General features: G+C 44.5%; 1 protein-coding gene across 1 annotated transcript; it reads right to left on the bottom strand.

The window, feature by feature from the left end:
* Positions 1–28,803: 28,803 nt before the first annotated feature.
* SOCS5 (suppressor of cytokine signaling 5) lies at positions 28,804–62,724 on the bottom strand. The gene is made up of 3 exons (XM_069768636.1): positions 62,447–62,724; positions 51,273–51,515; positions 28,804–30,808 (listed from the first exon to the last, which is right to left on the bottom strand). Exon 3 carries the CDS (start codon positions 30,794–30,796, stop codon positions 29,189–29,191), a length of 1,608 nt encoding a protein of 535 aa, XP_069624737.1. The 5' UTR covers positions 30,797–30,808; positions 51,273–51,515; positions 62,447–62,724; the 3' UTR covers positions 28,804–29,188.
* Positions 62,725–72,089: the final 9,365 nt, after the last annotated feature.

Below are 72,089 nucleotides of genomic sequence, written 5' to 3'. Positions count from 1 at the left end.
GGGTGGCACAAGACTGCCGCACGTGTTCCACACTGATGTGCTACGTGAGCACACGGACATGGATAATTCCGGTACCGATTTCTCCGGTACCAGAATTATCTGGACGTGTGAAAGAGGCCTTATGGTGCAGGCTCAGTTCCTGAGACCCGATCTGGCATGGGTCTGGAAAAACTGATACACCGGGTTATGCCAAGTGCGAGGTCTTATAGGGACAGAAACATTCTGTACTGAATTGTTCTTTGATGCCCTTTGAATCCTTTTGTCATTAATGTCCTTTAGGCACTCCACTAGCAAAACACAATAAGGGAGGTTTCATTAGCAAAAAATATTCCGGATTTCTTAAGTGTTTTAAACATTTTTTTCCACCTTTGTAATTAGTTTTGAAAAGTGTTTCTTATTAGTGTGCCCATAATTGGATGGTGACCGGTTCCATTTAGAAGCCTATGTGCAGCCCCCGTAACTCATCCCTTCCTGATGATCTACACAGATCAAGCGGAAACAGTGCACATATGCCCGAATAGTTTTCTGTAAGGAACGGTTCATTGTGTACAATGAAAGTATCCAACTTCTGCTCGTTAGGAAAGAAGTGGCATGGTAATAATCGTCTGCCACGTCCATTGTCCCTTAAAGGGAAAGTGCCATAAAAATTAATTACCTATTGTTGTAAATCAGGTTTTAATACTAAAAAAATAATAATTAATATCAAAGAAGTTTTAAGAAGTCACATCTCCATTCCTTGCAGATAAGAGACAGGGAACAAAAGAAAGCGCAGGTTTCTGTCCTGATGAAGAGGTCCTGCCTGGCCTCGAAACGCGTTGACTGTGAAAACCTGTAATAAATGTTATAATTTATCATCCGTTGGGTACATTGTATATGCCTCATCAGCAGCGCATGAGCGGCATCTCCTTCCAGATTTAACTGTTCGTCTCCATTCCATGGGCGTTGTCCGCTAGCAAAACCTTCTATACTCTTAAAAAAATGCATGTTTTTACCTAAAAAAAAAAAAAAAAGATAACCATTAAGTAATGGATTAAGCTATCAAAAAACGTCTGAAAAAGTCAAAGGAAAATCTTAACAAAACTCTTCGGGATAAAAAAAAAAGAACGGCAGAGACAAGGAGCAATTTAGAAAGGGTCTTCCCATTAAAAAATGGAATTTTTGAAATTGGAAAAAAAAGCAAAGAAAAAAAAAAGCAGTGTGAGCATATTCTAAGAAATCAGAGGCATGTGTGAGTATTGTAGGACCCCATAGACTTGTACTGTATTACTGTTAGCACGTGTGCATGGTACTGTATACGTGGTGGCTGTAAATTCGGTTTCCTGCTACTAATCCTGATTTTGTTGAATGGACAGCTTTACTTTTCCTAGCCCAAGTGTAACGCTTCTCACTTTAATTATTCAGGAATACTCATTTATAATTTTTTCTTCAACAGGTAACATTAAAAAAAAAAAAATTATATTCAGCAAAGGCGACATGATGACAGACAGGGACGGCCGCGATGTTCTGTTCCTGGTTTGATTGAATATTTGTCTCCAAGGAAAATTACATGCTTGTCACTCACCGCCATCGACAGCCTGGGTTCCATCATTTTCAATTATTGAATGCCAGGAGAACTCTCAGCGCTTCATTAAAACAACGCTGAGTTTGCCCATTTTTTTAATTTGATGTCAATCCTAAAACTACTTTTCTTAAGCTTTTGTGTTGTGCTCAAAGCAGCGGAACTGAGATTTACAAGAGGCAAAAGCCACATGCAAAAAAAAAAGTCTGGACACAGATATAATATTAAGGCTGTACACATTTAGTTTTTACAGGGGTTGTCAAGGACTAACATATTAATAACCTATCTGTCAGATAGTCCATCAATATGTTATTTGTAGGGTTCGGACACATGGCAGTTTCTACTGACAGGGTCGTAATGATCGCGGTCACAGAAGGTGCAACCGCAATGAGGCCTATGCGTGATGGGGGTCCGCCGACCTCAATTTCACCTGAATGTGCATCCTCAGCTGCACATTCAGGTGAAATATATTGCAACAAAGAGACCCACCGGCTCCCTGCGCTGCAACACACGTCTTCTTTCCATGATGTGCAGCGTATGGCAGCCAGCACGTAGAAGTCAGCTGGCATGAGCTGACTTCCTACAGAAGTTTTTTTAAATGTGCTGGAAAAGAACAGAGGGGACCCAGAATGGGGGACAGTATACCAGGATGAGGGGGCCTTATACAAGGATGGGGACATTATTACAGAATGAGGACATTATATCAGGATGTGGGCATTATACCAGGATGTGGGCATTATACCAGAATGGGGACATTATACCATGATGGGGACATTATACCAGGATGGGGTGCATTAGACCACGATGGGGATATTATACAAAAATGGGCGGCATTATACCACAATGCAAGTATTATACCAGGATGGGCGACAATATACCAGGATGAGGGGCATTATACCAGGATGAGGGCCATTATACTATGATGGGGACATTACAACACATTGGGGACATTATACTAGGATAGAGTGGAGCATTATACCAAAATGGGGACATTATACCAAGATGGGGGCATTATATCAGGAAGAGGAGCATTATACCAAGATGGCGAGCATTATACCACAATCAGGACATTATACCAAGATGGGGGGCCTTATACCAGAATGAGGGCATTATACAAGGTTGGGGGCATTATCCCAGGATGAAGGGCATTATACCAGGATGGGGAGCATTATATCAGGATGAGGAGCATTATACCGAGATGGCGGGCATTATACCACAATGGGGACATTATACCAGGATAGGAGGCCTTTTACCAGAATGGGGACATTATGACAGTATGGTGACCTTTACCAGAGTTGGGGACATTAAGCCAGGATGAGGGGCATTATACCAGAATGGGGATATTATACCAGAATAGAGGGGAGCATTATACCAAGAAGGAGACATTATACCAGGATGAGAGGCAATATACCACAATGGGGATATTATATCAGGATGAGGGGCATTATACCAGAATGGGGACATTATAACAGGATGGGGACATTATACCATGATGAGGAACATTATACCAAGATGGGAATATTATACCAGGATGGGAGCACTATACCAGGATGAGGAGCATTATACTAAAATGGGGGACATTATACCAGGATGAGGGGCATAATATCAGGATGGGGACATTTTACCAGAATGGAGATATTATACCAGGATGGGGGCATTATACAAGGATGGGGGGCATTATATCAGGATGAGGAGCACTATACCAAGATAGTAACATAGTTTTTTAAGGTTGAAGGAAAACTTTAAGTCCATCTAGTTCAACCCATAGCCTAACCTAACATGCCCGAACATGTTGATCCAAAGGAAGGCAAAAAAAAAACCCATGTGGCAAACAGTAAGCTCCACATTGGGGAAAAAAATTCCTTCCCGAAGCAATCAGACTAGTTCCCTGGACCAATGCCCTATCAAGGAATCTAGTATAACCTGCAACATTATACTTTTCAAGAAAGGCATCCAGTCCCCTCTTAAATTTTAGTAATGAATCACTCATTACAACATCATACGGCTGAGAGTTCTATAGTCTCACTGCTCTTACAGTAAAGAACCCGCATCTGTGATTAAGCTTAAACCTTCTCTCCTCCAGACATTATAACAGGATTGGAACATTATACCAGAATGGGGGACATTATACCATGATGAGGGACATTATACAAGGATGGGGGGCATTATATCACAATGGTGACATTATAACAGAATGGGGGGCATCATATCAGATGGAAGCATTATAGCATGATGGGGGACCTTATGCCAGAAAGGGGACATTATACCAGGATGGAGACATATCAGGATGGGGACATTATACCAGGATAAGGGGCTGTGGAGAAATCATAGGGTGCCTTAGTCCACTAGCCGAAACTGCATGTAGCAGGGATCATCCCACTGAACACCAGCTCTCCTTTTACTGTGGGCATATTACTAATCAGACAACACAGGGGGAGGGTAAAACAGTGTGATATTTTATTGAACCACAAAACAGGAAAAGAACACATAGGACAGTCCCAGCAAAATACCCAAGATGGTGCAAAATGATAGAGTCTCACCCTTCTGCTGACTCGATGGGATAAGAGCAGCATCAAGGATCGACTAACCCCACCTGTGATATGCACAGAGACGAGGTAATGACAAGTTTAGAATGCTGATAGTCCATTGAGGTTCAAGACCAGGTAACCAGAGGGTCACAACCTGGCTTCTCTGAATATCTCCATGAAACCAGGAGACCGGTGGGTCCCAATCCTGGCTTTCCCAAATGTATCCATGGGGCTCAGGTGACCGGTGGGCCCAAATTCTGACTACTACAAACATATCTATGTGTTCAGAGACGGTTAAAGTAGCAGATCTACTTTCAGCCGGGGCCATGGTCCCCTAAGCTAGCATTCTGTAGAATGTTAAATCTATGTCCCTCTTGATGGAGCCATGATCCATGATCTGGCAGCTATCCTGTACAGTGTTCCTGGCTGTAATTTTGTAAAGAGTCTCTGGTTTATGGATCTCTTGGATGTCGGTACAGAGGCATATCACTTTGTTACAGTTCACAACTTTCCTTAAAGCCATCATTCACAGGTCAAGTGGAAGGGGTGACAATGTTAACCTGCACTGTTTGAGTATTTATAGTTTATCCTTCAATGTTTGCTAGTCAACAAACTACCTGGCCTGGTATAATTTGCAATCAACATATCAGCAACATCATTGTTCAGTGACCCTGTATCCCTGTTTTGCAGAAATAACAGTACAATAAACTGTAGGAGCTGATATAAGAGGTAAATAACAACCATTCATCAATTTACAAATATTAATTCAACCTACAGTATAAGAAGGGTCAACATAAAGATAGCAGTCTATGCCTCCTGGCTTAATGAAAGTAGACGTCTGGATAACTAACCCTTCTCTGACCTCGGACGGGATAATACATCCGAGGTCAGAACCCCCGCTTTGATGCGGGCTCCGGCGGTGAGCCCGCATCAAAGCCGGGACATGTCGGCTGTTTTGTACAGCTGACATGTGCCCGCAATAGTGGCGGGTGGAATCGCAATCTACCTGCCGCTATTAACTAGTTAAATGCCGCTGTAAAAAGCTGACAGCAGCATTTAACTAGCGCTTCCGGCCATCGGGCGGGAAATGAGTGCATCGCTGACCCCCGTCACGTGATCGGGGGTCAGCGATGCATCGGCATGACAACCAGAGGTCTATTGAAGACCTTTATTCTTTTTATATAGTGTGTGTGTAAACTTCTAGTTTCAACTGTATATTATGATAGTGCAGTCCTACATCATGAAACTAATAAGGCTCTCTGCACATTGAGCCAAAGTCTTTGGTCCTCGGTTTACATCTGAAGGAGCGGCCATATGCCACTGTATGGACAAAAGAAGCATATATCACCATTAGGACGCAGTCAAAACATAGGACGGAGTTCGGAACGCAATGATCTACGGACCCGAGTTTGACGGCTGCACAGAAATACAAGAAGCTGACACACTCGGGTCGGTAGACCACGGGCCAGTATGTGCACTGTGTTCCGATCTCAGCCCGATTTATACGGCCGTCTGACTGCATCCGTATGGTTTAATCATAAAAAGAAAGATTATCAGACAATTATGTAAAAAGTGTTGCAGATTCGTGTGCGGATGTTTCCGCACCGTTTTTGAAAAATCCGCAGGTAAAACGCACTGTGGATTTCCTGCACTTTTTGTGCGGACTTCACCTGTGGTTTTACACCTACGGATTCCTATTGAGGAGCAGGTGTAAAACGCTGCGGAATTCGCACAAAGAATTGACACGCTGTGGAAAAAACACCGCAGCATTTCCACGTGGTATTTTCCGCAGCATGTGCACTGTGGGTTTGGTTTTCCATAGGTTTACATGGTACTGTACAACGCATGGAAAACTGCTGCGATTCCTCTGCGGATCCGCAGCCAAATCCGCAACATGAGCACATAGCCTAAAACTCACTGAATAAAGATAAACTACTGGATAAAAGACAAAAATAAAATGTTATTACAAAATTTGCTTTGCTGCGTTATGTTCATACCATGTTACAGGACTTACATCATTGGGTCCATAGACCACTATGGGATTCATGAATGTCAAACAAAATTGCTTTCCACTGAGAAGTAAGAAATGGCACACCTTTCTTTTATACTGTACAGCAAAGTATAGCTTGCAGCAGTTTCCATCGAAATGCCGTATTGCACGTCATGTGTCACGATCCATTTTTGATCGCGCAGCTCTGGTTCCACTCTAGTTTAAATGTAGCTTTTTTCCTTTCAGGCCATCAGGGGTTAATGTCAGTTACCTTTACTGGCAGCTTGCTGCAATTACAAAGTTGCTAGGTCAGCTGATGTGGGTGGTGACCACTCCCACCATCCCTTAAATAATCACCTGATTCATCAGCTGACTGTAGATGATAGTTATTCTTTTTAGACCAGCATTACAGTTGCAGCTCTCTGGTGTCAGTGCTGTATCAGCTATTTCTGGAGTTCAGAGTTCTGTTTCCGTGTCCTCTGCGGTGTGGAGCTTGGCAGTGGAGTCTAGAAGCGAAGTGTTGTGTTTTCTCCTCGTCTGTCTCGTGCTATTCACCCCCCGTGTTGTACCATCTGCAGCCTTGCTGGCCAGTGCACTAACCAGGGCAGTGAGAGGTGACAGCGAGGGACGAGGTTCGTGTCAGCGGCGGGGGGAAGGACCCGCTTAGGGCGTTAGGAGAGTGCAGGGACAGGCTCAGGTTGGAGCTCAGGAGGTGTCCATCCCTCATTCTCTATCGGTAGGGGCTTCCTCTCCCCATTTTCTTCCCGTTGAGTGTGTGTTGAGCTGTCCGCTGACCGTCCCCCAGTCGGATCGTGACACCGTGTATTTTTGTGATGTTGGCCTATGGTATACAGCTGCATATGCCCAGTACTCAGTAATGTTCCCAACGTATTCGTTGAATGTAAAGACAAAATGAAGGTTGTAAAAATGTGAACACGATGCAAATCCTATTGATTATACCTCGCACTTCTGAGCGTCCACAACACATTATAATCACGTGGTAGAAATATTTGCCGGACTTTCTGTATTATCAGACTCCAGGTTTTTGACCCCACCTGGAAATAATGCAGTTACTGCTGATATGTTGGGAACATTTATTTATAAATCTTTCTTCTCAAACTATTTAAATAAATAAATAAATGAATAATACAATTTTGCTTTGTGCATGAACAGGTCCGGTGATTTTAGTGGAAGTGGACAACTTACTTCGGAGGTAAAGTTCATTTCGGTGACAAGGAATCAAAACAGACATCGCTATTCTTGTCTTGATAAATATTGACTTTCCTTTATCAAGAATAGAATTATATCATTTATTCTATTACATAATTATATTATATAAGATTATTTCCAGCACAGTTTATAGGATAAAGGCATCATGTGCATTATCACTATAATATCACCGTGTCTGCTATAACTATACTATGACATCACTGTCTGCGTTATTCTTTTACTACGCATTATCTCGAGTGTGACATCACTATGTGCATTGTGCCTGTAATGTAACATCACTGTGAGCATAATCCCTGCAATGTGGCATCACGTGTCTGCTATACCTGTACTTTGACGTGTCTGTGTGCGTTATCCTTTTACTCTGCATTCTCTGTAAAGTGACACCACTGTGTGCGCTATCCCTGCATCGTGATATTATCTTTCTATTTTTTCCCTTAACTGTGCATAGTACACAGAGTACAGCATCGCTGCAGTGTGACAGTGGCACCGCTATGGCATTATCCCCATACTGTTACATTACTATATTCCATCACTGTGACATCACTTTGTGTTATTCACCACTGTGGCAAAACTGCATAATTCCTGAGATTTAACGTTGCTTAGTTAATCAACCTCTTACTGTGTCATCACTGTGTGCACTATGTTCATGTTATGGCCTCATCCTACACATTATCTCTGTATTGTAACATCGCCTTGTGCACTATGTTCATGGTATGTCATCCTCCTACACATTATCTCTGTATTGTGACATCTCCAAGTGCACTATGTTCATGTTATAGCATCATCCTACTCATTATCTCTGTATTGTGACATCGCCTTGTGCACTGTGTTAATGTTATGGCATCATCCTACACATTATCTCTGTATTGTGACATCGCCTTGTGCACTATGTTCATGATAGCATCATCCTACACATTATCCCTGTACTGTGACATCGCCTTGGGCACTATGTACATGTTATGGCATCATCCTACACATTATCCCTGTATTGTGACATCGCCTTGTGCACTATGTTCATGATAGCATCATCCTACACATTATCTCTATATTGTGACATCGCCTTGGGCACTATGTACATGTTATGGCATCATCCTACACATTATCCCTGTATTGTAACATTGCCTTGTGCATTATGTTCAAGTTATGGCATCATCCTACACATTATCCCTGTATTGTGACATAGCCTTGTGGACTATGTTCATGTTACGGCATCATCCTAAACATTATCCCTGTATTGTGACATCGCCTTGTGCGCTATGTTGCTTGGGGAAAACCCAAGCAACGAGTATACTCGCTCATCACTAATCAGCACCTCTTTCCTCAGTTTTTCTTTTACCACACCGGGGTGCTGATAGACCAAACTGATTCTTCAATTTCCGTGGCGTTTGGAACTCCGGAGAGGGGATAATAATCCCATCTCTGAAGCCCCTGGATAATAAGTCTGTTTTTTGTCTATCCGGGTACCTATTTAGGTAGGGGAGCATCACGTGTAGTTTGACTGGTTTTTGACCCATGACCATGGCCGGCTTCTCCCACCCTACCACTGTACTTTCTGAGACTCCTATTAGCCACATGTGACGCTTCATTACAGGTGGAACACAGGTGCCTAAATGTACAAGCTGTGCCAAATTTACATTGTCCCTCAATTGAATTGCCAGCATAGCCCGTGTTTCTGACTCCCACCCTGGATTTAAAAACTTCCTGCCGCCTGACTTCCTGCACTGTACCCTGCTTGGCTGGCATTACCACCCCCCCATGAAAGGAATTCCCATATCTATTGTTCAGGGCCATAATCTTAAGCCACAGGCCTATGTCCTTTTGGTCCCATCTAATGGATGGTTGAACGGCCTTACGTTGATGAAATTGTTCGTCATACCACAGCCACGCTTGCCCCCCCCCCATACGCCTCCCCAATGAAGTCCATGTAGCAAAACAATTGAGAGCAGTTTTCTGGTGCTTTCTCCCATATGACACTAGCTAAGATCACAAAAGTGTGGAACCAATTTGAAATTGTTTGCGGTACCACTGTACTCTGTCGCTCCTCCTCCTCCTTTCCCCTTCTTATCCTGACTTCCCTGCACTCAACCTATCTAGTGGCAACAGAGAAAAGATATCCACATACTCATCTTTCCAGATTTATTCCTTCACTTCTTTTTTAAGGTGGGCCTCTAAGCGACCCGAGAAGCAGATATACACCTCCCCTGCACCTTGTCATCTGATTGTTCTCTTCCCCGTTGACATTGCTTTGGAACCCAATACCTTCCCTACCCCAAGTGGCACCAGGAAGAGCATATGGGCTCGTTCAAGCTGCTAAATGTGCGGGCACATGTCCCTCTAGACGGTCCATTCTGTCTGTTAAACTCCTTAACACTGCCTTCATTTCCCTTGTGGTGGACTCTAGGGACCCTGTGTTGGGGGCCACGCTATCCCCCAGTGTGCCCTGACCCCCCTCCCTCTTGTAGTGGGCCTGCTTAGGAGAAACAAAACATGGAATCATAATTACCAGGCCGCGTGGGAGTCATTCTCCCCCCGGCCGCTGTGGTCCTGGAAGCCTCCACATCGTCATCATCAATGTCCAGGGATGGGGGCCATGTTGGTCCTTGTGATAGGCACACATCCTCAGCACCCCCGTTGCCTCGTGTGTTATGACCTGGTGGTCAGGACAATAATGGACCTGGTGGTTAAGAGCACACGGAATGACCTGATAGTTACTTATAATAAAGGACGAGCTCTGGGACGTGGGAACTCTGCTGACCGCAATCCCTAATCCTATCAAACACACTAGAAATAGCCGTGGATTGCGCCTAACGCTCCCTATGCAACTCGGCACAGCCTAAGGAACTAGCTAGCCCTGAAGATAGAAAAATAAAGCCTACCTTGCCTCAGAGAAATTCCCCAAAGGAAAAGGCAGCCCCCCACATATAATGACTGTGAGTAAAGATGAAAATACAAACACAGAGATGAAATAGATTTAGCAAAGTGAGGCCCGACTTACTGAACAGACCGAGGATAGGAAAGGTTACTTTGCGGTCAGCACAAAAACCTACAAAAAGACCACGCAGAGGGCGCAAAAAGACCCTCCGCACCGACTCACGGTGCGGAGGCGCTCCCTCTGCGTCCCAGAGCTTCCAGCAAGCAAGACAATAAAAATAGCAAGCTGGACAGAAAAATAGCAAACCCAAGAAATACAAGCTGGAACTTAGCTTCTGCTGGGAAGACAGGTCACAAGAACGATCCAGGAGTGAACTAGACCAATACTGGAACATTGACAGGTGGCATGGAGCAAAGATCTAAGTGGAGTTAAATAGAGCAGCCAGCTAACGAATTAACCTCGTCACCTGTGGAAGAAAACTCAGAAACACCCACCAGAGGAAGTCCATGGACAGAACCAGCCGAAGTACCATTCATGACCACAGGAGGGAGCCCGACAACAGAATTCACAACACTCGTGGTTCTTCTTAGTTCCTATGGCAGCACCCCGTTGCCCCCTCACTGTCCCTGATTCTCATTGATTGCCCTGCCGCCCCTCCGCTTCCCTGATGGTGGCTTTGGCCCGGCCACACTAAGGGGCCCACTAGCTGACTGGAGTCACAATCCACCCGGAGCCAGCGCCTCCTGTTATGGCCTGGTCCGGGCTCTCTTGTGGTGCTCCTTTGCCCTCCGCTGCTGTGCCCTGACCGGCATTTCCAGGGACAGCCTTTCAGGGGGCCTTGTCCTGCGAGTCGGTCTCCTGACCCTTTCCTCCCGCTCAGGCATGTCCCTGGACAGCCCCGCATTTTTAATTTTTTTTGCCAGGCGTCTGGTTAGACAGCCTGGCTTCCGGGGTTTGTGAAGGACCTCAGAAACAAGATGGCACCGCCCATGTGTTTCAGCTCTCCCGCTCTGTCCCCCAGCCGTTTGTACAGCGGGACCTGCTGCGCCTGCCACCGGAACCCCCCCGGCGATCCCTGGCCCTGTCACTGTGGTGTGGGGGCTGCGTCAACCTCGCTCCTGCGCCCGCCCGCTGGCTCTGCGATCCCGCACACTTTGCTGTGGGCACCAGCTGCTCGGCGGAGCATGCAGCATCCGCCAGCTGGCGCCTGCCCCCGCCTCCTACCCCTGGCTATGAGGGAGCCTTCCTCCTTCGGAACCCTGCTCCCTGCTGGAACCTGGACATGCTCCCCCTGCAACCGCCCGTGGGCCCGGGCCGGGACCACCACCACCCACCCTCAGGATACCTTCCGCTATGTTCTCCAGCCATCACGGGAGGTGAGCGCTGGCAGCCGCCTGAAGATGACATCCATTCCGGTAAGGAAAAGGGGGCCTGCAGGGTGGGGAGCGTGCTGGGTGACTTGCTGACCGGACGTCCTGGGTAACAAAGAGGGCTATGGCCACTCTCGGATCCTTTTTGTTCCCCGACCCCCCCTCTGCTTATGTCACTTTCCCCATGTAATTTCCCCTATGTCATTTCCTTCCCCCCCTTCCCTCGCTTCTGTCCCCCCGCTTTTCCAATTCCCCCATATCGTCACTTGCTCCCTGCCCAGGCCATGTCCACCTACTTCCCACCCTCCGGGTCTCGTCCGGCGGCTACTTGACAAAACATTTCAAAAACACAATGAATGAACAATGTCTAATTATCAGGGGGCAAAGGATGAATTTTAATAAACAGAAAAATTGGAGAGTTGATTACATTCATAAACACTATCCAAGTATCAGTGAGGATGGGAATGACCCTTTAAGTATTTTGTTGATCCACTCGATCGTCACTAATTCTGTACTTTCCTTTGCAGATATTAGACATTGATACATTATCATTCCGGATTTGTGTTTATGGCTATGTGTATTGTTGTGCATATTATAAGATTCACATGTTGGTGACTGATCTCCCTTAAGGACAGAAGATATCAATGTCAAAAAATAAGAGAGTCCAATTATATAATCTGATAAGTTCTATATCCGGGGTGGGAGCGAACATCCGCTCTTCACACGTGGATAATTGTTATTTTCATTGTTCTATAAAAAGCTTGTCGTAAATTACTATCACATGTAAATAGATTACTCCACCCTTTCTATGTTGCCTACACAGAGCGCTCGCTGCAGAAATCTCCAGGAGGATCCGAACAAGTGGTTATTCACAAACACCTAAAAGTATATTAAGTAGACAGTAGACAAAGAATCACAGCTGCACAACAGCGAGCGGCACAACAGCGGAACACCGAGAGTCAATGACGTAGAATGGCAAGCGAAAGAAAGTCAACCATCAGCACTCAGCTTGGGGGATGCACGCTCCAAAGTCCAAGGATCCAATCGGACCAAAAGTCACAAAGAGAAAAGAAGAGCAGCATCCATACCAGGTGATCGATGTCCAAAAAACGATTTATTCTGCCATCAAAAGTTACAATGTTTCGGCCAGAGTGGCCTTTGTCAAGTATACTTGACAAAGGCCACTCTGGCCGAAACGTTGTAACTTTTGATGGCAGAATAAATCGTTTTTTGGACATCGATCACCTGGTATGGATGCTGCTCTTCTTTTCTCTTTGTAGAATGGCAAGCATCACAGCCACAGAACGTCGAGCGTCACAGCCATGGAAGGGCGAGCACCAAAGCCGCAGAACTCAGAGAGTCAAAGTCATAGAATGTCAAGAGTCACAGCCGCGGAAGTGTGAGCGTCAAGGCATCAGAACGTTGAATGTCACAGTAGCAGAATGCTGAGCATCACAGTCGTGGAACGCAGAGTCACGGTCACGGAATGCAGAGAGTAAAGACGTAGAATGCCGAGAGTCACAGCCGTGGAAGGACGAGCGTCACAGCCGCACAACACTGAGCATCATAGCCGCGGAACACCGAGAGTCTCAGCCATAAAACGCCGAGCTCCACCCCCACGGAACGCGTGAGGAGGATGGAGCAGCTGGGTCAGAAGGTAAATGATAAATGCAGGGACAACAGACTTCCTGTTTCTACATAGAACAGGGAAAAGGATAATCAGCTGGGTAGAAAGGCAAAATGCGCAATTATAAGTACACAGTGCTATATAATATGACTGCAATATATTAAGAGGATAAAAACTGATGGGAGGAGTAGTCTTGCTTTAACAAATACTATCTACAGAGTACGCCATTTGTCAAAAAGGAATACATTGACACGATGTAGAAAAAAAAGCGAGAAAAACACTTATTGCAGTCACTCGGTGTCAATGTGTTTTTTTCTTTACTTCGTTTGGGTCTTTGCACAGTAGGGGAATTCAGAATTGTTGACATTGCATCCTACAAAAAAGCTTTCCTTTCTCTTGAATATTAAATAAGCAAAACTTCAGTGAGAGCTGTTTGTAGGATTGCTAGAGGTAAATCAACCCCCAATTGACTACAAAAGACCTTCACAAAGATTTAGCAGACTCTGGAGTTGTGGTTCATTGTTGTACTGTTCAGAGACACCTGCATAAATATGGCCTTCATGGAAGAGTCATCAGAAGAAAACCTCTCCTGCATCCTCAACATAACATTCAGCAGAAGTAGTATGGGAAAGAACATCTAAACAAGCCTGAAGCATTATGGAAACAAGTCTTGTGGACTGATGAGGTTACAATAGAACACTTTGTCCACAATGATCAAAGGTGTATGTGAAGAAAAAAAGGGCACAATTTCAGGAAAAGAATATCTTGCCAACCATTAAGCATGAGGTGGATCAATCATGCTTTGGGGTTGTGTTGCAACCAATGGCAAGGGGAACATTTCACAGGTAGAAGGAAAAATGGATTCAATGAAATTTCAACGAATTCTTGATGCAAACAACACCATCTGTAAAAAAGCTGAAGGTGAATAGAGGATGGCTTCTACAAATGGATAATGATCCTAAACACAGGTCAAACTCCACAATAGATGACCTCAAAAGGCACAAGCTGAAGGTTTTGCAATGGCCCTCATAGTCCCCTGATCTGAATATCATTGAAAATCTGTGGCTAGACCTTAAAATAGCAGTGCATGTAAGACGACCCAGGAATCTCACAGAACTGGAAGAATTTTACATCCCTCAAACAAGAATTGGAAGATTATTGGCTGGCTACAGCAAGCATTTCCAAGCTGGGATACCTTCAAAAGGGGGTGCAACCATACAGGGTGCCCAAACGTTTGCATCAGCCTATCGGCAATTTTCCCGAAGTCCACTGCAGTGAAAAGGATGGAAAGCCCGGGGCCAGCCACAGCCTTGCACCGCCGAACACACCCTCCCTCCCACCCGCAGAATCGCCCCACTCCTGCCGCTGCCAGCTTCCTGCAGCAGCCCCGTTAAAGTTCATTCGAATTATAAGACGCACCCCCTCAAAAAAGTGCATCTTATAATACAAAAAATGCGGTCGATTGTATCACAAAGTGGAAATCTCCTTACCTACAAGCAGCAGGTCAAATTTTATTGTACCATGGGCACTTTCAGAATAAATATGAAACAATATACCATTATCCCAAACCATTTATTTTTCCAAGCAGAAGGGAGTAGCTGTGCATCCAGACCAGCTGAGAGGTAGGATGCAAAGTCAAAACTCTTTAATAGTGATGAGTAGTGATGAGCGAGTATACTCGTTGCTCGGGTTTTTGGAGATTTAGTTTTCATTGCCATAGCTGAATGATTTACAGCTACTACCCAGCCTGAGTACATGTGGGGGTTGCCTGGTTGCTAGGGAATCCGCACATGTATTCAAGCTGGCTAACAGTTGTAAATCATTCAGCTGCTGCGATGAAAACTAAATCTCCGAACACTAACAAATACTCGGAGGATACCCGAGGGTGCTCTGGAAAACCCTAGCAATGAGTATAATCGCTTATCACTAGTGATGAGCGAACGTGCTGGGATAACGTGTTATCCGAGTGTTCTTGGGTGTTATCGGAGTGTCTTTAGCGTGCTTGAATAATATGTTCGAGTCCCTGCAGCTGCATAATTTGTGGCTGTTAGACAGCAGCTGCATGATTTGTGGCTGTTAGACAGCAGCACGACATGCAGGGATTGCCTGTTTGTTAGGCAATCTCCACACGCAGCCGCAGGGACTTGAACATATTATCCGAGCACGCCCGATACCCGTGTAACACATCATCCCAGCACGTTCGCTCACCACTACGCCTTAACTTTAGATTTGTTTTTTAGGTTTTTTTTTCTCTATGATTTGTCCAACCTACAGCGAGTTAACCGCAGTTTTATTTCTATAGCAATGTGTAATGTTGGATTAACCACACAGTGGAAAACCATCTGCCCGCGCTTCTTATAGCTCAGACATTACAGCCTCTGTTATTGTTGGTCTCAGAACAGAAAGCGCTTGGCTAGAGTGCCGATACAGGTCATGGAGCAGCTCGAAAAAAAAACAAAAACCCTGAATACACATTCTTTTCACGTCATATAGAGCTGTGTTTAGTGGTATTACATGAGCCCCGAGCTGTTACCGCAGCCTTTACCTGACAGCTTTATGAGTAGTGAAAGGTGTTTCATTGTGAATGCAATAAGCGCAGTCCTAAGATCCCAGGGCCGTCTGTGCACGATATTTGCTTCCGTTTATGCAGCTGTGTCCCTTTATGTATTTTTACGATAGCGTGATCGCCGCACTCTGTTGCCAAAACCAGAACCGCACTTGTACGAGTTGTTGGATTCTTTTTTTTGTTCTTTGGGACTCTTCAATAACACCTTTTTTGTTACCAAAATTATTTTAATTTCACCATCATCAAGGAAATACTGTACTTAATCATGTTGCAAATATAGAGTCAACATATCCCGCTACAGTTTGCCATCACTCACATCAGCCTGTCTGAAATATACCTCCCATTTTAAAAGGGTTGTCCACTACTAAGACAACCTTCTTCATCAGAATGTTTGGCCCTCATAAAATAATAAAGCCTATGCTCACCTCCCATGCCGGCACAGTTCCCGTGGTGTCAGCATTCGCGATTCCGGGGCTCCTGTTGTTGTGACATGTGACCCTGGCGCACAATCAGTGCTGGCATCAATGTCTCCGCCTAAATCAGGAAGTCCGGGCTGCAGCTGATCTCAGACTTCGACGGTGGGGACAGTGACGCTGGCACCAGTCACAATCCACAACAGCACGGGAGCCCGGAGAGCGAGAGTGCCAACAATGGCAATGGCACCAGATCGGGAGGGGAGTATAGGCTTTATTATTTTTGGAGGGCCAAGCGAGGTGTATGAGAGGTAGTGGACAACTTCTTAACTTTCGTTATCTCAGGTTAGTTGCTCCTGTTTTTTTTCCGGGGTCTGAAGACACGGCGGAAACATGCAAACCCCAGATTTGGCCATTTTTCACTTTTGACTTCAGGTAATACTGCTCACCAGTACCCCGAATCTGCAATTTAAAAATGAGCATTTTTTGCCTTAATATTAGAAAAAAAAAAGTTTCTGGGAGCACTCAACAACTGATAAAAAAGTTGTGCCGCAATTTGCATTAGACAAAACCTAAGACAGAGATAAAATGAGAATATACCGGGCAGCAAGTAAGTAGTAATAGTACATGTAAATAATATAGGGTACTTCGGAAACTCCGTTTTTTTTTATTTTTTTTTGTAAAAGCCATCCCGCTGCGATAAGGGGTACCCCAATGCTCCGGCTCATTTCTTTGGTTTTGCTTTAGTTTCTTGGCTTCAGTCCTGTTCGCTCCCATCTACATTGTGGTTGTTGGACATAAGATGAGGTTTCAGGCTATGTGCACACGTTGCGGATTAGGCTTAGGAATTTCTGGTGCGGATTCTGCCTCTCCTGGCAGAAAACGCACCTGTGGATTTGTTGCGTTTTTTGTGCGGTTCCGCAGCATTTTTTGTGCGTTTGTGCTACGGTTTTCTTGCAGATTTGCTGCGTTTTTTACACCTGCGGTTTTCTATAATGGAATGGGTACAAAAATGCTGCAGATTCACAAAAAAGTAGTGACATGCTACTTCTTTTAAACCGCGTTTCCGCAGCGGATTTTCCGCAAAGTGTGCACAGCATTTTTTTTTCTCATTGATTTACATTGTACTGTAAATCAATTGCGGATCTGCGTTTCTGCACTGCAAAAAACGCTGCGGACCCGCACAGAATCCGCAACGTGTGCACATACCCTCAATATTAGGACAAGACCATCCCGATTGGGGTACAACCTTGTCAAGGTGGGATGGCTTTTACACTTTTTTTTGTATACCAACTTATGCTCCGACTCATGTCTTTGGTTTTGCTTTAGAAACTTGTATTAATATCATCCTAATCATTTGGTAGGGAACAACGTGCTGATTTCTGGTGGGTGCAACCACTAGAACCACCACCATTTCCAAGTACAGGGTTTTGTAGGGCCCCATCTACATGGAGCAGAAGTTGAACATTTGCACCTCCACCGAGCGGTTTCCAGAGATGGACAAGCACAGTGCACAACTATCTTCCAGGAAAACATATGTTGCTTGAATATTCTCCTTATGTTTTTTGTGTGAGTTTTCTCTGGGTTCTCGGCCACTCCAGAAACATAACATGAAGAGCAAACTCACCAAAACCTTGTCAGATGACAAATGCACTCGCAGGATGCAGCAGGCCCGATAATAAATGCTAAAGCAGCACAGGTGCAAGCTACTGATGAGACCAACCACCCACTCGCCCAAACATTAGAGGGGTTGGCTGCCTAGTAGCAAAAATGCACACAGGTAAGGCTTGCATAAGACACTATTCACACAGATAAATGTGATGCACAGCGTCTGGACAACCTATTGATCACACCCATAGTATTAGCAGGAGGCTGTCCAGCACACTATATATATATATATATATATATATATATATATATATATATATATATATATATATATATACACACACATGCAACACATGGGCGAGTGGGTGGTTGCTCTCATCAGAAGCTTGCACCTGTGCTGCTTTAGCATTATTATCGGGGGCCTGCTGCACCCTGCGAGTGCTTTTCTCATCCGACAAGGTTTTGGTGAATTTGCTCTTCATGTTGTGTTTTTTTGAATTTTTCTAGGTCAGCTGTTTTTGATATTAGAGTAGGACTCGCAAGTTTGAGGACCCTTGACGTTGGGTTGCGGGCTTATCCATTTTGGCCAAAATTGTAACTAATACCTCATCTAATGTATTATATACATTATTTAATTTTTCATCTTTTTTGCACTTTTTATTATCTTTTTGCAGGGTGCAGCAGGGCCCCTTTATGTTGTTTCTTGTGTGTTGCATATAGATATTAATTTTTCTTAATTTTTCTATGTTAGCCACTCCAGAAACATGCTGATAAACAAAAGAACACCAGAGGAAAAATGGATTTTCTAAAACTCAAATCCGCCAACTCCACCCCAAAGACTTAAATTTGCGGAAAATAAATTTACAAGAATTTCAGTAATGGAAAGCTTGTAAATGTTCAGAAAATACACGTGCATTTGGAGAGAACCCTGCTGATCATAAGCGCATACACTCTATAGAAACCAAAATAGAATTAAAGGGTTAATTCTGCACCACCAGTAGATCAAGGATGGAAGGTCAAATGGTATCCAGAAATGCAGCTTTATTTGTCAATGCGCTTCAAAGTTCAAAACTTCATCAGGACCATCCACTGCGACTATGGAAATGGGAAATGACTCTGAAGTGCAAATTGTGCTCCACTAGGAACCGATCTGTGATGGCCGAGGTACCGACCACCACTGTACAAGGTCTGTAAGAGGTCATAGCTACAGGGCATTATGGAGTCTGATGGGGTAATGCAAAATTACACGAGCTCGCTCTCCGAGGCTTCAGTGGTGGGGAAAATGGTGCCGACAATGTTGTTTTTTTTTTTTAGACCCTTTAATCAAATGGCAAAATGTTCCAATTCACGAGCAAATCCGCATTTAAGGAAATTTGAAGCCAACTCGATCCCCTGGTTTGATCTACTGATCTCTAGTAAGCACTAAGACGAATTAAGCCAAGATAGGCAATTTACAAATTTTGTAGAAACCCTTTAATATGGCCATCATAACTCCAGGCTCTCTCAGACTTTTGTAGGCAAATTTTATACTTGACCCAAACAATTATTCCGTGATCCAGAAACTGGAAGTCCAAAAAAAATTCTGCTAGAAGTGACCACTGGTAAATCGGCTTCTTCTTCTTCCATCAGCCGACATGAAAGTGAATGTAAAGCTGATCATCCACACACACGAAACTTTGGGATCAGACCTCAGGATTCTTAAAAGGGAACCTGTCACTAGAATCATGCTGCCCGAAATACGTGTATGAAAAAAAAAATAGGACACAGAAAAAAAACAGATACATAATTACTTTATTTAGATTTAAGACAGGATTATAGAAGTCAAAGCACCAAGAATGTCAGCTTTTGAGTAAAATAAAAATTGTGTCCTGTAAAGTGTAATATTGTCAGAGTTGTATGGTATTCACGGTGAACTGACGAAACAGGTTTGAAACAATAAAAAAAAACAAAAAAAAAAACTCTACCCCCGACAGTAGGCAATCTGTGGCTTTCCGATCGAAAAATTCTTCCTTCCCATGAAATTGGTGAATAAACACCCACCGAAAAGCCTCTAATTACCTACGGTGGTTCTACATATAACAAAATATGGAGGTTTATACATTTGCAGTTACAATATATAACCCTTTAAAACAAAAAAAAACAAACGTAAAAGTTTTCCACAGTAGTGAAATGTGATAGTCACCATATAAAGTAGAACGTCTTTTCTGGATTAAAATAAAACAAAAACAAAAAAAAATGATAGAAATTGCACCAAGGTTCTGTATAAGGCATTGGGGTCATGTATCTCGATAATCCCCAAAACTGTGATGTCTTTTTAGATTGTGGCAAATGAAAAGCGTGGCATGATTCTATTAAAGAAAAGGGATCAGATTGAGGCTAAGCCATCAGATAAATCTTCCAACATCTGCTATAGAGGATGATCTTTCAAGTGGGTTATATTTTTATTTCGATGAAAGAAAATAACAGGAGTCTTTTTGAGACGTCTTGTTTGGGATTACGCACAGGTGAGGGGAAAAGAAACAAAAAAAAAAAAAACCTTGAGAATTACTTTGCGGCTAGTATGATGAGATTTATAGGAAATACTTTTTGAGGGAGAAAAATGGGACATTTACCGTTTTAAAGTGTGTTATGTCGTATTTAAGGTAATTCCCGAAGAGCCATTTAACTCCTCTCCACCTTTAAGAGAAGATACGGAACGCCATGAAAGCTCTTGTAGCCATCAACACTGTAGGCAATTTTGACGTCTGTTTACCACCTACGTGGGGCGTAATGCCGGAATGAAGACAACTGCTCTTCTAAACTATGCTAAAAGGGGTAATCCAATCATCAGCAATTGCCTCTTGATCCACTTGTAAGCAGTTATCACCTATTCCCCCATCAATCTCCGAAGCCATGTCCTTCATTTCAGCAGTTGAGCATACGATGGCCCAAGCCAAGGTCTCCGAGATGCCCAAGCACTGGCTTTTCTTGGCAAAGACGTCGCCGCCATTATTTACCAGAACAGGGGTCCCGTGTCCTTCCTTTCAAAAGGAGCAGTCGAACTTTGTCTACCCCACTCAAGATCTCCAATCCTCTAGGGCTGTATCTGGTACCCAGTTTTGGTGATCAGTGGTGAGACTTACAAATCGATTTAGTAGATGTAGACCCTTAACTAAAACCTGCTGGCTTATTTTAGGTTATCTGAGAGCAGCATGATGTAGGGTCTGAGAGCCCGATTTCAACAATTTGTCACCAGCAGATTATGACTACAGGACTAGGTGTCTCGTGCCTCCTAGTCAACTGGTGTGTAGCCACGCCCCCTCCATTGATCAGCACTGCAGCTTTATCACTATACACAAACTTTTCAACTAGTGATGTGGGCCGGGTTATGCAGAGCTCAGCATTCTGAGCACTGCAGAGAAAACCGTGATGACACCAAGGAGAGCAGCAAGTGACATCACTGGAATAAGAGTCTCAGCCCCTACATCACGGTGCTCTTAGCAAAATCCTGGTGACAGATTCCCTTTAATCACGCAGTCAAAACCATTTTAATCGTAATGGCTATTAAAAGGAGCGAACATGGGCACTTCAAATTTGGTAATCGCTACAAAAAAGGAAAAAAGTTCTTATGACAAATCTACACATTTCTATTAACCATATTCTCATTTATCACCCATTAACACAAACTAATTGGGCCTTGAACCCCCCCACCCAAAAAAAGAGGGGGAAAAAAAAACCACTTGATTGAGAACAGTATTGCTTCTTCTAGCCTATTATGCCCTCAGCTACTACCATTTATAAAAATATTGACATAAGATACTCTCTAGTCTGTCTTACCGTAAGCCTCGAATATAAAAATAGTTTTGTTAAGTTTATTTAGCCGATCTAGATGACCAGCAGTGCAAGCTTAAAAACCCTCCATTAAAATTCCTTTTTCCTTCTTGCTTCAAGCATTCACAATTGGTTTTCTACGTGAAATATTTTTGAAGCCATTCATTCCCCAGTACTGGATTTCCCAGCAGACAACTGAAAAATAACTTTTAGATAGTAACCAAAAAAGTTTAACAAAATTGTGATTTGCAAAAAAGACAAAAACATGTCTTTATGAACAGGATATAGGATTATGCCCATGACCAGAGGAAAAAAACTAAAAAAAGAAGTTCAGAATTATTTAACATTGAAATATCAACGTCATTTAAACTGGATTTTATTATAACCCGACTTCCCCCATCCCGAATGGAGAAAACACAAAACATGGAAGATCATTTAAATTGATCAAATGCTAATAATTTGGGTATTCTGGAGACTCAATATGTAATTTTCCATAAAATAAACAGATGTGATAAGTTTGACAGATCAGTTGAAAGGGAAAGGTATAATTTTTCTGATATGTAATGTTTTCTATGATTGACCTAATGTACATTAATAAGGTTCTCTTAGGAACCACCTAAATATAAAATTGTTAAAAAGGTAGAAAGTCAATCATTTTTGGCTGCCTTGAACATTGTCAACTTTTACTTGGAAAATATAAATCATGAATAATGTTTGCCGGAAGGACATCATGTGCGACTAACCCAAGAATTGATGACTAATCTTTCTTGAAACTAGAAACACCTGGAAAGTTGACCGTGTGCCTCAACCTACATTCTGCCCAAATGAGGTTTGACCAATTACAGACTCAATTTAAGAAATAATATTGGGTCCGTAAACACAGATCTATGGTCGGGACGCAAAGACAAAATTGGCCCTAGACCATTACAGACTAAAGACAAAGCTACTGGCTCAAAGCTTGCAGAGAACATTTGGAAGATAAAAAGAATGTTAGTAAAATGACCCCCGTGGTGGAAATAAGTGGTTTATGATTCTAAATTACTGTCGTAAAAAATAACAATCTGCTCAGAGGACTGCCAATAGATTTGCATAAAATCCCATAGATCAAAGGCGCAAAAAATGCAGTAACACCCTTTAAGTCATATCCAAAGATTCTGGGAACGACCCTTAAAGAAGAGACCGAGCCTTTTTCTGGTCACCTTCTCTATGGTCATGAATATAGATTATTTCAAGCACCAGGCTGACATGATATTTGTTGAAGGAAACCTCAAAAAAGTTGCTTTAGCGTCAACGATCCTGGGGCAAAAGCCAAAATATGCAAAAAAAAAAAGACCCGTAACCCAACCCCATACGGCCAACGCAGACAGCCACTGCCCGGGAAATAGCATCTTTGGCAACAACATCAGCCAAGTTCAATTCGCATATTTGCCGATATCTAAAATTGACGAAGAGTTGACTAGACCTGCAGGAAGGCACCTGAACACATGGTTAAGGTGCCCATACACTTCAAAAGCTGTTGTCCGACTGATAAACCTTTGACTCAGCTCCCATATTACATGTGCACTCTGTTTTATCATTCATGTGGTCTCAATGTGAAGCTAGGAGCGCAAACAGCCGCAAATCTTCTGGCGATATCACCCATGGTACAAAGCATCGGCCATTAAAATCCAACATCAGATTCTTCTATCCCGAACACCATCTGCCGAGAGTTATCAGAGTCAGGAGACCCCATATACATTAGCTAGTTGGCCAAACTTGTTGATTTCAGCAGAAGCAGGTGACCCAATGGCTTTGGTTGCCTTCGATGTGTGTTTTGGGCCTTACGTTGCATCCCATTAGAATTATTGGTCCACTTACATAACACAAATAGTAAAAAACACAAACGCCAATAGTCATGACCAAGATGTTAGGACAGACATCCTCCACATCATGCACTGCAGACTAAGATTTTTATTTTATTCGAAAGCGTACACTATTTTGGATTGATGCTTTTTTAAACGAATATTTGACAATTTTTACAAGCCATTGGTGGGGGGAAAAAAAAACAAAAATAGAAAATCTGGTTTATCACATCACACAAAGTTCTAGGAGGTCAAAACAACCCATACACTAAAATTAGGATTCAGCTAACAGGATGGTGGAGCGTGTACATTGCCAGACAAGTCTAGAAGCTGCAACACCGGTCACCACCTTCTCAGAGCGGCCATTAAAGCGGGTGCGACCATTTCATCCAGAAGCCATCTGGTTAGCAGTCATAGGAAGAAAGGTTTCCTGGTTTTTGGACAAGCTTAGAGGGGGGAAAAAAAGGGGGCATTATGCCAATTCACTAGCATGTCAACATATGGTAGTTACAGAGAAAGTCTAGATCAACGCACAGAATATACAGATCTAATGCAACTTCATGCTGGTGATTTTTTTTTTTAGATTTAAGCGGCTAATCTAACAGAGTACTGGTTTGTATGTATTGTACACAATACTGAAAAGACAAATTTTATACTAGCACGTAGAGTTGTAGAAATGTCAGGTCTATTTACAGATCCACATACACGATTTGTTTTTTGTTTTTTTGTTTTTACAAAGACTGGAATCTCTAGTGTTACTACGTTGTGGAGAACCTTGCGATGCCCCGCGCTACCGAAAGGGCAGAAGATGCCCCAAAGGGCAGGGCCACGGCAGCCCCCTCCGGCACGTGAAAGGTTAGTCATCCTTCTGAAATACTTTTACACTGTAGCCAAAAGGGGGGGGGAAAAAAATGTGGAAATGCCTCATGTGTCAGCAAGTCACACTAAACAACATCAAAGGCAATTAAAGTGCACACGTAAAAGAGAATTGTTCCAGCACAATTGCATATAACGCATTAGTCGGTCTAAAATACTTTGGTATACACATGAATGGTTTAAAAAAAAAAGGAGAAGGAAGGGGAGGAAGGTCGCCCCAACTATGTTTTGGTATAAAATTATTGGGCATGTCACTGGAGTCTGTGATGGGCTAGATACGTATATAACACCCCTGATCACCACTTAAATACCTCTAAAATAACATATTGATGGCAAATGCCATACCACACCTAGTCCTGTGCAAAAGGCAACATATCCCTACTGATGATTTTGGGGGTGGGGGGCATAAAAACGCCTAATGCTTTGGGTCACTTGTTTCTATAAAATGAGAGATCGGTAGCTGGCACACAGGCGGTGGGGTAAGGGAAGGGGAATCAATGCGGATCGGGCACTATTTTACCAAGCAAAAGTTTGTTTTACCACTCGTGTTGTACTACAGGCTCAGCGACTAACCGTGGAGGTGAGAAATACGGCCGCTGATATTTTACAAAATTAGGGCTAATAGTAGGGACATCACAGGATAATCCATGTAATTAGGACATCATTAAAGATTTAAGTTCCTCAAAAAAGGAAAATTTTCATGTGTAGGATTGAATGCATATGATCTATAAGGATCTTGCGTACATAGTTCCCTTCTGTGGTCATCGTGTTATTCCAATCCATATTCACAATCTTTGCCTATAATAGGGTGTCTGTAGGAAAGAGTGTGTGCGTGTGTGTGCATATCTATGCGCGTGTATGTATGTATGTATGTGTGTACACACATATATACAGGCCTATGTTTGTGTATATATATATATATATCTACGTGTATGTATATCTGTGTAAGCGCACATGTATGTATGTATGTATGTATTCGCACCTGTTTGTGTGTGTGCATGTAATTCACACACACGTGTTGATAGGAGGGGATAGGGCATAGGTTAGCCAGTAATACAGGATTCATTGTAGTATCCATACTATGTCCACAAATCCCAGTCTGATTAGGAGCCCGCCATCATGAACCATCAGGCCATAGATCCCTATGATAGTGACATAAAACCCGTGGTTAGGCAGGGAATTGTGGCCGCAATACAGTGTATTATGCCCGTCTGAATGTGGTGGTAAAGGCTCCATCTTCCATACAAAAGCAATAATTTTTCAAGTTTTCCCAGTACAACTTACATTTTTTTTTTTTAAATGTTTACACTTCTAGTGTCCTGTAACAGCATAAAAGAAAAATGAAACACTTATTTGGGAGGGTTGTGTAGAACAGGCTACTTATTCTATGTCCACACACACACAAAAAAAAATACAGGTCTGATTAAAAAAATTGTGTAGGTGAAGAATTGCATCTTAAGTTCTACTCTAGATAATTGACTGGAGGAAAGACGTGGGAGGATCAGATGCTTCGCTTATGTAGACTTAAAAGCAAAAAGCACCAAAGACGACAAGACGAAAAGGGAAATCAAGGTTATGAAAAAGGCACAGGAAGCAATAAACACTTCTTGTTAGGTTTGCATAGAGATGAAGCATCTCAGAACTAAACTTTACAGAGTGTTATCAGTACGAATATTGGGTGACAATTCCTTACATCCACTGTAGTTTCCCCCCGCAGGAGCCCATTTTGCCAGCTGAACCAATATTCAGAATATAGCCTATCAATTTACTAAGTACTAGGAGTCATCACTAAGGCATGGGGCGAGGTGGTCCAGCTGGCAAAATATGCCATTTCACCTGTGCTTGACGTGGATCGTTCACCAGTTGTTTCCACAATACGAAAACTTGCGTACATTGGTAAATAGATCTGAGACCTGATGAGGCTTGGGTGCTTACTTTGAAAACTTATCGCAATGGCTGTATAATTGTTTTTGAAATGTGATCAATCTCTGTCCATCTAGTCTGATTTCACAGCTCCTCAGTGCCCCTCCTTCCTGTTGCTGCCAAGATCTCACACTGCTCAGCACAAGCTGCAGTTGTCAGTCAGGCTGGGCGGGTGGAGACTGAATACATTTGGACTCATGAACTCTCACTGTTTAGCTGGACTCCTAATCATAAGGATTTTGCGGCCATTCTGACAGATTTTCAAAGTAATTACACCAGCCTCATGGGGTCTAATATTTATTAAATAACGTAAACAGCTAGTATTATGAATTTCGGTACCAGATCCACTTTGAAAAAGAAGGATACACTCACAAAACCTGAGCAGCCATGCTCACACTAACACCGACATGTACAAGAATGAACACAAACTTTTTTTTTTTTCTTTTTTTTTTTTTTTAAATGCTCGCCTGGGGAGCATTTTCAACACTGTCCAATGCCAACAATGCGTCTGTCCCAGACAATGGCGGAGTACACCATTACCCCTAAAGGGGTTAAAATTTAAAGTGCCAATGCAGTCTTAAAAACTATATACAATTGCAAAGAATGCACAGTACCTTAAACACCTAGAGGAACAGAGTTCCAAAAAAAAAAAAAAAAAATTTAATGGCAAGGGGGAAAAAAAAAAAAAACAACAAAAAAAAGTAGTTAAAAAGGTCTATAAATCTGATGCTTTTCTGTGGAGGGGTAGAACGGTTAATGTAAAACCTAAAGTAATGCAAGAAATGTTGTCACTGTGTTTTGTGTGCGCGAACGAAGAGGAACGGGGCACTGCAGTTGGGATAGCACCCTTGGACACCACTGGGTGATGGTGGAAAGTCCTGGTGAAGTTTTTACTTCGAAACGCGTTGACAAATAAACCACATAACTTCGATTCTGGTCTTATCCGTTGCTGGCAGTGCAGGTTACACCCATTTGTTTCCATTTTTCCCCTTGAAAACGCAGACTAAAGCATTAAAGGGGTTGAGAAACACAGGTACGGATCTCAAGAAGCTTAAAAAAACAGATTATTCTGCCTGGGAATATATTAGTCAGGGTAAGTAAGATTTAAAGAGGGAGATTTACAGAGCTAAATATGGCAAAATTAAGTTGGAATTTGCCTATTTTGACAAAGGGGATTGACAGACGGGAAAGGGGTGTGACTTACAATACCGTACTGGACCAAAACTTCGGTGCAAAGTAAGCCAACCAACAGGAGGTGTAAACTAAAGATGCCTTAAGTCCGTCATCCAGCATAAGCCTGTGACAAATTTGGTGCATTTTCAGATTGGGTAGTCCAAGCCCAGTGATAAAAAAAAGGCCACAAAGCAGGCTAATAAAAAAGTAAAAATTTAACAAAAAACAAAACTTCATCACCTGAACACAGTGTATAAAGCCATTTAGTGGGTTAGGTCATTACTTAGCCCATCAATACACTATCGTGACATCACTCAGGCGTAAAACCTAATATGCCAAGTTATACCCACGAAACGGATAATGTCGCTGCGCTTGGGTATCAAAGTCCCTGAAACTCTGCACCAAAAACAAAATTAAAACTAAACGAAGAGTTGTACCATTTATCTATAGATGTAGTAGCTGGCGAATTTCTGGCATTTTCTCTCCCTCAAGATGAAATGTTTCTTGCATTACTCCAGATTTTATGACACCATGTTTCAGTGGGAAAAAAAAGTAGTGACGGAACAAAAAGTTATAAAGCAATGGAAATAGCCCCCAAAAAAGACCCTTCTGCCACCTATTTGCCAGACTCATATGGTACAGTAACTTTCATTCAACTAGTTTGGAAAAATACAAAAAAAAAATACTATGCATCCCCTTAAGGAACGATCTTTCTGGTCGATGACATTACTGCACAAGACTCATCACGAATGGAAATACATATTTCGCTCCATGTCAAGGACCTGCCGTTCTACTCAAGTCTGCATTTAGGAAATCCATTAGGAAGGGTCCCTGAATTCACTGGTCTGATAATAGAACGCAAATATCATTCACAGGTGAACCCGGAGAAGGATGGAGGCCACACCGGATCCGCCAGTCAGTTTTCACATCTGGTATGCTTTTGACGGAATCAGTCAGGTTTCCAACTCAAAACTCAGTGATCGAACTAATTTACGCTAAGGATTCTCTTGTGGAACACCAAAACACATAAGAGCTACCAGTTAGTAAGTAGAAGTCATAATGTGATGGTGAAAAGCAAAAAGGATAGGAACAATTTGAAAAAAAAAACCAAAAAAAAACAAAAAACAAAATGTGACTACCAAAATTTCATTTTGGACCAGAATTTTCCTTTAAAGTTGACCGAACAGTCATACCTGTGAATGTTATTTGTGCATGGGTCATATGAGCCCAAAAACTAACCCCTGGCAACTAATTTAATCAGTACCACCTTGGATGTGAAAAATCAAACTGCTGGCTACATCGAAATTACACCCTACTGACTTTTAGCTTCACGAAAAAAGGCATCAAAATTTATTTCCGTAGCAGGATGGCCACCATCTGTCTAGTGTGTTAGGAATTAGGGATTTTGTCACGTCGGGAACATTTAGCGTTTATTTTTATTTTTTAAAATCCTGAAACATTTAAACTACCGTTAATGGTAAGAAAAGAAGCCATGTAGACACCTCTCGGGTTCTGCTCGAGAATGAAAAATGGAGGACATCCAAGCGTTAGGATGATAAAGCGTCAGCATTCGTAAGAACATGCAGCGTAAAAGGATCCGCTTCGTAGTTTCAGAGAATGCACGGCGGCCTCATTTACCGGCAGATTATAGTTTACCGATACACTTAAAGCTCGAAGTGTCATACACTATTTCTAAATTACAGGTACATGTGCTTTAATAACTGAGCATATCCTAAGTCTATGAGGTGATAATTATTATTTTTTTTGGAAGGTAGAGACCGGAGAACAGAAATGTGTTATCGGTTATTTCGACTTAATCGGCTCCCTCTCCAACCACCGAACTCTGACCTTCTGCTTATAATGATACTCCTTCAGGAAGTCGTGTAGCATAGATGGCAGAGGGAGTAAATCAATACCATCGTAGGTGGTAGACCTGCAAATGACTGACCTGCAGATGTACTGCAGGCTGAACGGGAAAGTTCTATTTAAAGGTACCGTGAGTAAGGGTTCGAAGAACATGCAAGAACTCGGATCTTTGTAATGTTCTAAGAGTCCCGTAACAGTGGAGGAGTGAAACACGCAGGGATCATGGGCGTCGAAGCTGAAGTTATGGTTCCACTGCTCAATCCGAGCGTGCAGAGATCGGTTGTAGCGACGGAAGCTCACAGAGAAAAGGTAGTCCTCTTGTGCGGAATCCCTGAGCAAAAATGTGCCTTCTGGCCTGCCTTCCAGCAACGCTTCTGCCTCATAGCGATCCATGACTCCCCAGTAGCAAGGGTTACCTGTAATTTCCACTAGATCTGGCACAAGGCAGTGAATATAATCAATCTGTGTGTGGACTTTCCAGGCTCCCTGTCTACTAGTTTGCATATGGCTGTCTCCAGAGAACTGGCGCTGCTTCTGTCGACGTGACTGTAGACAGAGAGTCGTGCCATCTTCTTCAGACTCGCAACCACCATGTGATGCTGCACCATTGTCCACCGACATGTCAGCCATGCCCGGGGCAAGTTTTGGTCCAAGCTTATAAACTGGGTTAACTTGTGCTGTAGCTTCGAATGTGTGGATCTGGGCATTGGGAGGAGGGTCAACACCTTCTTCAATGCTAAGCCTACGTCTTTCGCGTAACCTATCTTCTTCATCTTCAGTGGAAAGAAGGGTCTGCTCAAAAGTATCCAACATGCTTGAGTGTGGACTAACGGGGGCTGTATGTTGTTTAATAAGGTGCCATTTCTGGGCAAGGTCCGAGCCGGGCGGAAATGGGCATTTTTCAAGCATAAGCTCCGAAAGATGGATTTTTCTCTTGGTTGCAAAGAGTGGCTTTGACGGTTTGTTATATGTTCTAATAGGAAAGCACAATCCTACAGTCTCATTGAGTCTCTGCCTTAAACTGCGACTCCCGATTGCTCTATTGGACACAACCTCCATGTCGTGAAATGATCCTACTAAATATCTTCGGTCTCTTCTTGGGAGTCCACTCCTCTGCCTGACGATTTTCTTATCAGGATCAAGTGAGTTTTGAGTTTTGGTGGAGCAAGAGTGCTTCTTTTTCCCACCCCATGGAGCATGCCTGGTATACGAGTCCCTACGTGCCAAACGGGCCCCTGCACCAAGGCCCAGGTCACTGTCTTTTTCAATACTAATTTCAACTAGCTGCGGCATTTCAGAGACACAATTTGGATTTCTCCTATTGGAGCTGCTGCAGGCAGTCAAGGTTAGTTCAGAAGAGATCTGCAAACGATGGGTAGAGGACAAGGGCGACAGACTCGAGGAAGCTTCCGCTTTCTCCCCTCCACTGAAACACTTGTTTGCATTAACATCCACTGCACTGGATTGATTTCCATCATCTTCATGGCTAAATAGATTCTGGCAACGATATTTGAATGTATTCCACATTTTCCCAACTTTATCCATTGATCAGTAAACCTGAAAAAGACAAAGAGAGGGTCACATTATAAGTTAGTGTAACACGCAAGAAGTCACAAAATCCTCGAGAGTCAACAAGAAGTTCAGTACATAGTTTCTTCAAGGGAACCAGACTAGGGTATAAGTCTTCTCACGCTGAGTAAATCTATATCTTTGGCGTAGAACTCATCCCAGTCATTGCGGAGAAAAATGACGATAAACGCTACCGGCCTCACTACTTATTCCCCGCCTGGCGCCGGCCTTCTGCGTCTGATTGACAGGTCATTCTTGTCTTTTAACTGCTGCTCCTCGCAAAAATCTAAGACAAGCACCGGACTGACCTGTCAAACGCAGGAGGCAAGCAATAAGGCGTGAGGGCAAGGAGGATTTCTACACCAAAGGTTTCGATTTATTCAGATGCGAGCGCCTTTACAGACATGCCTTTAGCTTTAGGTAGAAATTCATCACATCATCCGGGCCAGTTTAGTTTAAAGTTTTAATTAAAGGGAATCTGACAGCTGATACAAGTTCCCTGACCTGTATGACATGGATTGTACGATTTCAGCCAGGTATGGTTGACATCAAAACACCGCGGCACTTGAAAGAAAAATATACTTTAAAAGCAACAGAGGACTGAGCTGCACAGAACAGTAGTCGAATGGGCAGGTGCCCGGCGGCATTTCACTTCCTGATCACCTGAAGTGACAGGTTTCGCCCCATACAGGCATGCAGGGAGAGAACTGTCACTCCAGGGGAGCGGGCAGAGAGAACTGTCACTCCAGGGGATCAGGCAGGAAGAAGTTGCCTAGGACCAGCCTTTTTGACTAGTCTCCTGTGCGGCTTAGTATCTGGCAGCTTTTACAGTATGTTTTATTCTGTCTCAAAAAAAAAAATGCACCTGAGAAGCGCGGGCGTGCGTGGTGACAACTAAGCAATAATTCCAAAAGACAACCAACTCTGTTGATGTGCCCGATATAACAGAATAGCACCAGTGGCTGCCATGTGAGAGCTGCAGGCACAGGAGGACGATTACATAATCCACAGTCAGATGAACTCTGCATCGTGTGGAGGGAAAGCACAAATACCGGCAGATCATCATCTTCCTTCACTCATATCTGGGCTTGGAAAAAAAAAACAAAAAAACATCCTTGTAAAAGAAACGGAAAATCAGATCTATTACTGCATCACACTGAACAAAATAAATCTCTTTCATATCATTTTTCCTACTACACCAAATAAAGTAACAAATGTCTTAAGGGAACCAGTCAGCCAAAAACCTGCAGCAAAGGGGTAATCTGCAGGTAAATACAGTTTAAACATGTACAGATGTCTAATTACGAGTGTGGTTATAGGGAGAAAACAAAAGTTATATTCCCCCTGCAGCTGCCTGCTTTCAGTCTTCGGGGCAGCACCGAGCGCAGTGATCATTGTGGTTAGTCGGCACTTATTAAAACAGCGAGTTCTGCTCAGTGCATACATGCATGTAGCAGGCTGGTGAATGAGGCAAAGAAAGTTCCAGTACCTATAGTGCAGCCAGAATGCCGACTAGTAACCCCACAGACACAAAAAACGTGGATGGCAAGTTACTGAGCAGGAGAATCAGCACAGTCCCTAGACATATTAGGCTGATATGTGCACTAAGGAAGCTGTACCCGGTTAAGAGGCATTAGGGCAGCAGAACCGTGCCATGTAGAATTTTGTCTGGAAGAACAGTTCCACTGGGTCGACAATTGGGATCAAAAGGGAAAGATTTGCGCTTTTGTGGTCGGATTTGACCACGTATTGTGCTCTGTCCAATCTCTCGGATGAACTTGATGGCCATTTGTCTTTTTCCAGCTGTACTATCTAGAGCAATAAATGTAGTTCTCCTGACGCGTCTTAGTAAATACTTGAGTCATGGTTATCATTTCAGGAGGTCAGACACTACCGGAGCTTGTAGGGTGTCCGCTCACCTCCAGGAGCAGTCGGCTGAGCACTCATAGGTCTTTTGGTGCAAGGAACCTTAACCAGTAAGATTACAGCAGATCTCTGGGACCACCAGTGATTAATGCATTATTGTGGGGAAAAGTGATGGTCAAAAGCAGACAAACCTTTCATGAATTTTGAAGTTGATGGTGTTTATCAGTCATGGTTCTGAACTTGTCTGAACTTCTGGGCGTCTGTGTTGTTAGAAGTGTTATACCCTAAACACTGCTAGAACAGACCTCTAGCCACAGAATAGGGGCCAACTGTAGGATCGGAGGGGATAAAACCAGCGAGACCATAACAGATCCAGAAGAGGGGGTTTGTGACCCTCCGTGTGAACCGAGCAGTAGTGTGCATGCATGCCGCCATTCTTACACAGCCAGCTCCCTACACCTCCATTCACCTAGTTCTTGGGATCGGTGGTTGTTACCGAAATTGGAACTTTTATGATCAGTGATTACATATTCCATATTCTATGGATCGGTGATGGATGCTGTCAATAGGACAAGCGTTAAAGTGAAATCTCACCGAACAGGCAGAATGTAGGACACACAAGTCAGTGAAGATTTCCAACAATCATTTTATTTGGGGAAAGTTTTCTCCACCCTTGCATTTTACATACTTTTCCATAATGAGGAGAATCAATCCAGTAATTGTCATTTCTCCTTAATTCCAGATTAAAGGAATACCACAGAATTAAACCCATCCCTACACATCTTAACACGTCTCCATCGCCCTCGTCCTAAAATGTGATATCACCCGCATTCCTCCACTTCGTACAGGCAAGGATATGTGAGGTGTGCCATAATGGTCGTCCTCCCACCGAAGAGCAATGCGAAACATGGATCGGCAGAATATCAGATCTAGTCCGTGTTCCCACGTAACGTAAACGCTGCTTTTCGCACAAAGAATCTGCTGCATTTAACAGTTCAAGCAAAGTGGGTGCGATTTCATGAAAACTCCTGCCCAGTGCGCTATTGAAGACGCTGTTAAATTGTGCATTTTCCCCCCTAAATGGGAGAGTTAAATACGTGTTTAAAAAAAAAAAAATACAAAAAGAAGAAGCCTTAACAAAAACGCAGCATCAAATCTGCACCAAAAACAGAGAACATACATAAGCAAAAAATAAATAAATAAATAAATGCAATAGTCAGAGCACATTGCTATTGTGTATTTTAGTCCAGACAAAACGCAGAGGGAAGAAAAAAAAAAGTTTTGTATAATACACAATAGTCATATTAGGGTTTGTTTTTTGTGGGACAAATTGTAGTTTTGAATGACACCATTCATTTAGGATATTCTGGTCACGAAGAGTTCATACCAACTCGTAGATGCAGGGCTGTGGAATCGAGAAGCCAGATGCCAAACCCCACAGCACTGGTCACTACTGAGCATGTGCATAAACTGCAGCACAGATTCATCTCATCTACAGCCCCACAGCACTGGTCACTACTGAGCATGTGCATAAAGTGCAGCACAGATTCATCTCATCTACAGCCCCACAGCACTGGTCACTACTGAGCATGTGCATAAACTGCAGCACAGATTCATCTAAACTACAACCCCACAGCACTGGTCACTACTGAGCCTGTACATAAAGTGCAGCACACATTCATCTCAACTACAACCCCACAGCACTGGTCACTACTGAGCATATACATAAAGTGCAGCACAGATTCATCTCAACTACAACCCCACAGCACTGGTCACTACTGAGCCTGTACATAAAGTGCAGCACAGATTCATCTCCTCTACAACCCCACAGCACTGGTCACTACTGAGCCTGTACATAAAGTACAGCACAGATTCATCTCATCTACAACCCCACAGCACTGGTCACTACTGAGCATGTGCATAAAGTGCAGCACAGATTCATCTCATCTACAACCCCACAGCACTGGTCACTACTGAGCATGTGCATAAAGTGCAGCACAGATTCATTTACACTAAAAGCAGAGATCCTGAGATCAGGAACAGAACATTTCACAACTTTCCGAATTCTTCTGAAAAACATTTACAGCACATCCTGCACTGTACTACTGTACCAATGTATTACCGGTATATATTTTATACCGACTCCACTGCTCTGATTAGATGGAATCTGACTGCGGAAATCTACCGTTTGCTACGGCTCCATTTACTGCATGGGACTTATGAAAACAGCCGAGTACATTGCTGGTAGTCCGACAGACCAAGAATAAAGAATAAAGCAATAGTGCACTAGCTCTATTTACATAGATTTATGACCTCTTGCTTTTGCAATAGGTGGAGGACCCTGTGGTCAGACCCAATCATCTTCCAGTTATAACCTACCTCGCAGATAGGGGAAAATTGGTACAACCAGGTCCCACCACTGTTTCCAGTCTGCTTTATGCAAGACGATCAGCTTGGTGTTCTGCTGTCCTGCCTCCATTAGTGGGTTGTGTCTGCGAATGCATGACTGAGTTGACTTCTAGAAGTAAATATCTAAAATAAGAACTCCTCTATAACCCCTTACATCTTAGCCCAGTACACCTTATTCGGCAAGGTGTTCCATTTGCGGTAAGGACCAGTATGTAATGGACATCCTGCGGGCACAGAAGCTTCATCTGTGGCAATCATCACAGGAGCTCGTCTTACCATCCAGGGGGTTACAGCCCTCCTGTGGGCTGCAGTGCACTAGACAAGGGACCCAACTATTCAGTTTAATTTACGTAACACGGCTAAGTAGACTAACACAAAATATAAACTGAAGAATTGCTGTTTTATTTCTTAATTCTGCCTCCCAAAAATCAGAATAGAAATCCAAATAAGTTATGTACCGCCATTCAACAAATCAAGAAACCGCTAGCAGATTCTGAAGGAAGAACACAGGATAGAACCACACACACTATAATGAGGCAGATGGAGTCATTTTGGTCTCCATCTCTGGGCAGTTTCCGCTTTTCAGGCCTGCAGATAAGCGGGATTGACCGTACTTTTGTGAGCCTCCAAAAATGATGCATGAGAGAGTCCAATCTGCCGCCATCTGTCTCGGAGTGAACGGTTCCGTTGAGAGTGGGGTGAAACTTCTGAGTTTGTCTAACATTTGCAAAACTTATGAAAGGGCTCAATGTACAGCACAGGAAAATCGTGAACCTTGCCGAAAAGAACACCAAGTTTGTTTTTTTTAAATTGATCCCTTTTAAGCAAACCAGTATTGTGTTTGCATTAAAATACTTTCCGGTCGTCACAGTTTTCAGCGTTCTGGGCCCATCAAGCATCATGTGATTACTGCGCTGTCCTGCCGGCCCACACTTGGGACCGTTAGTTCCTCTGTAAATAGAAGCCTATGGGAGTCTCGACCAGAGTCTCAGACTTGGGGCTCATGCAGACAAGTGTATAAACCTAAAATGTGCTGCCCAATTTCTGATTGGATAGCCCTCTCACCCATATTGTTCAAAAGGGCTATCCAGATTAACAAGTTTCCACTCGGTCCGAGCATGCACTAGTTTCTTCCAAGGTTCGGTGGAGACTCAACCACTCAAGACAATGTTTAAAAAAAAATATTAAAATACATGCACTATGAAAAAGTGACATTGTCTCGGGGTGGTGGTGGTGGTGGTGGGGGGGGGAACACAGATCTGCACAGCCCCCCATAGCATAACATTGGTCCGAGTACTATCTGAAAGAACATGGGATAGCTCTAGTCCGATGAATATGCTCATGGGAGCGAGCGCTAAAAGTGAAGGGCTCCTCCAAAAACCCACAGAAACATGACTTTCCAAAAGTAATGTCTATGTAAAGCATTCATATGGTAAATGTTATTCATTAACCTACTTTTTGTGGGATGGAAGTTTTGAAAGCATAAAAATGCAAAAGATTGAAAATTGCCAATTTTTCTAAATTGTCAATTTTTTTTTATAAAGCCGTGCAAAAATCATATTGATCCAAAACTACCACTAAAAGTAAAAAGTCAGAAAAACAACAAACAAAAAAATTCGAGAATCACTTTGATAGGCAGAAGCATTCCCGAGCCATTACCACAAAACATAACACGACACCTTAAAAAAAAAATAATAATAATAATGGCTTGGTCAGGAAGGTAAACTATGGCTCTAGCAAGGAAAGGGTTAACTACGCTTCAGAAATATAAATCCATGCATAGAGACGCTAAAGCTACTTATTTGTACAAAAACACACAGCCTACAGTATAAGCACAGCGAGGCTGCAGACGTATTCTATTATTTACACACAAACACCGGGTGACAACACGGCTGCAATATTGTTCAGTAACAATTCTTAGAAATCTCCAGACGACAAAGGAGCTTAAAAATTTCCACCAATTCATATAATTCAGGTCTTCTGTATGAATGGCCGCTGTACGCTATCCAGAGGACGCATGCAACATGGGTGCCGATCCCCTGAAGATGCAACACCAGGGGTGCCGAACCCCTAAAGATGCAACACCAGGGGGGGCCGAACCCCTAAAGAAGCAACCCCGGGGGGTGGGGGGGGTAGCCCCTATAGATGCAACACCATGGGGGCCGAACCCCTAAAGATGCAACACCATGGGGGCCGAACCCCTATAGATGCAACACCATGGGAGCCGAACCCCTAAAGATGCAACACCATGGGAGCCGAACCCCTAAAGATGCAACACCATGGGGGCCGAACCCCTAAAGATGCAACACCATGGGGGCCGAACCCCTAAAGCTGCAACACCAGGGGTGCCAAACCCCTAAAGATGCAACACCATGTGGGCCGAACCGCTAAAGATACACCAGGGGGGCCGAACCCCTAAAGAAGCAACACCATGGGGGCCGAACCCCTAAAGATGCAACACCATGGGGGCCGAACCCCTATAGATGCAACACCATGGGAGCCGAACCTCTAAAGATGCAACACCAGGGGTGCCAAACCCCTAAAGATGCAACACCATGGGGGCCGAACCTCTAAAGATACACCAGGGGGGGGCGAACCCCTAAAGAAGCAACCCCAGGGGGGGGAGCCCCTATAGATGCAACACCATGGGGGCCGAACCCCTAAAGATGCAACACCATGGGGGCCGAACCCCTATAGATGCAACACCATGGGGGCCGAACCCCTAAAGATGCAACACCATGGGGGCCGAACCCCTAAAGATTCAACACCATGGGGGCCGAACTCCTAAAGATGCAACACCATGGGGGCCGAACCCCTAAAGATGCAACAACATGGGGGCCGAACCTCTAAAGACACACCAGGGGGGCCGAACCCCTAAAGAAGCAACCCCGGGGGGGCGGGTGAACCTCTAAAGATGCAACACCATGGGGGCCGAACCCCTAAAGATGCAATACGGGAGGGGCTGAACCGTAAAGATGCAACACCAGGGGGGACGAACCTTTAAAGATGCATCACGGGAGGGAGCGAACCCCTGAAGATGCCACACATTCCTGTCAATATCCCAAAACATGTAGAGGTATACACATCATTGATTTGGAAAATTTATAATGGTATAAAAACGTTCTAATAGTGACTTTAAAAAAAAAAAACCCACATGCAAATAATAAAGTTAACTTTACGTGATTTTATCTATTTTCCCCCATCAATACAGTCATCTAGAGAAGGTTTTGGCTACCGTATATACTCGAGTATAAGCCGAGATTTTCAGCCCATTTTTGGGGGGCTGAATGTCTCCCTCTCGGCTAATACTCGAGTCATACTTGGGGGTCGGCAGGGGAGCGGGGGCTGTGTAATTATACTCACCTGCTCCTGGTGCGGTCCCTGCACATCTTTTCCCCGGCGCTGACAGCTTCTTCCTGTACTGAGCGGTCACATTTACAGTAATGAATATGCGGCTCCACCTCCCATATAACTTGGTGTTATAAAGTATTCTAATTTACTGAGATAATGACTTTTGGGTTTTCATTGGCTGTAAGCCATGATCATCAACATTAACAGAAATAAACACTTGAAATAGATCACTCTGTTTGTAATGACTAATAAATGAGTTTCACTTTTTGTATTGAAGAACTGAAATAAATTAACTTTTTGATGATATTCTAATTTTGTGAGAAGCCCCTGTATAAAAGGCAAGGGCTTGTACATGCTGGAGCAAATTTTTAGTTTTGCCCTTAAAAAACACAAACACACAACAACAAACACACAACACACTAGCGGCTTTTTTCCAGCAATTTGGTTTATGAATCCTCCCATATTCTGGGTTTCAAACATCCCTGACACATGGACGGTGTTCAGATCACAATGCCCCGATGCTGCAGGTACAACAAAGTTCCCTTTTCCAATCGCATTCCGTGAAGGGGTTAATCTCTCATCTACCTCCACCACCGGGAATCTCATATCTTCTACGCAGAAAATACTTCTCACGTCCACAACAGATGATTTTCACTTGTCAATGTTGTGACGTTTTCGTTTTCCCATAAGGAAAAGCAGCGGCACGGACACGACATGTGCTTATAATACACACATGTGGGACGGATATGTTGTGCTAAGCTCACATGCACGCACAATACTACTACTGCCCCGCACACTGGGGACCAGAATCAGCAGAAAAACTAATCTACCGCTGACGCTCCATCCTGGCAACACTACAGGACAAGTGAATATACAAATGCTGCAATATGTCCTAGAGAAATCTGCTTTCTACACCTACAAGCCACTTCTCCCCTTTCCCTTAAAATCAACATCCCTACTGGAAGGACAGCTCAACTCAGTCGTGCGGGGGGGGGGGGGAACAGACTACTTGCTAAGTGACGAGTCAGGTATACTCTATACAGAGAGAGGAATAAGAAGCAGAAGGAAACTTTCTAACAAGTCTTTTACCTAACTCCAGAGCTGGATTCACATCTACACTGCTCACTGCTGTATAACGTCCTACATGCTGCTTTGTGTGCTAAGGGAAAAAAAAAAAAGAAGGGTAGGAATCTCTCGTGTGTGTGTGCTGTGTATAGGAAACATCATAGCAGCGAATTCTATCACACAAGTTCAGAGCCAATTCCATTTAAAATAAAAAAATGGCAGATTCAAGGCACAGACCGATCAAAACTGTATAAATCCTCTTGTACGTACAGAAAAAAAAAACTTATGAAAAGTTTCTTGAAAGTTTAGGTATCCTTTAAATGCATGTATTTTTGGGCAAAAATAATTAAATTGGGTTGTGTTTTTTTTTAGTTTGCCTTTGTGTTGCTGGCTGCAGAATGAGTTAACTTAGAATCCTTAAGTGAGCTCATAACTCTCCTCTTGTTTTCTGAGCTCCTCTCAGCTTATTTATGGCCACATAAAGTCACACCTCAACTTCATGGTCATAAATCAGAGCAGAGGAGCAATTTACCAAGTCAAACATTTATCCATTATGCATAGAGCAAGCACAAGGAAATTCACAAGAGAAGTTGGATACCTGTATATTTAACCCCACAAACACCAATTAATACATACATATACGCAGAAGCCTTCGACGGCCAAAATGACAATTATGCATAATAAGTAAGAAAGAAAAAATAAATAAATAAAATTATATATATATATATATATATCAAGTTATATAAGTGGAGGAGTCGGCTGTATGTTTTGAAGAGGGATTCAGTAAAAACCACAATTCAGGAATCACAGCAAGTGGGAGCAGCTACTATGAATTCCAGGCTCACGCGGGTAATGAGGGGCGAGGCCGGACCCTGACCTGCTCTATAATTGGAGCCTAAGAGGGACATTTAGAATAATCCTGCGTTTGTCGGCTCATTAGACCACAGTTACTCAGATGAGGTGGTAAATACTCTCCCACGACACCGACATCTCCGAGGACTACAGATTTTCCATTTGTCAGCACACTTACCGACTGCCCCCAAAATAATGAAAACACCAGGCCAATATGAGCAAAGTCACTGACTTCAGCAGCAGCTCCTCCCCCTCTCCTTGTTAGGTTTTGCATACATATACACTACAGACCAAAATGGACACACCTTCTCATTTAAAGATTTTTCTGTATTTTCATGACTATGGAAATTGTACATTCACACTGAAGGCATCAAAACTATGAATTAACACATGTGGAATTATATACTTAACAAAAAAGTGTGAAACAACTGAAATTATGTCTTACTAGATGGTGGCCCGATTCTAACGCATCGGGTATTCTAGAATATGCATGTCCACGTAGTATATTGCCCAGCAACGTAGTATATTGCCCAGCGACATAGTATACAGCACAGAGCCACATAGTGTACAGCACAGAGCCACATGGAGTACAGCACAGACACGTAGTATATTGGCCAGTCCCACGTAGTATATAGCAGCCATGTAGTATATAGTACTGCCCACGTAGTATATAGCAGCCATGTAGTATATAGTACTGTCCACGTAGTATATAGCAGCCATGTAGTATATACTGTCCACGTAGTATATAGCAGCCATGTAGTATATAGTACTGCCCAAGTAGTATATAGCAGCCATGTAGTATATAGTACTGTCCACGTAGTATATAGCAGCCATGTAGTATACAGTACTGTCCACGTAGTATATAGCAGCCATGTAGTATACAGTACTGTCCACGTAGTATATAGCAGCCATGTAGTATACAGTACTGTCCTCGTAGTATATAGCAGCCATGTAGTATACAGTACTGCCCAAGTAGTATATAGCAGCCATGTAGTATATAGTACTGTCCACGTAGTATATAGCAGCCATGTAGTATATAGTACTGTCCACGTAGTATATAGCAGCCATGTAGTATATAGTACTGTCCACGTAGTATATAGCAGCCATGTAGTATACAGTACTGTCCTCGTAGTATATAGCAGCCATGTAGTATACAGTACTGTCCACGTAGTATATAGCAGCCATGTAGTATATAGTACTGCCCACGTAGTATATAGCAGCCATGTAGTATATAGTACTGCCCACGTAGTATATAGCAGCCATGTAGTATATAGCAGCCATGTAGTATATAGTACTGCCCACGTAGTATATAGCAGCCATGTAGTATATAGTACTGCCCACGTAGTATATAGCAGCCATGTAGTATATAGTACTGCCCACGTAGTATATAGCAGCCATGTAGTATATAGTACTGCCCACGTAGTATATAGCAGCCATGTAGTATATAGTACTGCCCACGTAGTATATAGCAGCCATGTAGCCCACGCAGTATTTAGCAGTGTGGGCACCATATGCCTGTTAAAAAAAAAAAAAATAGTTACATACTCACCCTTGGGATCCAACAGTGCTGTGGCGATGGGCACGCGGCTGCCACCATCTTCCGTTCCCAGGATTCATTGCGAAATTACCCAGAAGACTTAAGTCTAAGTCTTCTGGGTAATTTCGCAATGCATCGCTGGGAACGGAAGATGGCGGCAGGCGCGAGCGGCTCGGCGGACTACGGAGGGTGAGTATAGCAGGTTTTTTTGTTTTTTTTATTATTGTTAACATTACATTTTTTTTTACTATTGATGCCGCATAGGCAGCATCAATAGTAAAAAGTTGGGGACACAGGGTTAATAGCAGCGATAACGGAGTGCGTTACCCGCGGCATAACGAGGTCCGTTACCGCCGGCATTAACCCTGTGTTAGCGGTGGTTGGACGGGAGTATGCGGGAGCCGGGCAGTGACTGCGGGGAGTAAGGAGCGGCCATTTTCTTCCAGACTCTGCCCGTCGCTGATTGGTCGTGGCTGTTTTGACGCGACCAATCAGCGACTTGGACTTCCTTGACAGGCCGCGACCAATGAATATCCGTGACAGAAAGAAGGACATACAGAAAGACGGAAGTGACCCTTAGACAATTATATAGTAGATATTCTAGGTTCTTCAAAGTAGCCACCTTTTGCTTTGATGACTGCTTTGCACACTCTTGGCATTCTCTTGATGAGCTTCAAGAGGTAGTCACCGGGAATGGTTTTTAATTCACAGGTGTGTCTTGTCGGGTTTAATAAGTGGGATTTCTTGCCTTATAAATGGGGTTGGGACCATCAGTTGTGTTGAGCAGAAGGCTGGTGGATACACAGCTGATAGTCCTACTGAATAGACTGTTAGAATTTGAATGATGGCAAGAAAAAAGCAGCTAAGAAAAACGAGTGGCCATCATTACTTTAAGAAATGAAGGTCAGTCAGTCCGAAAAATTGGGAAAACTTTGAAAGTGTCCCCAAGTGCAGTGGCAAAAACCATCAAGTGCTACAAAGAAACTGGCTCACATGAGGACCGCCCCAGGAAAGGAAGACCAAGAGTCGCCTCTGCTTCTGAGGATAAGTTTATCCGAGTCACCAACCTCAGAAATCACAGTTTAACAGCAGCTCAGATTAGAGACACTGCTAAGGACAGGCAACAAGCAGAAGAGTCTTGTTTGGGATAAAGAACACAAAGAATGGACATTAGACCAGTGGAAATCTGTGCTTTGGTCTGATGAGTCCAAATTTGAGATCTATGGTTCCAACCACAGTGTCTTTGTGCAACGCAGAAAAGGTGAACGGATGGACTCTACATGCCTGGTTCCCACTGTGAAGCATGGAGGAGGAGGAGGTGTGATGGTGTGGGGGTGCTTTGCGTGGGTGATCCGCAGAGAACACTCCCATATGCCCCAGACAAGAGAATACGAAGCGGATGTCGGGCATGTGGCCAATGTGTGGCCTGTAAAAATATAGCACGGGAGGATACTTTTGTCGACTCCTCCGGACAAAAAAGGCTTTAAAATATTGAAATCTATTACGTGCACGTCAAAAAACGTAATTTACTATGCGTCCTGCCCGTGCCCGCTGATTTATGTGGGGTTGACTACACGACAACTGAAAATAAGAGTGCGTGAGCACGTCCGGGTTATTGAGGCGGCAGCACAGGTAGTGGATGTAGAAACATTAAAAACGATACCCAGACACTTGAGGGCACATCACAATTGTAATAGCAGGGCACTAAGTGTCAAGTGTATAGACATGATAGAGGCTGATATAAGAGGCGGGAAGATCTCACAAAGGTTGGCACAGCTCGAAACCTGGTGGATGTGGACGCTTAATAGTATTCACCCATATGGCCTCAATGAGACCATTAGTTTTGCGTCGTTTTTGTGATCACAGTCGAGACGTGATGGCTGGTGGGACACACAGTGTACTGCGCCTGTGCATGGTTTTAATCGTGTTTTTAATCAATCTTTTCAGTAATGTGCACCATCTGGAGATGTCGGACCTCTGTTCCTAGCTCTTCAATATCCATCCCATCAAGCCGTATAGAAGATATTTATTCATTACAGCTATGTTGGTCCGATCCCGGCTAATGGACACATTATTTAAGCACCTTATACATTTTTTTATATGTTGTTTGTCATGTCTTTTTATTCTGCCTCTAGTTGGTTAGGTGTTGTTTTAACTAGTGCTGTATATGTTGATATATATATATATTTTAATTATGCTATTTTGGTCGTATGTGTGGCCCACTGTGTTACTCTATATATTAATATGCCACTCTGTTAGTCATCTAAGTGGCCAATTATCGTTAGGGATACGGAGCTAGGTTTGTCTGGCCGTCCCCGATTTCTCGTTCCGCGCAATTCATTCTGGCTATACATCCGAGACACAGGTTTTTGGATCTTCTCGGCGGCACTCGCACGCGCTGGGCGCTGTCACTCTGGGCGGCCTGCGGCGTCTGTATGCTTGGGCGGTTGCCATGGTTTTGGCGGCGCCCCTGCATGACGTCGCCGCCGCCGAGAGCGTCAGGTTGCCACAGCAACGCCTGCGTCACTTCCTGTGCGTGCCGAGGATTGATTCAGCGGTGGGATATTTAAACCCCAGCATGCGACCATCCGGACACGCCCCCTGACGAAGGAGTTCCCCTCCGAAACGCGCGTCGGGTGGACGTGCAGCTTCTGGTCCTGGCAGAGTACTATCAGCCGCACTAACAGATAATATACTTTTGAGCAACAGCGTCTGCTCTACACCATGTGGTGAACCAGTGCACCTCTATGGTTGCGGCTATGTGGATGTAGCTCTGATTGTAATCTGCAGATCTGGTCTTATTTGTATGACCTCTACATATGGGCATTACCCTCCTTTGGTTACATGTAAAACATGTTGGCTCATTATTTTGCACTTGCAGATAGGTTATTATCGCTGGAGCCGTATTAGCGTTTTGTACATTCATGGGTAGGGTTTATGTTTAGGTGGACATGGACACCATCTATAATAGATGCCGTAGCTGGCTAGCTACACTCCCCACCTTATAAGTTTGGATTTGTCCTACGGGTTGCCAGTTCCGCAGCTGCATGTCTTTTCCGCACAGGTAGCAGTTTTCCTGTGGTTTGCATTATCTTGGCACTTTGTTCTAAATTATGGTCCGTATTTTATCTTGTATGTCATTTGCATTAATAAAGGTTTATTTGTTATATATAGTCTTTTTTCCTGTTGTCGTTTTTATGTGGTTTCCACATTACCCCCCCCTTTCAAATCTGTGCTTTGGTCTGATGAGTCCAAATTTGAGATATTTGGTTCCAACCACCGTGTCTTTGTGCGACGCAGAAAAGGTGAACGGATGGACTCTACATGACTGGTTCCCACAGTGAAGCATGGAGGAGGAGGTGTGATGGTGTGGGGGTGCTTTGCTGGTGACACTGTTGGGGATTTATTCAAAATTGAAGGCATACTGAACCAGCATGGCTACCACAACATCTTGCAGTGGCATGCTATTCCATCCGGTTTGCGTTTAGTTGGACCATCATTTATTTTTCAACAGGACAATGACCCCAAACACACCTCCAGGCTGTGTAAGGGCTACTTGACCAAGAAGGAGAGTGATGGGGTGCTATGCCAGATGACCTGGCCTCCACAGTCACCAGACCTGAACCCAATCGAGATGGTTTGGGGTGAGCTGGACCGCAGAATGAAGGCAAAAGGGCCAAAAAGTGTTAAGCATCTGTGGGAACTCCTTCAAGATTGTTGGAAGACCATTCCCGGTGACTACCTCTTGCAGCTCATCAAGAGAATGCCAAGAATGTGCAAAGCAGTCATCAAAGCAAAAGGTGGCTACTTTGAAGAACCTAGAATATAAGACATAACAAAAGTGTGAAACAATTGAAATTAAGTATATAATTCCACATGTGTTAATTCATAGTTTTGTATGAATATACAATTTTCATAGTCATGAAAATACAGAAAAATCTTTAAAATGAGAAGGTGTGTCCAAACTTTTGGTCTGTACTGTAGATATGCCCCCATCTCAACAAACAGGGTAGATTATCCTGACCGCAATTTCCAGGAGTTAAGAGGATCAGTACAATTAAAGAGGAACTCCAATGAAGGAATTAATAATTCTGTGTGCGTCAGATCAGCCAACGCCACCACCTAGAGACAGGCCAGCCACCTCCCGAGCTCGCCGTGGCGAGACAGGCCAGCCACCTCCCAAGCTCGCCGTGGCGAGACAGGCCAGCCACCTCCCAAGCTCGCCGCGGCGAGACAGGCCAGCCACCTCCCGAGCTGACCGCGGCGAGACAGGCCAACCACCTCCCGAGCTCGCCGCGGCGAGACAGGCCAGCCACCTCCCGAGCTCGCCGCGGCGAGACAGGCCAGCCACCTCCCGAGCTGGCCACGGCGAGACAGGCCAACCACCTCCCGAGCTGGCCACGGCGAGACAGGCCAGCCACCTCCCGAGCTGGCCACGGCGAGACAGGCCAGCCACCTCCCGAGCTGCCCGTAGCGAGACAGGCCAGTCACCTCCTGAGCCGGCCGTGGCGAGACAGGCCAGCCACACACACACACACCACCAGACGAGCTGACGTTTTTATGGATACCATTTTGGGGCAGATACAATGTTTTGATCGCATTTTATTGCACGCTTCCGTCTTTTAGCTCCTGTCAAAATCCGTTGATTTTTGAAAAAACAGTATCCAGCAAATTTTTCTGCTGGATCCCGTTTTTTCCCATAGACTTGTATTAGCGACGGATGGCCATCTGTTTCCTCCGTCGTGCACTGGATCCGTCGGGTGGAGACAACGCACACAGGAACGTTTTTTTCTGCATGTCGGAAAATCGCTCAGTCGCTGACTGTCATAAGCACGAATCTAGCGACGGGTTCCATCTTTTGAAACTGAGCATGCGCGGAGGAATTTCCAGTCAGGGAAATTCTCTCTTTTTACTATTGATGCTGCCTATGCAGCCTCAATAGTAACAAGATATAATGTTTAAAAAAAAAAAAAAAAAACGCAATATTCTTACCTTCCGGCGTCCCGCGCAGCGTTACCGATGCTCCCGGCAGCTGGCGTTCCCAGTAATGCATTGTGACATGACCAGATGACGTCGCGGTCTCGTTTTTTTACAATCTGCACAGGATCCGTCATTTCAACATTTTGACGGATCCTGTGCAGATTGTAAAAACGGAAAGTGTGAAAGAGGCCTTAGGAGACTTGGAGTTGAGATTGTCCTATCGCTTGTATTGCTTGTGCTGCTATGTGCAGGGCTTCAGCTATGTGTAGCAATAATCATTATCTATGAACGGCGTCCACAGGCTGGCGTTCATAGGAGATCTGCAATAACAAGCTCAGTGCCGGAGCCCGCATCAAATGCTGGGACACGACCTATACGCCATAGGTTGCAAAGGGGTTAATGGGTGCAAGAAATATGCAATATCAAAAACTCACCAGAGGCGCATCGAGGGAATGTAGCCTTAGAAGTGAGGCAGGTGAAAGGGACTCCATATTAGTTTTTACATACCAAAAAAACAAACAAAACATAACCCAAGTCCAGCACAATAGTCCTTTATAAAAAGAGTGATGAACTACACAATTATCAGCCTCATTAAAGGAGCTTGTCTGTTTTAAAGGAGTTGTTCATAACACCTTTCACATAGAAGACTATTGTTCTGAAAAGTCAGCAGGGTCAGCGCAGTTTTGGAGGTGGTTCAAAGCACGTGGTAGCAGCGTCTGCGCGCACACACTAAAATCGCTGCGGAGGCAAAGACCAAACGGCACAAAAGGGAGAACGGGCCAGAGCATTCAGCTGTTTGCACGGTCACATACTGAAGGCTCCTGTAAGGATTCACCAAAATGGAGTGGGACAGCCCTGGTCCACGTGCCTTATCAGGATGTATAGATTGCATGGCGGGGGTCTGCCGTTCAGGAATTCGCTCTATTAATAAGAGCCACTGGAAAAAGCATCTCCTGTAGAGTTGAGCGAATATGTTTGGAATCGGTAGCCGAATCTGAATTTGCCATAGTCTATCTGACTGACCGATCACAGCGTGATTGCGCAGAGGTGTTGAAATATCAGTGCCTCCCGCCCGATCACAGTAGGAGCTCGGCGCTGAAAGTGGCAGAGGTCCTGCTGTGTCAGCCAGGGCCAGCACCGCCCCAGCTGTTTAACCCGCTAAATGCTACGATCGAGAACAATCGCAACATTTAGGGAATGTGAACACGTTGTTTTGAGCTTTGCGGATTTTTCCACAGCGGATTTGAGAAATCCGCAAGTAAAAGGCACTGCATTTTCCGCGGATTCCACCTGCGGTTTTACACCTGCGGATTCCTATTATGGAGCAGGTGTAAACTGCTGCAGAATCAGCGCAAAGAATTGACATGCTGCGGAATGTAAAGTGCAGCGTTTCAGCGCGTTTTTTTTCCGCAGCAAGAGCACTGCGGATTGCATTTTCCGTAGGTTAACATTTTACTGTAAACGCATGGAAAGCTGCTGCGGACCCGCAGCAAAATCTGCAACGTGTGCACATAGCCTTAAAAGGCAGGGAGAGGGAGGGGGCATTCTTAAACTTCACATCATCGCAGGGGCCCGATCGTTGCCATGGTGACCAGAGGTCTTTATGACGACCCCCGTGTCATCAAGCTACAGAAAGCATGCTTCTGCATACCTATAATGCATTGCAATGCTGGTGTGTTAAAATGCATTAGACCTGCGATCAAAGTAAAAGAAAGTGAAAGTCCCATAGAGGGACTAAGAAAAAGAAGTTAACTCCCCCCCCCCCCCCCCCAAAAAAAAAAGTGAAAAAACAAAAAAAAAAAAAAACCCTTAAACATTATACCAATTAATACACTTGTGGAAAAACAACAAACATAAAAAAGGTATACATGTTTTATATCGCCGCGTCTGGAACGACACAATATTTAAAACTAGGACAACTGTCACACTAGTTAAACCCTTCAGTAAACAAAAAAAAAAAAAAAAAAAAAAAAGGCAAATGATGCTTTTTCATCATACAACTGGGAAAAAGTGCAAAAATGTGCAATCAAAGAGACAAATAAAAATGGAATCGCTGAAAAAGTGATCCTGTCCCGCAAAGAACAAACCGTCATAAAGCTCTATCAGTGGAAAAATTTAAGTTATAGCTCTCAGAATAAAGTGGCGCAAAAATAATATATATATAATTTTATTTACATAAATGTGGTGTCGCACTGACCCGAAAACTAAAGCGGTCTTCTCACTTTAACCAAAAAATAAATAGAAAATTCCTGGTTTTTTGCTCATTCTGCCTCCCAAAAAAATCAGAGCAGAAAGCAATCTAAAAAGGTCATGGGACCGAAAATGGTAGCAATAAAAACGTCAACTTGTCCCGCAAAAACCAAGCCCTCACATGACTCTGTTGGCTGAAATATGGATAAATTATAGGTCTCAAAAATATGACTATGCAAAAACTATTTTTTGCAATAAAAAGCGTCTTTTAGCGTGTGACAGCAGCCAAACATAAAAACCCGATATAAATCTGATATTGTTGTAATCGCACCGACCCGAAGAATAAACTCGACTAAACATTTATACCGCACGAACAATAGCGTAAAAAATAAATAAAACCAATTCTTTACCTGCTGTTGATTTGTTCATTCTGCTTTCCAAAATGGGGTCACTTGAGGGGGATTCTGCCCTTTTAGCATTTAGGGGCTCTGTATATGGAGTCTGCAAACCATTCTAGGAAAATCTGCGCTCCAAAAGGCAAACAGCGCTCCGCCCCTCCCGAGTTTCGCCGTGTGGCTAAGCAATATTTACAGTGACATATGGGGTACTGTCACGTCCAGCAGAATTTGTGGACCAAATTTTCGTGCAGTTTTTATCCATTTCCCAGTGCGAAAATGTAAAATCTGGGGCTAAAACAAAATTTTAGTGGTAAAAATGTTGTCTTCACTGCCCAATAGTACAACATTCTGTGATACACATGTGGTGTATGATCACTGCACCCCTAGATTAATTCATTGAGAGGTGTAGTTTGAAAAATGGGGTCACTTATGGGGGGGGGGGGGGGAGGATTCAGCTGTTCTAGCACCTCAGGAGATTTGCCAGTGTGACATGGAATCTGCAAACCATTCCAGAAAAAACTGAACCCCAATTTCTGCTTCCCTTCTGAACTTTGCAATATGCCTCAAAAGCAGTTTTTCACCACATATGGGGTATCTGCGTACTCCGGAGTAACAGCACAACAAATTGTATGGGGCTTTTTCTCCTGTTACTCTTTTCCTGTTACTCTTTTGAAAATTAAAAAAAAATTGGGGCACAAAACATTTTTGTAGGAACAATTACATTTTTGTATTGATTTTTTTTACTTTTCAAGACTCCTTGTTATAAATTTCTGTAAAGCACATGGGGACTCAACATGCTCACCACACATCTAGATACCTTCCTTGAGGGGGTCTAGTTTCCAAAATAGGGTCACTTGTGGGGGGTTTCTACTATTTAGGCACATCAGGGGCTCTCCAAATGCAACATGGTGTCCGCTCTCTATTCCAGCCATTTTTGCCTGGTGTCAAATGGTGTCCCTTTCCTTCCGAGCCCTACCATGTGCCCAAACAGTAGTTTTCCCCCACATACGGAATCCAGGCAGACTCAGGAGAAAATTTCAGAACAAATGTGGTGTCGATTTTCTCCTGTTACCCTTGTAAAAATAAAAAAATTGGGGCTAAAGTAAAATTGTTCTGTAAAAATGTTCATTTTTTCCCCTTCCACACTGCATTAACTCCTGTGAAGCAACTAAAAGGGTTAATAAACTTCTTGACTGTGGTTTTGAGCACCTTGAGGGGTGCAGTTTTTAGAATGGTGTCACTTTGGGGTATTTTCTGTCATACAGACCCCTTAAAATTAGAGATTGACGATCAAATTTTAACCCTTCCTAACAAAAAAATTATGTTTACAAAAAAAAAAAACGCTGATGTAAAGTAGGCATGTGGGAAATGTTACTTATTGACTATTAACTACCCTGTTAACTCTAGTTTAAAGGCATATAAATTAAAAGTTTGAAAAATACAACATTTTGGTCAAATTTCCAGTATTCTCACAAATAAAATGCAAGTCATTGCGAACAAATTTTAGCATTGTCATGAAGTACAATATATCAACAACAAAAAAAAAAAGAATCTCAGAATCAGTGGGATCAATTAAAGGGATCCATTAAAGGGTTCAAGAGTTTTCACATAAATTGAACTGGTCAAATAAAAAATAAAATAATGAGGTCCGATCATTAACCTACAAAGTCCTTACTTTGTCCTTAAGGAGCTAAGTACTCAAAATTATATTTAGGTGCCACTGCTTTACCATCCGCAGCGTGTATGTTAGTGTACGGGCATCTGATCGCTCAGATTCATACAAAGCGTATACGCACAGACTTACCGATAATTATTTCTGCATCACGATCCTCATTGTGGAACCTGAATGAGTGCAGCTGAATGAAATGCAAGTTAACACATTTTTTCCTGCCGCTCGTCCCCGAGAGCTGAAGTGTTGCGGTGCTTGAGTGCGATGCGGCTTTATGGCTCCAAGGCAGCGAGATGACAAGTGCAAGAAGAGAAGAGGCGAGGTCTTTCCTTTCCTAGTGCAAAATATGCCCTCCACTTAAGGGTGTTCCAAGGAGCCCTGCAAATGCAAGCAGACGAGAGCATTCACAATGGGAACACGGCCACGCTTCCATCAGCAGAAAACACAGGAAAAAGCAGTGGGAAATAATCCGCCTGCTACAAACTCATAGAAATGACATCAACTTCAGGCAGCGGCAAAATTATCTAATGCTCCAGCATCTGCCAACTGATCCGAGGCCTGCAGGGAATCGGCAGCCCACTCTTATTGTAATCTGATTAATTGTTAATGCAGGTTGCACCAGATGGGGAATTAAACATATTGCCTGATCACGAAAGTGAAAGTACTTGAGTCGCTCCAACTGCGGAGGAATATCACTGCTGCCTGCCATCAACGAAAAGGCAAGAAGACAAGAAAAGACCAGTGTCAGGTACTGGGACTAGAGCGGGGTCAGGCAGCACCCTGTGCATTACTGCGGTGTGTGCAGATCACAGAGCCCAAACAGAGGCACTGTAGGCGCAAGAGTGCCCCCCCACCCCTGTGTAGGCCCAAGAGCGTCCCCCCCCCACCCACGGGGAAGGCGCAAGAGCGTCCCCCCCACCCCGGGGAAGGCGCAAGAGGGTCCCCCCCACCCCGGGGAAGGCGCAAGAGGGTCCCCCCCCACCCCGGGGAAGGCGCAAGAGGGTCCCCCCCACCCCAGGGAAGGCGCAAGAGCGTCCCCCCCACCCCGGGGAAGGCGCAAGAGGGTCCCCCCCACCCCAGGGAAGGCGCAAGAGGGTCCCCCCCACCCCTGTGTAGGCGCAAGAGCATCCCCCCCACCCCTGTGTAGGCGCAAGAGCGTCCCCCCCACCCCTGTGTAGGCGCAAGAGCATCCCCCCCACCCCTGTGTAGGCGCAAGAGCGTCCCCCCACCCCTGTGTAGGCGCAAAAGCGTCCCCCCCACCCCTGTGAAGGTGCAAGAGCGTCCCCCCCACCCCTGTGTAGGTGCAAGAGCGTCCCCCCCACCCCTGTGTAGGTGCAAGAGCATCCCTCCCCACCCCTGAGTAGGTGCAAGAGTGTCCCCCCCACCCCTGTGTAGGTGCATGAGCGTCGTTGTCCCCCTCCCCCATACATGCGCACCCTCCCGCATAGGTGCAAGAGCTCTGTTGTCCCAACCCCCACCCCCCATCAGGAAGATGCAAGAGCTTCATGGTTGCCCCCATGTAGGTGGAAGAGCGTACCACCCCCGTGTAGGTGCAAGAGCATCGGCGTCCCACCCTCACCTCTGCATACGTGCAAGAGCGTCACCCCCCCACCCCTGCGTAGGTGCAAGAGTGATGTTGTCGCCCCCCCCACCACACCACCACGTAGGTGCAAAGTCCACCTCTCGTGTCTCCCCTTTTCCTCATAGATTGTAGCTGCGAGCAGGGCCCTCACTCCTCCTGGTATCTGTTTTGAACTGTATTTCTGTTATGCTGTAATGTCTATTGTCTGTACAAGTCCCCTCTATAATTTGTAAAGCGCTGCGGAATATGTTGGCGCTATATAAATAAAAATTATTATTATTATTATTATAAAAGCATATTGCTCATTTTATCCTTTACAAGCTTTTTGTTTCCATCTGCAGACTGAGTTAACTGAGAATCATTCCGTGAGCTTAGGGTTCAGGAAAAGACAAGATATAAGCTACAAAACTCCCCTTTGGAATGAACACACTGACAGATTCTCAGTTAACTCATTCTGCAGCTAGCCATGTGCAGGGAAACAAGGCCTGTAAAGGCCAGACTGACAAAAAGGCAGGCATAAAACATGGCAATGCAGAAATAATGTAAGGGAGGGAGCATGTCCTGTAACCAAAAATAAAACAATATAGGACGTATAGAGAAAAAAATAAAGCACGGTATATTTTACATTTGCAATAACATCATTGTGCCAATCGAATGAGACAATGGCCGAGCTGCTGGATTTTTAGCAGTTCCCAATACTCTCCCAATGAAGCGGACCTTGTCATTAGCAGGCAGCCATGGACAGGTTCCTCCAGGGGAAGGAGACACTGTATCCCAGCAGGTGTCTTCACCGAAAATGACTCACCTCTGTGGTTAATTGGAAAAGTCATTCATCAGCCGCCATCGTCTGCTGACACCCGCGCGGCCTCTGGGCTTATTGTAAAATTTGGAACAATTGGGACATTAGACGTCACCATCGGACTAACAAAGCGAATCACCTGAGCTACAGATGCAGGAAATATCATATTGCTGACAGAGCAAAACCTGAATAAACTGCGAGGCTCGACCTATTCAAAGCCTGGGACAGAACTGCCGGGGGCAGGAACAAAGGAGCTGCTGAAAATATGCCATAAACTGGGGGAAGGGAATGAATGTAACGCAGGCACAAAGCGGCTCTTGGTGGAGCTTTCCCATCCATTGGCTCAGCCATCAGACGTCTCCTAAGTTTGCTCGCCTCTGCAGCTGCATCCCCCTCCTCCATAACCGTCACCATTACTATACTGCATACTGTTTAGTTACATAAGATTTTAGACTACACGTTCCCCTACAAAAAGACACCACAAAAGTACCAAAAATATATACAAAAACTTTACACTACTTTTTTTTTTTTTTTTTGGGGGGGGGGGGGGGGGGGGGGGAGGGTTTGTCCCTGCGGTTGGAAGATATCTGTTCATCTTGCAGCCGGTGTCCGGTATGAAGCTCCAGTCGCCCCTTCCTTCCATCCAATAAGTGTCTGTGCGTCAGGTGGTAGTAACATTAAAGAAAAAGGCAAAAGAAAAAGCACTCACCTTTCCCCCTCATTGATCCAGTGGTTCTCCTCGAGGTGTAAGTGACCGCTGCAGCCAATCAGCGGCCTCATGGCTAAGCAGTGACGCCAATAGAACAGCGACAGCCGAGGCCACTGATTGGCTGTGGAGACAAGGATCGGAGGAACACTGGCCCACCAGGGTACAGGAGAACTAATCTATTTTTGAAGTTTAACACTTTTTTTTTTTTTTTACTGTTGAAAAAAAAAAAAAAAAAAAAAGAGGCGACTGATGTGGGGTGCAACTAATCACTCTCCAGGTAATCTCTTCATTTACCAGCCAGACCTTGTAGTTATGGCAAGATGCCGCCATGTACAGATGTATCATATTAGTGGGTCTGCAGTTTCATTTGTCAATATGGTCCCCCAACATTGATTAAAAAGGGGCAAAACTGACTGATACTGAAAACCTCATGCTCAAATCTGATGTGCACAAGTAACAGGGGGCAGTCATTAACCAGCGGCACGCCGGATGGACAACTACAACTCTTAGTTTGTATTGATAAGCCTATGTTTGATAGGAAATGCTGAGAGTTGTGGTTTCATAAGAACTAGGATGCCAAAAGCTGCTGATCTCTGGGGGAGGTAAAAGTGTTTAAAGGGGATGTCCAGTGAAAACAAGTTATCGCCTGTCTGCAGGATAATGCGTGGATTGGCGAATGCCCCACTGCTGGGCAAAAGGACGTGGCAGGTTGAACGCCCGACCGTTGCGCCATTCGTTCCGTATGTGGCTGCCACAAAAACAACTGCAGCGCTCGGCATCCGCATGGGAAATGAATGGAGCGGGGGTCGTGCCGGCACTGCGGCGTCATATTGTAATGGGAATAAGTTTCCCTTTCTGGCGATCGGTGCCGGTCTGAGCGTTCAGACCTCCGCCTATCAACAACTCATCACTTACCCTATGGATAGGAGATAAAGGGGTTGTCCGGTCAAAACAAGTTAAATAGTAGAAATAATTTTAAAAAAACAAAAACAAATAGCTGCTGTCTTCCAGCAATTGCATCACACCGGTCTGGAAGTTGTGGCTTTATTGCCGAGCTCCATTCATTTCAAAAGGGGCTGAGCAGCACCTCTACACATCCCATGGATCGTGGGGCGCGGTTTTAGGAAAAGAGCAGCCATGTTTTTCTACACCAGGACAAGCCCTTCATAGCAGGATATCGCCGTCCACCGCTGTTGCTTATCTCGTCCAGTAGAACATTGATCGACCACTTGGCTCAGGTCACTGTTCTCCCAAAGTGTTTCCTAAACAGATTTTTATGAGAACTTACAAATGATCGTCTAGATCTATTATCTGTACAAATAGAAATAACCTCGGTGAGTTTAGAACTTTAAAGCTACAGAGTGTCCACTGCCTTCAAGAACTACAGGGAACAGCCACAAAGTTTTTAGCTAGTCCCTCTGATGAACAGCTGATCAGTGGGGGTCATGTCCTAGACTCACACCCTCCCCCAATGATTGTTCATGCCATCAAGCAAAAAGGCTTAGCTATAGCATAAAGATGCGCAGGAGGACCACCCCAGTGCAAAGCGCCACCCCTACTCACCCCATTACACAGCTCCACCCCTGCGCACAGCGCTGTGCCTACCCACCCCTGCGCCGCACCTACCCACCCCTGCACACAGCGCCGACCCTACCCACCCCTGCACACAGCGCCGACCCTACCCACCCCTGCACACAGCGCCGACCCTACCCACCCCTGCACACAGCGCCGACCCTACCCACCCCTGCACACAGCGCCGACCCTACCCACCCCTGCACACAGCGCCGACCCTACCCACCCCTGCACACAGCGCCGACCCTACCCACAGCGCCGCCCCTACCCACCCCTGCGCACAGCGCCAGCCAGTCTGTGCACTGCGGTCAGATCTCGCTCCCATGTATTTGGGCATCTGACTGCGCCTTTGTTATAGGGGCAGTTGTACAATTTGTCATCAATAATAGAGACCCTTTTATCACTGCTGTCTCAGGGGTCATGTCTATGGGACTGGATACAATCAGGGGAGTATGAATTAGCCACATGCAGGCCAATGTGGGTGAATATTATGGCGCTACACTATTCAGAGAATGGAGGGGGGGGGGGAGGGAAGGAGTATTACTGGTGTTTCACAATGCAGAACCGTGGGGCAATGCCAGTGTGCCTGCTCCGAAATCCAGTTTTAGACCTGATGTAAAGCCTGAACTGCAAGAAACGGGCAGATTTCAGTATGATACCAGAATCATTCTGTGACACCAAACAAACCTGGGTACAACACAAAGAAGACAGCATCACTGATCACCTGCGTGCCAGCACTGCATGCCAATCATTTATAAGGAACAGTATGGATGGCACCTCGCTTTGCCAGGGCTCAACTAGAAAACAATTAGCAAAAAAAAACAAAACATCACATTACCCACAAATTTAGTAAACAGAGAAAGGAGTGGTGTCAAAACCGATCTGATGGAAAATCACAGAGCAAGGAACAGAAAGGATAGGGAAAGCAAAGAAAGACGAGAGCGTGAAAGGAGGGTGCAGGGAGAGCACAGCCCCCCATCTACATCCAGTGCTGGGTGCAAGAAGACTGGGGCAGAGGAGGCATTCTGTGGGAGAGGCGACAAAGTGGGGTTCAGGCAGGAGAAAGCCGGCAAGTAAGGAGTCAGCCCTGAACACTGCAGAGGAACCACCATGGAAAATGGCTGTAGAGTGACGGGCAGGGAGATCACCACATCAGGGGGCACCGCTTGTTCCAAGGGACCTTCGGAGGGCACCTAGAGATATAAACTTGTGCCAAGGGAGAATCGAGGGGGGTCATCTAGAGATATAAGCATGTGCCAAGGGAGAATCAGGGGGCACCTAGAGATATAAGCTTGTGCCAAGGGAGAATCGGGGGGCACCTAGAGATATAAGCATGTGCCAAGGGAGAATCGGGGGGGGGGGGGGGGCCGCTAGAGATATAAGCATGTGCCAAGGGAGAATCAGGGGGGGGGGGGGGGGCCGCTAGAGATATAAGCATGTGCCAAGGGAGAATCAGGGGGGGGGGGGGGCCGCTAGAGATATAAGCATGTGACAAGGGAAAATCAGGGGCACAATTAACCCTCCGTCACATACAACTGATCTGACAGGCGCTTCTCTTTTACTTTCATTTCTCCTTCCTCACCAGATTGTGAGGAAACCCCCTCCCTCCAGGTAGCCTCCTGTCTCTTGAAGGTCTGTGAAACCTGATATCACAGTTGGATTTCAGAGCTTCAGGAGAGAGGATATAGCTGCACAGATCTCTCAGGCTCATTGTATGTGAATACGTCACATTCAGTAAGGTTGGTATTTTATGTTTTTATTCATCACAATAGTTTATTTAGCTTGTTTTATGATTGTATAGCACAAAATGTGAGGATATTTCATAGAAATAAGGGAGATTTTATAAAAGAAAGTGTGCTGCTCAGGCATATACAGTAGTTCCCTAACATTATTCCTTCTCTTGCTTCAGATTATCTGCTGAAATGGAGAGGAAAATGTACAATTTATCCAAACAACTTGATGTTGAGGAAGTAACAAACATGCTGTTAGATGATAGAGACCTCACACTGAATGAGGATTTAGGAGAGGAAAGTGAGATTGATTCTCATGATGAGGTGGAAGAATGTGTCCTGGATTCTGAAACAGAGTAAGATGGTGACAGTGGTGAGGATGAAGAAGTTGGATGATATTATATTGGAAAAGATAAAAATACTAAATGGAACAAGAAGCCATTCCAGAAAAAACGTAGGGAACCTTTAAACATTATTACTCACCTTCCTGCAGTAATAGGAACTGCACGTAATGCAAAAACTGCAGTTGAATGCTGGAACAGTATATTTACAGATGACATTCTGGACTCTATTGTCACATATACCAACCAATATATAGACATTATAAAGGACAAGTACATCTGCAACAGAACCATCAAGCCCACAGATGAAATAGAACTGCGTGCTTTTTCTGGATTACTGTACCTTGCAGGAGCTTATAGGGCAAATAGACAAAGTTTGGAGGAACTTTGGGGTAAAGATGGGGATGGAGTTGAAAAATTTAGCCTTGTTATGTCCATAAACAGATTCAAGATTCTAATTCGTTGCCTTCGGTTTGACGACAGAACTACCCGAACCGAACGCAAAACACATGACCGACTTGCTCCAATTCGTGATATATTTCAAAGATTTGTTGTAAACTGTAAACAAAGTTATTACCCTGGAGAGAATCTCACTATTGACGAAATGCTCCCTGGTTTTCGTGGTAGATGTGCCTTTCGTCAATATATTCCATCAAAGCCAAACAAATATGGAATAAAAATGTATGCCCTTGTTGATGCCAGTAAGACCTACACTTACAACCTGGAAGTTTATGCAGGAAAACAACCAGAAGGTCCTTACTGTGTGAGCAACAAACCCATTGATGTTGTAAAAAGACTGGCTGAACCCTTATTTGGATCGGGTCGCAATATTACAGCTGACAATTGGTTTACAAGTTGTGATCTGATTGATTATCTGAAAATTCAGAAGCTGTCATATGTGGGAACTGTAAGAAAAAACAAAAGGGAATTGCCGCCACAGTTTGTAAGTGTGAAAGAGAGACAACAGTACAGCAGTATGTTTGCATTCCATAATGGAAAGGCTTTAGTTTCCTATGTACCACATGCCAAAAAAATCGTACTTCTTCTATCAACACTTCATGATGATGCTGCCATCGATCCTGGGACTGGGGCAGAAAAAAAACCGGAGATAATTACATTTTACAATGCCACCAAAGGGGGTGTGGATACAGCAGATCAGATGTGCTCCACTTTCAACGTCAGCAGAAACATCAAACGCTGGCCAATGGTCATATTTTTTGCTATGTTGAATTTGGGTGGTATAAATTCACAAGTAATTTATCTTGAAAACAAGCTTGAACCACTCCGTAGACGATTGTATCTGAAAAAATTGGCCCATGAACTAGTACTTGGAGAGCTACGCAGGAGAAGCGTGAAAACAATCGGTATCCCCTCTCGCCTTCAAGTTCAGCTCAAAAGGTTCCGCCCAGAAGATGATGGTGAAAAGTCACCATCTGCACCACCTGCCAAACGGAAAGCGGAACCAGAAGGCTTTCAAATTAAGAATGTCTCAAATGTCATAAAGCAATTTGCCTGACACATGCAAAAATGGTGTGTAATTCTTGCTATTTGCTATGCAAGTGTGACTTTTCTGGGGAAACCTCAGCATCTACTGCTGATTGAATATGTTTTTAATAGTACTTAAGGTACCTTAAAATTAAGTTTGTGTTCAAAAATTTTCTTTGTACATTTTTTTGAGAGAGTCGAACTGGGGACTATTTGGCGGGAGTTTTGAAAAGTTTGTATTTCATAGTTATTAGTTTTATGTTAAGTAAATGTTTTTTTTTGCAACTGATTATGTGTAGTCTCTTTTATTACATCCCTATGAAGGTCACTGATCACTTTTAGAGCACTGAAATTGCAAACATTAGATATTATAGGTATTTTTCCAGCAGGCGCCTGACAGGCACATTGTATGTGAACTCGTTAGTCCGAATATTGTATGTGACGGAGGGTTAAAAAGGTGAGGGACTGCAATTCCAATATTGCAAGGGATAAGTGAATAGGAAGATCCGCACAATAATAAGGTAACTAATGTAAATGCTTCTCAGAGAAAAAAAAAATAAAAAAATCATTCAATACCCCCCAGACCTCCCCCATTAGAAAAGTTTCTACTCACTATACACAGGAGATAAAGGGGGATCTGAGGGTAAATATTTCTGGTTCTACTAATTAGATTTTCACTGTCCCCCGACTTGTACAATCTGAGGTTATCGGACGGAATTCTGAGCTGAATTCTAGAAATCTGACTTACTGTGGGGTCCAGGCAAGAAAACAGCCTGTGCTGCAGGAGAATGGGGGGCACAAATTATTCCACTGATCCACATATCGAAGGGGTCCGTCCACCTTTGGACTTAATTGCTTGTATCTTTGGTTAAAAATCATCACAGCAGTTTGATTTAATTACACATTTTGCACGATTTGGCTTTTCCAGGCTCTTTTGTTTTCCTGCACATTCAACCTTGATGTGATCTGTGGTCAGAAATCAGAGGAAAGGAGCTCAGAGGAAAAAAAAAAAAGTTACAGACACTCCTGAGAGACAGAAGGAGCTCACTGACTGTTCCCACCTCACTGACTGTTCCCACCTCACTGACTGTTCCCACCTCACGGAGAAAGCAGTAATGGACAGTACAATGTAGAGGCTGTAGAAGGCAGACTACGTAATCAAACCCTAAGGCAAAATATGATTTTAGCCATAAATACAATCATTTAAAGGGAACCTGTCACCCCCAAAATCGAATATGAGCTAAGCCCACCAGCATCAGGGGCTTATCTACAGCATTCTGGAATGCTGTAGATAAGCCCCCGAAGTATCCTGAAAGATGAGAAAAAGAGGTTAGATTATACTCACCTGGGCGGGCGGTCTGATGGGCATCGCGGTCCGGTCTGGGGCCTCCCATCTTCATGTGATGACGTCCTCTTCTTGTCTTCACGCTGCAGCTCCGGCGTACTGATCTGTCCTGTTGAGGGCAGAGCAAACTACTGCAGTGTGCAGGCGCTGGGCCTCTGACCTTTCCCGATGCCTGCGCACTGCAGTACTTTGCTCTGCCCTCAACAGGACAGATCAGTACGCCTGCGCCGGAGCCACAGTGGGAATACAAGAAGAGGAAGTCATCGAAAGAAGATGGGAGGCGCCATACCGCAATGCCCATCGGATTGGACCGCAGCAGGACCGCCCCTGGGTGAGTATAATCTAACCTCTTTCTCATCTTTCAGGATACATCGGGGCTTATCAACGGCATTACAGAATGCTGTAGATGAGCCCCTGATGCCGGTGGGCTTAGCTCATTGGCGATATTGGGGGTGACAGGTTCCCTTTAAAATTGTCCCCAAAAGGTGGACAGCCCCTTTAAAAGTTGAAGGGCGAAGACAGACACAGATATGACAAGTGACCAGGCGGTGATCCCCTCCATAACAAGTGACCAGGCGGTGATCCCCCCCCATAACAAGTGACCAGGCGGTGATCCCCTCCATAACAAGTGACCAGGCGGTGATCCCCTCCATAACAAGTGACCAGGCGGTGATCCCCTCCATAACAAGTGACCAGGCGGTGATCCCCTCCATAACAAGTGACCAGGCGGTGATCCCCCCCCATAACAAGTGACCAGGCGGTGATCCCCCCCCATAACAAGTGACCAGGCGGTGATCCCCCCACAACAAGTGACCAGGCGGTGATCCCCCCACAACAAGTGACCAGGCGGTGATCCCCCCACAACAAGTAACCAGGCGGTGATCCCCTCCATAACAAGTGACCAGGCGGTGATCCCCTCCATAACAAGTGACCAGGCGGTGATCCCCTCCATAACAAGTAACCAGGCGGTGATCCCCCCACAACAAGTAACCAGGCGGTGATCCCCTCCATAACAAGTGACCAGGCGGTGATCCCCCCACAACAAGTGACCAGGCGGTGATCCCCTCCATAACAAGTGACCAGGCGGTGATCCCCCCCATAACAAGTGACCAGGCGGTGATCCCCTCCATAACAAGTAACCAGGCGGTGATCCCCTCCATAACAAGTGACCAGGCGGTGATCCCCTCCATAACAAGTGACCAGGCGGTGATCCCCCCCATAACAAGTGACCAGGCGGTGATCCCCTCCATAACCATCCATGAAAGATACTTCATTCTCATCATCCTCAGAAAAAAGATACATGCGATTCCACCCCCCCCCCCCCCTTTTAGCAGGGCCAGGACCCTCACACACAGGGGGCACCCATCTAGACCTACTTCCATCATCCTCCCCGCATACAATCTGATCCGTCCAATCATTATCTCGCAGATATGAAGTCTGGGGACGGACAGACGCTCTCCCGTGACCCTTCATCCCCCAATCCATACATCTGCCGATATCACCTAGAGTCGCAGATCTGCTGTGATTGTACGATCAGATTGTACAGGATCGTCTCCTCAGCTGGTTTCTGTAATCGTTCTGTCCCGATACAATCGCACTGATAGAATCCCGTGCCGACTCCGGATCGTCCGATCTGGTCGCTCTATCACAAGGGCTGGTTCCGTCTCTGGCCACAATGAAGTCGGCGCAGGTTTGAGTCGCCGGCGATGTCGCACAATACGGATCGTCACGATCTAGATCACTTACCGTTGATGCTCTAGATGTTCGAGCGGAGAGGAGACCCCCGGTAACAGTGCGCGGCCCAGACCCCGGCCTCCAATTCCAATCTTTTCCCCGCCCTCGCCAGTCAATTCCGGATTCCTTTCCACCACCACCCCGGGGATTCCTCCTAGGCCTATCCGTTCCCAGAAGCCTGCTTCCAGTCACCGAGGCGTAGGCTGCCGAGTGTCAGTCAGCGGCGGAGGCTCCTGTGGAGGCAGCAGCGCATCGTCCCCCCTCCAGCTCTGACCGCGACGGAAAATAACGAAGGGGACTAGACACAGACGACTGACAGCAACTCGCAGCCAATCACAAGACAGAGTGGATTCTGTAGCCAATCAAAAGAAGATATGGCCAAGACAGCGTGGCTCGGGTCGGTGCGGCTAGCCAATCAGAGCGCTGTTGGCTGCCAACCATGCGTATAGTGGGCGGGACGAGCAGTAAGTTAGGTAGAGACGGGGCGCTGTATAACCCGGTAGCTTTAGGGGAGGCAGTCAGTGGGGTGAGACCCCGGGCCGGAGGCTGTGCTCCCTGCTGACGGTCCCCGCAGTGTGGGCGCTAATATCAGTCCGTGTCCATATGGCGCCCATAGCTGCTGCACGTTGTGTTTATTAGGGAGCAGTCACACTCAGCTATATTGATGCGGTAATGTCCACTCTGCAGAAAGAAGTCTGCCCCGAATTAGTCTCCATTACATAACTGTGGTAAATTTTTACCAGAATATGAGGCAAATTCTGAAAAATCTTTTTTCTGTGCCCTCTCTTCATCCATGTGACCTTCTCCATCAAGTAATGAATTGCAGTTGGAGTTTATTGGGGATTTTTATATCCAGATTGGATTTAAAGGGGTTCTCCGCCCCTGATATGGGGGGGTAGTTTTTGCATAAGTTAGTGATCACTTTTAGTTACTAAATTCCACTAGATTTCTTTCCTTTACTCATTTTCACACCTAGTGATAGACAGCTGGCGACATGATCCCACCTTCAGAGTTTTCTCTTGTGGGAGCGTCCCTCTCAGTAGTACAGGCTGGATGTCAGATCCGCATGTATCAGTCTGCACAGCTTCTATCCTGCACCTATTTCCCTTTTTATGTGTTTTCCTCCTTTTTTGTAACAGTTTTTTGCTGCCATTAACTACATCTTCTATGATGGCCATATACCCTAATAAGAAATGTGGACTGGGGTTTTCCTTATTGAACATCCCCCTTTACAGCTATAGGATTTATCCGGGTTTACACACGTAACCCTGGCCAATCTTAGAGATGAAGGCATCGGTCCGAGCCTCTATTGACCCCCAACAGGTCTTCTCGTCTTCCTCATGGGTTGAAAATCCTTATGGTAGAGTTGTCTGTCGGCTGCGTTCAGATGAGTAAAATCCGAAGAAATGGGCCCTAACATCTATAAGGACACTGTGCAGGCGCACATTCACACTGAGGCAGACAGAATCTAAGCTAAAAACAAAGTGAGCAAATACCCTGCAGTCAGTAAATAGTAATAATACGTGCAAATAACTTACGGGATTTGGATGACAATATTTTGATCAAAAGAACGTAAAAGCCATCCCACCGCGGCAAGGTGCGCCCAATCACCACCAAAGTGCACCTATGCTAATTACAGGTACTATTACTATTTACTTTTGATTTACTGCAGGTTATTTGCTCATTTTGTTTTGATCCTTGGCTCTGTTAACCCCTTAACGACCGCCGATACGCCTTTTAACGGCGGCAATTAAGGGTACTTATGACCAGCGTCACTTTTTAACGGTTCTGAGAGATAAGTGTATAGCGACCCCCCCAGGGTTGGAAAATCTCCAGGGTCTTGGCTACTGGGGGGTAGCTGAGACCCCAGAGAACATGATTCGGGTTGTTTTTTTAACCATCGGAATAACGGCGACCGCAAAAAAAAAAAGTCAGATTTCCCATTTAATTTCTCGCTCCTCTGATGTGATTGCACTTCAGAGGAGAGAGAAATGGGGTCCCCCGATCCCCACCCCAGTACCTCCGGAGTCCCTGCAATCCCCCGTGAAGTCCCCAGTGTTATCTTCTGGGAAGAAAATGGCGGGTACATGCGCAGTGCGTCCACCGAGATCTGCCGGCATCCGGCAACAATAGGTAATTTTTCTTATTGGCTCATTTTGATCACTGTGATAGATCCTATCACAGTGATCAAAATAAAAAAAAATAGTAATTCAAACCCCCCTTTATCACCCCCTAAGTTAGGTCAAAATAATAAAATAAAAAAAATGAATTTATTTCCATTAGGGTTGGAGTTGGGCTAAAATTAGGGTTGGGCTAAAGTTAGGGTTGGGGCTAGGGTTAGTGTTGCAGTTATGGTTAGGATTGCAGTTAGGGTTGGGATTAAGGTTAGGGGTGTGTTGGGGTTAGGGTCGGAGTTAGAATTGGGGGGTTTCCACTGTTTAGGTACATCAGGGGGTCTCCAAACGCAACATGGCGTCACCATTGGTTCCAGTCAATTTTGCATTCAAAAAGTCATGCCATGCACCCAAACAGTGGTTTCCCCCACATATTGGGTATCGGCGTACTCAGGAGAAATTGCACAACACATTTTGTGGTCCATTTTCTCCTGATACCCTTATGAAAATAAAAAAAATTAGTTCCAAAGTAAATTTTTTGTGAAAACAATAAAATGTTCATTTTTTCCTTCCACATTGCTTTAGTTCTCATGAAGCACCTGAAGGGTTAATAAACTTCTTGAATGTGGTTTTGTGTTTTGAGGGGTGCAGTTTTTAGAATGGTGTCACTTTTGGGTATTTTCTGTTTTATCGACCCCCCCAAACTAACTTCAAATGTGATGTCGTCCCTAAAAAAATGGTTTTGTAAATTTTGTTTGAAAAATGAGAGATCGCTGGTCAACTTTTAACCCTTATAACTTCCTAACAAAAAATATTATGTTTCCAAAATTGTGCTAATGTAAAGTAGACATGTGGGAAATGTTATTTACTAACTATTTTGTGCCATATGACTCTCTGATTTAAGGGTACAAAAATTAAAAAGTTTGAAAATTGCAAAATTTTCAACATTTTTGCCAAATTTCCATTTTTTTCAGAAATAAACGCAAGTTATATCAAAGAAATTTTACCACTAACATGAAGTACAGTATGTCACGAAAGACAGCCAAAGTCAGCGGGATCCGTTGAAGCGTTCCAGAGCTATAACTTCATAAAGTGACAGTGGTCAGAATTGCAAAAATTGGCCCGGTCATTAAGTACCAAATTGGCTCTGTCACTAAGGGGTTAAACAGCCACAGTGTGAATATGCACCTAGACATACCAACATGTTTGCTGCCCATTTATTCCGTTTTGCTTTAGTTTCTTGTACCTTGTTCATACAGGGGCGCGGCTCCTCCATTTTGGGCTGTGCATCTGTCTATACAGCGTTACAAGGACAGGTGTTGGTCCTGCTCTGCCCCCATCTATTGAGTCCACTGGCACATAGCGAGGTGAGCTACAAGAGTTAGGGTCCATCCTCATTGGGTACACCTTGTTGGTGATTGGTACACTTTGTTGGTGGTTGAGTACACCTTGTTGGTGATTGGGTACACTTTGTTGGTGGTTGAGTACACCTTGTTGGTGATTGGGTACATCTTGTTGGTGTTTCGGTACACCTTGTTGGTGATTGGGTACACTTTGTTAGTGATTGGGTACACCTTGTCATGGTGATTGGATACACCTTGTCATGGTGATTGGGTACACCTTGTTGGTGATTGGGTACACCTTGTTGGTGTTTGGGTACACCTTGTTGGTGATTGGGTACACTTTGTTAGTGATTGGGTACACCTTGACGTAGTGATTGGGTACACCTTGTTGGTGATTGGGTACACCTTGTTGTGATTGGGTACACTTTGTTAGTGATTGGGTACACCTTGTCGTGGTGATTGGGTACACCTTGTTGGTGATTGGGTACACCTTGTTGGTGATTGGGTACACCTTGTTGGTGTTTGGGTACACCTTGTTGGTGATTGGGTACACTTTGTTAGTGATTGGGTACACCTTGACGTAGTGATTGGGTACACCTTGTTGGTGATTGGGTACACCTTGTTGTGATTGGGTACACTTTGTTAGTGATTGGGTACACCTTGTCGTGGTGATTGGGTACACCTTGTTGGTGATTGGGTACACCTTGTTGGTGATTGGATACACCTTGTTGGTGATTGGTTACACCTTGTTGGTGATTGGGTACACCTTGTTGGTGATTGGATACACCTTGTTGGTGATTGGTTACACCTTGTTGGTGATTGGGTACACCTTGTCATGGTGATTGGGTACACCTTGTCATGGTGATTGGGTACACCTTGTTGGTGATTGTGTACACCTTGTTGGTGATTGGGTACACCTTGTTGGTGATTGGGTACACCTTGTTGGTGATTGGGTACACCTTGTCATGGTGATTGGGTACACCTTGTTGGTGTTTCGGTACACCTTGTTGGTGATTGGGTACACTTTGTTAGTGATTGGGTACACCTTGTCATGGTGATTGGGTACACCTTGTCACGGTGATTGGATACACCTTGTCATGGTGATTGGGTACACCTTGTTGGTGATTGGGTACACCTTGTTGGTGTTTGGGTACACCTTGTTGGTGATTGGGTACACTTTGTTAGTGATTGGGTACACCTTGACGTAGTGATTGGGTACACCTTGTTGGTGATTGGGTACACCTTGTTGTGATTGGGTACACTTTGTTAGTGATTGGGTACACCTTGTCGTGGTCATTGGGTACACCTTGTTGGTGATTGGGTACACCTTGGTGATTGGATACACCTTGTTGGTGATTGGTTACACCTTGTTGGTGATTGGGTACACCTTGTCATGGTGATTGGGTACACCTTGTCATGGTGATTGGGTACACCTTGTTGGTGATTGGTTACACCTTGTTGGTGATTGGTTACACCTTGTTGGTGATTGGGTACACCTTGTTGGTGATTGGGTACACCTTGTCATGGTGATTGGGTACACCTTGTTGGTGATTGGGTACACCTTGTCGGTGATTGGGTACACCTTGTCGGTGATTGTGTACACCTTGTCGTGGTCATTGGGTACACTTTGTTGGTGATTGTGTACACCTTGTCGTGGTGATTGGGTGCACCTTGTCCTGGCGGGATGGCTTTTATGCTCTTTTCTCTTTTGATCAATATAGTGTCAACCAAGTCCCCTCTGTTTACATGTACTGTTGCTTATTTACTTACTGCAGGGTATTTGCTCATTTTGTCTTTATCTAAGGTTAGGTGCACACAGTCAGTAAACGCTGGGGGTTAGATGCTGTGTACCTCCGCAGCGTCCAACCCGCAGCATCCAGATGTTACAGCATAGTAGATGGGATTTCAAGAAATCCCATGCCCACTATGTGTCCAGAGACGCCCGCGGATCACCCGTGGAGACAGACATGCGACGCGTCTCTCCAGACCGCAGCATGTCAATTTCTCTTACGGAGATGCTAGTCTCCGCAAGATGAATGTCACCCATACAATGTATTGGACGTGATAAATCCACACGAATCAATGAACACCTGCGGAGTCACCTGCGTTCAATATCTGGCTGCGCTTTGGAAGCAGCGGACATGCACTCTGTCCAAAGTGCCGCATGTTCCCTTAAGTTCGGAGTTTTCAGACAAGAATATGAAAAATTGTCCGTATTTCACTCTGAAAAAAAAATAGATTTTTCATTTTCATTTCCATTCTTCCTTATGGTCAAATTATATCTGGTATGTTAATAAATGGACCTGTGAAACGCGGGGCCGTATGGACGGTGGTCTTTAATGCTATCATTAACATCTGATTCTAAAAATGCTGTGATGTTTTATATGCAATTGGTGTGAGTTGAGTGTGCTGTTCCTTGGCCATCTTGTACGCTCTTGTAATACGCTCGTGTGAACAAGCCTTAAGGGTATGTGCACACGATCTGGAATTTTCACGGTTCTCGGATGTATGAATGGATCTGTGAGACTCTTTGGGTCTGAGTATTGTCAGATAAAATCTGGAACAGCTCTCGGAGATTTCACACTGATATGTGACTGCTCTCTTGGGTATGTTCACACATCGCGTATCTGCCACTTTATTCTGCGCAAAATGCAGCACGTTACTGTCCCAGCAAAGGGAATAAGTCGCTTTTATTTTTTTCAGATTTGAAGCAGTTTCATATCAACTGTATGTCAATGCTTGCAGCGTTTTTGAATCGTTTTTCAAACATTTTAATAAAGCTTTTTTCCTGCCAAGAATTACTTTTTTGATACAAAAATGTAAGCTGAAACATAATTTCACTTGATCACTTGATGGGTCATTGCCAGCCTGTTTACACTGAACGAATATTCTAGGAAAGCTGGTTCCCGATAGTTTAAATGCACCATAAGCCGCCACCAGACTTCCCCTCCTGGTAGGTTACTTCTCAGGAAAGCAATAGGCTCATGCAATAATGTTAAAAATTACCAATTCTTCCCTCTTGTTCAGGTAGATTCTGAGGCTCCCATACAAAATTAGAGGGTTTGAACAACTTATATAAAGAGTACAGGGGCTTTCAACATGAAGACAAAGATAATTAGTTAAAGGAAATCTATTAGCAGGTTTTTGTATGTAATCTGAGAGCAATATGATGTAGGGGCTGAGACCCTGATTCTAGCGATGTGTCACTTATTCGGCTGTGTGTTTCTGTTTCAATAAAATGACTATTTTACCAGCAGGAGATTATCACTACAGGACTAGGTGTCTTGTGCCTCCTAGTCAACTTCTTTGTGTAACGCCACCCTCACCTCTGATTGGCAGCTTTCTGTGTATACTGTATATTGACAGAAAACTGCCAATCAGTGGTGTGGGCCGGGTTATACAGGGCTCAAAATTCTTAGGTCTGCAGCAGATAGTGTGGGCCGGGTTATACAGGGCTCAGAATTCTTAGGTCTGCAGCAGATGGTGTGGGTGGAGTTATTCAGGTCTCATAATTCTGAGGTCTGCTAGATCTGGAACAGATAAAACTTGCATCAAAATGACAGCATGCAGCTGAGTAAGTGACACATCGCTGGAATCAGGATCCCTGTCTCTATAAACATGCTGCTCTCAGATTACATAACACAATCTGCTGACAGATTCCATTTAAAATTTGACAGTAGCCTTATAACTTATTTAAGATAGCCACTTTCCCAAGCTGTGTTGTGTCCCCTTTAAGATTATGGCTGAGATTTTTTATGGTTGATCTGCAATTGGTTTTTGTACAGAGGAAAAGGGTGAGACAATCAATACAATAAGATTTGTTAACCTCATATCAGTTTATCCGGAATGAAAAGTGTAATGGGAAACCCACTGTGCATTTGCTTCTCCATCGTTTTTTTTTTTACTAAAAAAAAGTCATACAGACCCAACAATACACATATGCTCTGAACAGATACTGTTACAGCCCACATAAAAAATATCCCGAAAACCTTTTCTTCCTGACAGCACTGTCCGGATTTCCAGATTTGGAGGTAAAATTGCACAAATTTTGGTGCCTAGAAAATATCCGTCCATCACATTGCTTATAATGCTGCGTGGTAACTGTGGTCATGTGTCATGGAGTTCACAATGTGGCACATCACATCTAATCATTGCATCCAACCATCCGGCATCCAGCGGGATACTCATCAATTTGGGGCGCTGTCCCACTGTCCTCAGAAGTTGGGGGTATGTATGTCCTCAGGGCATGGATACAGTTTTATATCAAGGTGGAGCAGGGAACCATCAGATCCCTACTCCATTAAGTCTACTTAGAGACTGATGGCCATGCTTGGACCTTCAGGTCACAGGGCTGGGCAGGAGAGACCAAGGCCAGCTCAGTCAGTGGAGCAGGTATGCAGACACATGGGATTCTAGTGTGAGGGCATCATACTGTAAGTGGGGAACTGTGGGGGCATTATACTGTGTGGAGGGCCATAGGACATTATAGTGTGTGGTGGGGGGACAGTGAGGCTTCACATTGTGTGTGTAGGGTTCTGTTGATACCATAACACTGTGCAGGGGCATTATAATGTGGGGGACTATTAGGACATAATACTGTGCAGGAGGGAATGTACTCATAATGTATATAAGGGAATTTGTAGGGGGCATCATACTGTATGTGGTGGGTACTCTTGGGGCCATGAGAGTGGAATCTGTACTATATGGGAACACTAAAGGGCTTCACTAGGAGCAATATGTTTGAGCAAATATGATGAACTGGCCAAGGTTAGGGAAGTGGCTTAGCCTAACATAAAAATTGCCACTGGGCGTTATACAGACTGTGTCCCCTTTTCCTAACTTTCAAAGTCGGTAGGTATGGATCTAATGACTGTCACTGTGGTTGTGTTGGAGCAGCACACAATGCAATCATTTCCAGAAATAGAATACCGCTAGGCAGGGGCGTACATAGAAATCATGGGGCCCCATAGCAGAAGATCTAATTGGGCCCCCTCCAAAAATAATAATAATTGTCAGGGTCACAGAAGTGCATATCTCACAACGTTACAGCTTTTACACAATACTTTTCCTCCTGCTGAAGTCTTAGTTTCCTCTGTCATTGCCCTTAAATTATGAAGCTACAAAAGTCTCCCCCAAACAGTGTGATACTGAATTCCTCCGCATTAGCCACCACATGCACAGTATAATGACCCTACTGTACCCTCCTCAACTGCTAAGTCAAAGTATTGTGACCGCCAACACTGTATGATCCCCAACTGTGACCTCCACACTGCCCTCCATGCAGTATAATGGGCCTACATACAGTATAACGGCCCCACACCTCTCCACACTGTATAATGGCCTGCACTAGCCCTCTAGACAGTATAATGGCATCCACACAGTATGATGGACCACACACAAACCTTCACACTGTATAATTGCTTGCATACAGTATGATGGCCCCCACATAGCGTTTCATATAGAATATTGTGCCCCATGTAGTCCTCCATATAGTATAATGCACCCTCCATGGTCCTCCATACAGTATAATGCACCCCCATGGTCATCCATACTATGTTATGGCCACCAGTCACTGATTTAAAAATAAATACATTACTCACCCCTCCTTGTTCCACCCAATGCTCCGGTCTCTTCAATGTGTGGTGTGAAGCGCCGCACATCTCAGTAAAGTGGGCGCACTGCAGTGACATCATGGCGCCCGCTGCTCTGAGACGTCAGACACCGAGGAAGAATGAAGAGGGAGGAAGCATCTGCTGACGCTCCCTCCTCTATCATCATTCCTCGCGCTGATGGCCAGATGGGTCCTGTGGCAGGCACTGACAGGCTGAGTGCGAGCGATGACAGGCGAAGGGGGGGGGGTGATGTGGGCGTTGACATTCCACAAATTTTATGATCAAGTGTCTGAGACTTGATGTCACATGTAACTAAAGTTACATAAATTCATTTGTATTGAGCGAGGCTGCGCATTTCTAGTTGGCAGGTGTCACGTCTAGTCTCATCTCCGGCACCAGTGAATTCTGACAACGTGTGGTGTGTGTGCTGTTCATAGATACAGTGACTGCAGACCTTCATCCTGTGACGACACAGCTGTTGGATGACCCCAGACCAGGGGCTCCTTCCCTATCCCTAATACTAGGGGGCGCCCTTGCTCTCCTTGCTCCCCGGGATACTTCTGAAGGTGAAGATGCCGGGGCCTCC

This window comes from Ranitomeya imitator, chromosome 5, assembly GCF_032444005.1.
Source record: "Ranitomeya imitator isolate aRanImi1 chromosome 5, aRanImi1.pri, whole genome shotgun sequence".
Taxonomy (NCBI): Eukaryota; Metazoa; Chordata; class Amphibia; order Anura; family Dendrobatidae; genus Ranitomeya; species Ranitomeya imitator.
Note: the sequence above shows the minus strand (reverse complement) of the source record. Positions and strands in the feature narration are given on the sequence as shown.

Coding starts and splice junctions, on each gene's coding strand:
- SOCS5 (XM_069768636.1), bottom strand. CDS start 30,796: ATGGATAAAGTTGGGAAAATGTGGAATACATTCAAATATCGTTGCCAG.